This window comes from Corythoichthys intestinalis, chromosome 4 (genome assembly GCF_030265065.1).
Source record: "Corythoichthys intestinalis isolate RoL2023-P3 chromosome 4, ASM3026506v1, whole genome shotgun sequence".
NCBI classification, from domain to species: domain Eukaryota; kingdom Metazoa; phylum Chordata; class Actinopteri; order Syngnathiformes; family Syngnathidae; genus Corythoichthys; species Corythoichthys intestinalis.
Genome location: NC_080398.1, coordinates 27,485,252 through 27,546,797, shown reverse-complemented (window position 1 = coordinate 27,546,797; position 61,546 = coordinate 27,485,252). Strand labels below are relative to the sequence as shown.

The following is a 61,546-nucleotide window of genomic DNA, read 5'->3' as shown; positions in this document are numbered from 1 at the left end:
TGAGTTGAATATGGTGACAGCGCTTGCAAAGACACAGGTGAAGACTTTAATTTCCATCCAATGCGTGTTATGACAATAGCACAAAATAATGTTTTGTACTCACTATGCTAGGTATGCGCAAGTGCATAGAGGTTTTCTTCCAGATTGTTTTCCAACATGGCTTCGTTGGCTCCCGTTTCCTCCTTAAACTGCTTTTTCTTTGTATTGATGTTCTGCATCTCCACGTTTTCTTTCTTCTCTTTCGCTAACAGTTTTTATAGAAGAGTACTCACTGGAGCTGAGAGGCTGAAAAGTTATCCAGTCAAGTTTTTACCTGATTGGCAGAAAAGTTGTGTATCCGTTGTCCCAAAGAAAATGGTGCAACGATATGCGGAGAATAAGTTTTTCCCTTAAAAGTGTCTAATCATGGTAAAAGGAAATAGGCAGAGATGTTTTAAGATGTATGTTGAAGATAAAGAATAGCAATAAGGCGAAGTATTCAACTGAACATTTGAACTTCCTGTAAATCTTGGGTAGAATTCTTGGCAAAGTGCAACACGAAATACAAAATTATAAGTGCTCATTATTATGCTTTCATCAGCTTTAATAGCGGCCAAAAAGTCTGATTGCTACGTTGACAAAAACAAAACTATGTTATGTTTATTCAACACACATGAGAAAGCTGAACATCAAGGTCCCAACACCTGTTTTTCTTTTTTTCGTTTACTATTTTTCTTTTGCCATGTAAGGAAAATGTTAAAATGTAATAGCAAGTGAAATTGCCACGTTCAGCTCCCACCCCAAATAGGAATACCTGAAAAATCCCGTTTCTAGAGAAATTGTGCGATGCTTTCCTCTCCCATGAGTCACTTCCTGTAGATTTTAGGTCACTTCATATTAATCTTGCAACATTTTCGAGTCACTTCTTTGTTAACTCATTGGCTGCCATTGACGGCGCTAGACGTCCAATCCATTTTAAATGGATTGCAAGTCTCGCACCGACAATGGCACTGACAGATTCACGGCCAGTCCTCCTAGTTTAAAGGAATCATCAGTTAAATATTGACAAATGTGGAAAAAACTGCAATTTATAATTAATTTTTTTTTTTTTTTTAAATGCAACAAATTTGTGATTAATCGTGATTTTTCTTTAAACTGACAGATTTGTGATCAATCTTTTAATCATCAATCACCATTGTTTTTGATGTATCTAATTTAATGTATTTGTTAAATTACACAGAACAAAGCTCACTGTATCCACCTCTACCTCCGCTGTCTCCTCCGATCTTGTTATGATCGCGGGCAAAAAATGAACAAAGTTAGGAAGTACAACAGTTTGTTTAATACAGGACCGTGGGGTCCTTAGCGTGACAAGACTGGGCGATGGTACCAATAAATAAGAGGCGTAGGCGTGATCATAAGACAAACCGAGAAGGTCGATGATCAGACGAATACAAACAGAAATATTCACAATGCCAGAAAGCACTAACAGTAAACTGGAAGATACGATCCAGCTCCACCCGTCAGGTGCTGGTCCTGAAAGTACTCCTCCCCCTTCGCACGCCACCTGGCATGCGATGCAGACAATCAAGGTAGGCCCGGTGGAAATCCCGGACAAGGACCAACAAAGGATTTGGCGAGCCGGGACCCAACTACACTCTTCCAGGCCCTAGCCCTCCCAATCCATCAAATATTTTAGGCCGGTGGTGTCCAAACTATTCCACATAGGGCCACAGTGGGTGCTGGATTTCATTCCTACACAACAAGACGACATCTTTTTACCAATCTGTATCAGTCAGGTGCTGCTTGTTTTAGCACAAACTTCATTGGTTAAACTGTCTGTGCTCGATTGGTAGGAACAAAAACCAGGACCCACAGCGGCCCTTGAGGACTGGTTTGGAGACCCCTGCTTTAGGCCGTGGCCTGAAAGACCTCCGTTCGCCAGTCTTTATAAGTTAAGGCAGTGTTTTTCAACCTTTTCTGAGTCACGGCACGTTTTTACATTGGAAAAAATCTCGCGGCACACCACAAACCAAAAATGTTCCAAAATTGTTTTCTGTACAGTATATTTAATAATCAAATAATTTCACTAAGTGTGAAACTTGAGCCTGTTTAGGTGACCATTGCGTGTCCCAATGATCCTAGGAGCTATGTTGTCTGGGGTATAGGGCCCCTGGTAGGGTCGCCCATGGCAAACAGGTCCTAGGTGAGGGGCCAGACAAAGCATGGCTCAAAAAGACTCCTTATGATGAAAAAGATAAATGAACTCAAGGTTCCCCTGCCCGGACGCGGGTTACCGGGGCCCCCCTCTGGAGCCAGGCCCGGACGTGGGGCTCGATGGCAAGTGTCTGGTGGCCGGGCCTGTCCCCATGGGGCCTGGCCAGGCACAGCCCGAAAAGGCAACGTGGGTTCCCCTTCCCATGGGCTCACCACCAGTGGGAGGGGCCAAAGGAGTTGGGTGTGTTGTCAGTTGGGCGGCAGCCAAAGGCGGGGACCTTGGCGGTCCGATCCCCAGCTGCAGAAGCTAACTCTGGGGACATGGAATGTCACCTCTCTGGCAGGGAAGGAGCCCGAGCTGGTGTGTGAGGCAGAGTAGTTCTGACTAGATATAGTCGGACTCTCCTCCACACACAGCTTGGGTTCTGGTACCAATCCTCTCGAGAGGGGTTGGACTCTCTTCAACTCTGGAGTTGCCCACCGTAAGAGGCGCCGAGCAGGTGTGGGCATTCTTATTGCCCCCCCCGGCTTGGCACCTGTACGTTGGGGTTCACCCCGGTAGACAAGAGGGTAGATTCCCTCCTCCTTCGGGTGGGGGGACGGGTTCTGACTGTTGTCTGTGCTTATGCACCGAACAGCAGCTCAGAGTACCCACCCTTTTTGGAGTCCTTGGAGGGTGTGCTGGAGAGCGCCCCCTCTGGGGACTCCCTCGTTCTCCTGGGGGACTTCAACGCTCACATGGGCAATGACAGTGAGACCTGGAGGGGCGTGATTGGGAGGAACGGCCCCCCCGATCAAAACCCGAGTGGTGTTCGGTTATTGGATTTCTGTGCTCGTCATGGTTTGTCCATAACAAACACCATGTTCAAACATAAGGGTGTCCATATGTGCACTTGGCACCAGGACACCCTAGGCCGCAGTTCGATGATCGATTTTGTAATCGTGTCATCGGACTTGCGGCCGCAAGTTTTGGACACTCGGGTGAAGAGAGGGGCGGAGCTGTCAACTGATCACCACCTGGTGGTGTGTTGGCTCCGATGGCGGGGGAAATGCTGGCCAGACCTGGCAGGCCCAAACATATTGTGAGGGTCTGCTGGGAACGTCTGGCAGAATCCCTTGTCAGAAAGAGCTTCAACACCCACCTTTGGTTGGGATGAAGATCAGCACCTCCAAATCCGAGACCATGGTCCTCAGCCAGAAAAAGGTGGCATGCCCTCTTCGGGTCGGGGATGAGACCCTGCCCCAAGTGGAGGAGTTCAAGTATCTTGGGGTCTTGTTCACGAGTGAGGGTCGGAGGGAGTGGAAGATTGACAGGTGGATCGGTGCAGTGTCTGCAGTGATGCGGACTCTGCACCGGTCCGTTGTGGTGAAGAAGGAGCTGAGCCAAAAGGCGAAGCTCCCAATTTACCGGTCGATCTACGTTCCTACCCTCACCTATGGTCACGAGCTGTGGGTCGTGACAGAAAGAACAAGATCCCGGACACAAACGGCCGAAATGAGTTTCCTTCACAGGGTGTCCGGGCTCTCCCTTAGAGATAGGGTGAGAGGGCCGGTCATCCGGGAGGTTCTGGGTGTCGAGCCGCTACTCCTCCGCATTGAGATGAGCCAGTTGAGGTGGCTCGGGCATCTGGTTCGAATGCCTCCTGGACGCCTCCCTGGAGAGGTGTTCCGAGCATGTCCCACCGGCGGGAGGCCCCAGGGACCCAGGACACGCTGGGGAGACTATGTCGCTCGGCTGGCCTGGGAACGCCTTGGAATCCCGCCAGAGGAGCTGGCTGAAGTGACTGGAGAGAGGGAAGTCTGGACTTCCCCGCTAAAGCTGCTCCCCCTGCGACCCGACCCCGGACTAAGCGGAAGATAATAGATGGATGGATGGAAATTAAATGGTTAATTGTAAAGATACACGATAATATCGGTCACCGATAATTATCGGCCGATAATGGCAATTATGACGTCACACAGGTAATCCAGATAATAAAAAAATTCAACCGATAATGCAATCCGATAATTATATACTTGATTTTGCCTCCAAATGTGCTCAACCGAAGAATTTAGCACGCCGCCTCCTCAACCCCTCCCCTCTCTGAAGCCCCTGAGGGAGGAGGGGTTGAGGAGGCGGAGTTACAAGACAAGAAGTAGTTGAATATTATGGCGGCTGTTACTAAAAAAACGACGCTCTCGCCATCTGCGAAACATGTACCGTACAAGTTCCACGAGGCAGAAAGAACGCGTCCTCATTCAAAACCACTAACCCAGCAGCCATTTAAAACTGCATCACAAAGAATTTTGGAACATATACGAGGCTGCTGCTAGCAGGAATGCTAAAGCTATTGTAAACACTAAGCTAAACTACAGGGCTTGTGACGATACAGAGTCGGGCTGTTTGGGAATGCAGCCCAAGGCGGGTGGTAAATTCCGACGGAGCCCGCCGCTTTGGCCAGTCCGGCTATGGCGAGGCGGGCCGAGCCCGGTTCCCCGGCCTCTGGACCTCCGGCGAACACCCCGGTTTCCCGAGCGTTCTCCCACGGCGTGCGAGCAGAGCCAGGACCCGAATACGCCGCGGCGAACCGGCCGGGGCGGCATGCGTATTATCCGGTACGAATGTAGCTGCCGCCGAGACGAGACACAGTTTTTTTTTTTACCTTAATGACACGAGAACCAAAGCCCTGGATAAAAGAAATAATGCAGTTTATACGACCACCATTCTTCATGAAAAAGTGATGTCCGGTAAGCAAGCTTATCATGACGGCACAGTGGTTATAAGATAATTTAATCATGGAGAAAACGAAGTCAGCCAGTCAATAATGCATTCAGAATGTGAAATGACGAGCGGTCAGATGACTTTGTAACGCTGCCTTTATTTTCGGCTTAATAAAACTCAGGCACAAAACAACACGCACACGGATGCGAGCGCAAACTCCGTCCAAATAGTACTGCCGTGTAGCAGTTTAGCTGCTGTAACGCAAATGTCGTGAAAGCCGCAAATGTAAACAAAGCGCTGCAGAATGGGTACATGCTCTTTTGAGGTAATCATTTTCACAGTGTGCAACAAAGCATATAACATTAGCAATCACTTTTCAAATTATTTAACTTATTTCTTTGCTCAATTACAGTCACAGTAGATAATCAAATTCTTCAATCAATATTCTGTAGCCACAAATATTATTCAAAATCTTTCCTTCTTCAAGTTTTTTTTTTTTTTTTTTTTTTTTAGGATTAAGTATAATAATGTATTGCTTAAAACAAGGCTGTTAAAATTATTTTCAGCTAGCTATTTTTCTTCCAAGAAATCTGAGAGAAATACACTTGAAGCGATGGCATATAATTTCACTTATTGCCAATAGATTTACACTTAAAACTGACTAGTTTTAAGGAGGTGTGTTTTGCAGCGGATTAATGTTATATATGTTAGGAATGGCTTACTTTTAAACGCATTTTTGTGCAACTTAGGTATTTACTCTGTAAGTAATTGTTGCCAAAGGTTTACCATTACACAATGTCAGACAATCTGTCATTATTTAGATGTTTGAATTGACGACTTGTTCATACATTGTGTTGAAAAAAAGAGCAATAAATTATATTTTTGCACAGTAATATTTTCTTTTGTGTATACTTTAAATTTTTACATAAATCTTTTAATAGAATTATCGGCTTGACATTATCGGTTATCGGTTGGAATGAGGAGGAAATTATCGGTTATCGGTATCGGTTGAAAAATGCATTATCGTGCATCACTAGTTAATTGTTTACATTAACACAACAATTTGGAAGAGCTCAATTTATGGAGAGGCACCGTTTAAGTGATTAGCTTCATCTAGTGTTAAAGTTGAGAATTGCAAAATAATTTACACTGAATTTAAGCTTCTTCCATTAAAAACTGGGCATTGGGCCGCATAAATCGTACATTAAAAAAAGCATTTTTATTGTCACCTTAACTCAGTGTTTTTCAACCGGTGTGCAGTGTCACACTACTGTGCCGTAAGAGATCGTCAGGTGGGTCGCGAGAAATAATCCAATATCGCATTTTTTTAAAAAAACGTCAAGTTGCAGTAAAAAGGAAGGAGTTGGTAGAGTTCTCGGTCGTGTGCAGATGAGTGACGTATTGCTCATGTCGCTTTCCAGAACTACTTGGATTTCTTGCTATTAGCCACCTTGCTATTCGCAACAATGTGGACCCAATCACGTCTACTGTACATTATTGGATTAGACTTGTCATGTGTCCATTTCACAAAAGTGTCCTTTCCATTTTTTCCATATGTGATGAACGCCAATCCTCCCCGTTTTATTCCAACGCATTGCCGAGGACAGAAAGGTGGCCGATGGCTAGAAATCCAAGCAGTTCTTGAACGCTACACAAGCAGCTCTCCAACAGCGCCATGGTGCCATGCAAGTTTAAATGTCATCTCCAAAGCAAGACCCATCGCTTCAAAACAAGTTGATGGACTATTTCTTTCGCCTTCGCGAAAACACAGGGAAACAGGCATGTTTTTTTTTTGGGGGGGGGGGGGGGGTACTTCAGAGAAATTAATACTACCTGCCTGCAAAGCCATTGTCAGTGAGATGCTCGGCCCTAATGCGGTTAAAGACATTGCTAAAGTCCCGCTGTCTGATCATTCTGAGCTTTTCAAGCGTAACTGCTATAAAAAAAATAAAATAAAAAAAAACTGAGAGAGACTGAGAGATGTTGAAGTAGATTCCTGCCCGGACATCTGCTTTGTGTTCACCTAAACAGGCTCAAGTTTCACACTTAGTAAGTATAAATACTGAGAAATTATTTGATAATTAAATATACTGTACAGAAAACAATTTTGGAACTTTTTTGGTTTGTGGTGTGCCGCGAGATTTTTTTCCAATGTAAAAACATGCCGTGACTCAGAAAAGGTTGAAAAACACTGCCTTAACTTATAAAGACTGGCGAACGGAGGTCTCTCAGGCCACGGCCTAAAGCAGGGGTCTCTAAACCAGTGCTGAACGGTCGCTGTGGGTCCTGGTTTTTGCTCCCACCGATCGAGCACAGACAGTTTAACCAATGAGGTTCCTGCTAAAACAAGCAGCACCTGGCTGCAATCAACTGATTACACTCGTAAAACACCAGACTGGTGCAAAGGTGTCGTCTTGTTTTGTTGGAACAAAATCCTGAACCCACTGCGGCCCTATGTGGAATAGTTTGGAGACCACTGGCCTAAAGTATTTGATGGATTGGGAGGGCTAGGGCCTGGAAGAGTGTAGTTGGGTCCACCGGGCCTACCCGGATTGTCTGCATCGCATGCCAGGTGGCGTGCGAAGGGGGAGGAGTACTGTCAGGACCAGCACCTGACGGGTGGAGCTGGATTGTATCTTCCAGTTTACTATTAGTGCTTTGTGCATTGCATTAGTATGCATAGTATTCACAATGCATAGTTGCATTGTGAATATTTCTGTTTGTACTCGTCTGATCATCGACCTTCTCGGTTTGTCTTATGATCACGCCCACGCCTCTTATTTATTGGTACCATCGCCCAGTCTTGTCACGCTAAGGACCCCACAGTCCTGTATTAAACTGTTGTACTTCTTAACTTTGTTCATTTTTTGCCCTCGATCATAACAAGATTGGAGGAGACAGCGGAGGTAGAGGTGGATACAGTGAGCTTTGTTCTGTGTAATTTAACAAATACATTAAATTAGATACATCAAAAACAATGGTGATTGATGATTGAAAGATTAATCACAAATCTGTCTGTTTAAAAAAAAAAAAAAATCACGATTAATTACAAACTTGTTGCATTAAAAAAAATATATATATCGTTTTTTTTCCACATTTGGAGCATCACACAATTTCTCTAGAAACGGGATTTTTCGGGTATTCCTATTTGGGGTGGGGGCTGAACATGGCAATTTCACTTGCTATTACATTTTAACATTTTCCTTACATGGCAAAAGAAAAATAGTAAACGAAAAAAAGAAAAACAGGTCTTGGGACCTTGATGTTCAGCTTTCTCATGTGTGTTGAATAAACATAACAGTTTTGTTTTTGTCAACGTAGCAATCAGACTTTTTGGCCGCTATTAAAGCTGATGAAAGCATAATAATGAGCACTTATAATTTTGTATTTCGTGTTGCACTTTGCCAAGAATTCTACCCAAAATTTACAGGAAGTTCAAATGTTCAGTTGAATACTTCCCCTTATTGCAATTCTCTATCTTCAACATACATCTTAAAACATCTCTGCCCATTTCCTTTTACCATGATTAGACACTTTTAAGGTAAAAACCTATTCTCCCCCATATCACACAACTTTTCAGCCAATCAGGTAAAAACTTGTCGTATTGTCACACATTTTGACTGGATAACTTTTCAGCCCCTCAGCTCCAGTGAGTACTCTTCTAAAAAACCTGAAAGTTAGCAAAAGAGAAGAAAGAAAACACGGAGATGCAGAACATTAACACAAAGAAAAAGCAGTTTAAGGAGGAAACTGGAGCCAACGAAGCCATGTTGGAAAACAATCGGGAAGAAAACCTCTATGCACTTGCGCATACCCCGCATAGTAAGTACAAAACATTATTTTGTGCTATTGTCATAACACGCATTGGATAGAATAATAATAATAATAATAATACATCAAACTTCTATAGTGCTTTTTTGGACACTCAAAGACGCTTTACATAACATAGCACATAAACAGAAATGAAATGAATAGAAATAGAAATGAAAGTCTTTGCCTGTTTCTTTCGAAGCGATGTCACCATACTTAAGTTTGCACTTAACTATCACTGTGATTGCACTACTAATGCCACAACAGTGTCACATCCATTTCATTGAGCAATATGTTCACAGACATCTGACTCAGGCACTGCATAATCTGGTTACTGTATATGTAATAATTATTACATTATAGCATTTTTGCACTGTTACATCAATATCATAAGCTACAGTATCATTTGCACTTTCGACACCACACATGAACAAATCTTTGCTAATTCCAACTAGCAAAATAACTTATTTTTCACCAATAAATGAATATAAATAACATAACCAGCTTTGCTAACTCACCTCACATGGACACACACTTGGCCAAGAACCAGACACACACTTTTAGAGCTCTTTTGACCCTTGTTTGGGTTGTAAGTCTTAATACCTATATACAGTGAGGCAAATAAGTATTTAGTCAACCACCAATTGTGCAAGTTCTCCTACTTGAAAAGATTAGAGAGGCCTGTAATTGTCAACATGGGTAAACCTCAACCATGAGAAACAATGTGGGGGGAAAAAACAGAAAATCACATTGTTTGATTTTTAAAGAATTTATTTGCAAATCATGGTGGAAAATATGTATTTGGTCAATACCAAAAGTTCATCTCAAAACTTTGTTATGTACCCTTTGTTGGCAATAACGGAGGCCAAACGTTTTCTGTAACTCTTCACTCTTCGCTTGGTGTAAAGAAATCAACTGTGGGAGCAATTATTAGGAAATGGAAGACATACAAGACCACTGATAATCTCCATCGATCTGGGGCTCCATGCAAGATCTCACCCAGTGGCGTCAAAATGATAACAAGAACGGTGAGCAAAAATCCTGAACCACACGGGGGGACCTAGTGAATGACCTACAGAGAGCTGGGACCACAGTAACAAAGGCTACTATCAGTAACACAATGCGCCGCCTGGGACTCAAATCCTGCACTGCCAGACGTGTCACCCTGCTGAAGAAAGTACACGTCCTGGCCCGTCTGCGGTTCGCTAGAGAGCATTTGTATGATCCAGAAGAGGACTGGGAGAATGTGTTATGGTCAGATGAAACCAAAATAGAACTTTTTGTTAGAAACACAGGTTCTCGTGTTTGGAGGAGAAAGAATACTGAATTACATCCGAAGAACACCATACCCACACTGTAAAAAATTTCAGCTTAAAATAACGGTAAAGAGCTGGCAGCAGGGTTGCCATTCATATACTGTTCTTCTACAGTCTTGGTAATGTAAAAATGTTTCACAGTAATAGTCCGTAATCTAGAAAAACAGTTGATTCCTGTATTTATAGAAAACACAGTAAAAGTCCATCAGCAGGATTGCCATTACCAGACTGTTATTTTACAGTCTTGGTAATATATAAATATTTAATAGTCTGTAATCCAGGAAAAACTGTATATTCCTGTATCACCAGAATTCACAGTAAAGAGCAGGCAACTGAGGAGCTGCAGTATGCTGCATTTTTAACGATGTACTGTGTTTTAACAGTATTATTTGGGAAAATGACTTTACTGTCCATGAATGCATATATTTCTGTCTAGCACAGAAAAAAATGCGGGTGTTAGGTTCGAAACAGAACAGGTTTTATTTCATCGTGTTGGCATGCAGTGAAAACTGACAGGAACTAGAGAGATGGTGCAGTCGGGTCATGTAGGTCAGGCTGGAGATCTGGCGTAATCGGGTCAAGCAGGACAGGCTGGGTCAGAAGTGGTGATCGGTCAAGGACAAACGACGAGCAGGAGTGTGCTGAATCGTTGATGAACTGATACCGAGGCCGTGCCTTTCTTTTTTCTTTTATTTGAGCAATGTGGAAACCTTTCTCCATTAGGTGAAAACCTTCAATAAACAATACAAAAAGAAAATGTCAACAGTTGCATTTGACTAAACAATTCAACATTAACGGTGAATCTCTAGCACTTAAACTACAACTATTTTAGAACAGTCAATTAACTCTTTAAATTGCACACAGTCAATAACATTTCAAATTACAATAAATCTCACTTTTTAAAATATTTAAACTTTTATACCATAAAAGGACAAATTCATTAAATTACATTGTTTTAATTAACACAACAACAAGAAGTGAAAGCTAGAATACATTAAAGGGTATGTCATGCCCTGGGAAAATGTTAATATTCCATCATTTATCCATAAACGCATGCCTTTTGAATTCATATCATGCCACTTCGTGTAATTACACACAAGAAAATGAGACAAATTTGGCTCGATTGTCAAGCTAAAACGACCGGCGCCCGAGATCTGGCAGATTGTGTGCGTGACGTCACGACAAGTGAAGAGTGCCACCGGCCACTAGGGGGGCAGCGCCTGTCTGCATCAATATAATTCCTTCTAGTGAGGGGAGAATTAGGGGTGTTTTGAGCTGTTTATGCTGATGCATTGTGTTCGTCCTGCACATATTCCAGGTTCCCTCATAAAGAAACACCCCTCGTTGTCAATAAAAGAGAATTCAGAATTGACAGTGAGGGGTGTTTCTTCAACAAGAAAAAGGCTCAGTGCTCTAATACTGAATAGCGGCGATGATGGCAGACAATTTCGGTTCTAGTTTCAGCGACGAATCCGACGTAGAAGGACGTAACGAATGTTCATCTAATGGTGACGAGGAGAGTTACGAAGCTTTAATCGGTGTTTTAGGTTACCAATTGGAGCCCAAGTGAACGCCAATGCAGCTTAATGAAACGGTCATTGAGGGGAGCAATGGCACTGATGAAACATCGGCAGCAGATCGTGTGGGAAACACCAATGATTTGTTTTGCATTTCTTTTTTGAAGCTGATACACTGTGACTGCAAAATAAAGGAATGCATAGAATAATTATCATTTATTGCGCTATCATAGCTTTTCGCTCTGCCAACAGACACAAATATGAATGGGATCAGAGGATTTGTTCTATATATTTTACGAACGATAATTTATACATGTGTCCAGTCCTGTATCCAATGCGTGACATTTTTTTATTATAAAAGAGTACTCACTCTGGCCATTTCGAGCTTGGCTGCTCCCCTCCTTTGCTTAGCCTTAGCCTCCTTTGCCAGTCATCGTCCTCTTTCTTGATATCTCAGGACATTTAGGTGGCTGCGCGTGTATGGTCGGCACCGCATCTCCTTTGAGCAGCAATCTTTTAGCAAAACCCGATTTCACTTGTCCATAGTTCGAGAAGCTTTCAGGTGGAAAATAGAAAACCGTGCCGGAGGCTGTGTCTAGAAAATTAGCCCTCTTTGCACGGACGAACTTTACCCATTGTCTGCGTAGTCCAGCTTTTTTTTTCGCGTTCAGGAACTCATGGATTCTATATTCCGATAAATAGCTATTTGTACACCACATAGCACAGCAGTTTTGAACCATTCAAGTGATGTTTTGGTCAAACAAACCCGAACGCGACTCTCTCGTCGATAAAAAACAATGGCACCTGGCTCCGCCTCGACTTTCATTCACTTGTCGTGACGTCCCCGCCCCATTCGGCTGTTTCCGGAACACTTTCGGAAATGTTCGTCATTTTCGATCTATTTTCGATAATTGCTCATTAATGTGATTGATTTTTTTGTTAACTTTATCAATATTTGTTATCTTGGCACATAACGATTCTATTGATGTCTCACACCCCCTTTGCCGCTACATACCCTTTAAATGTCAATGTCAATATCAAACCAGTGTCTCAAATCCCAAATTACCCTTAAAATATATACTACAATTGTCCAAACATTTCCACCGGTGAGTCAAGCCATGTGGTAATGGCCGCTGCTGGCACATTTCATCTTTTAATTCTGCTGCTTACCGGCTGCCTCTCTGGTTATCTTTTGCCAACGTCTCCAGCTGCACAGAACTGCAAGTTTCAATAGACCCTACCCACGTGACGTCACAACTCCGCTCTCCTGAATAGTACCGCCCACTTGTCCGTCAAAACATAGTGTTAACCTGTTACGGCTACGTACATTTCTCCTATTTATGGCGTGTTTTTCTGCTCCTTAACATTAATAATCAAAATGGTGAAGGCGTGTGTGGCTGTTGGTTGCACTAACAGAGAAGATGGAAGGAGAGACTTGAAGTTTTACCGTATTCCGAGGGATCCAAAGAGGAGAGCGAAATGGACGGCTGCAATTCGACGTGAAAACTGGGCACCAAAAAATCACCACAGACTATGTAGTAGTCATTTTATATCCGGTAAGATGCATTTAAGATATACTTAGAGGGTTTTGGGCTGACAAATAACCACAATTAAGATCATTGCGAGGCTAATCGCCGACAACATACAACGTAGTACGACATAGTTTCAAATTCAAAATGTTTGTGACTTCCCTTTCTTCCACCATCGTTATTTTTTGAATAATATTTAGCTGGTACCAAGTGAAAGAAACTGGCCTCGTCTACGGGGCTGACAAATAACCACAATTAAGATCATTGCGAGGCTAATCGCCGACAACATACGACGTAGTACGACATAGTTTCAAATTCAAGATGTTTGTGACTTCCCTTTCTTCCACCATCGTTATTTTTTGATTAATATTCAGCTGGTACCAAGTGAAAGAAACTGGCCTCGTCTACGGGGCTGACAAATAACCACAATTAAGATCATTGCTAGGCTAATCGCCGACAACATACACGTATGTATGTAGTGAGAGTGCTATCGCTAAACCATATAAACATTAAAAGCCTTAACTCCATTGACAAATGACATGAAATACATTAGACTTGACAGTGGATGTTAGCAATAACAAAAGATTTTGAATTGAAAATTTCGTAACTCACCTTTCCAAGCACAAGATAGATTCCTGCCAAACGAGGACCTGTTTCACCCAACCAGCAACGAAGTATTTATAAGCCTCCAAGCTCTTGAAGTTTTTCAAATTTTCGTGGGAATAGGCTGATTTTGTGTGGACAAGATAATTGTAAATATCAGCGTAGCAGATGTCAGGCAGACAGGGTGAAGACAGTGGGTCGAAAAACATCGATTTGGGCATCAAATATGGATCTGGCGACTGTATAGAACGAAGCTTTTCCACATAACGCCTTTTATGCAACACATCCAGCGAGTTTACGGCATCAGAAAGCACCGGGTCTTCCATGAAATGCATTTTAAATTCCTCAATCAATTGAAAACAATGCTAATACAGAGACAAAATGACGGACAAGTGGGCGGAACCACACAGCGAGCACGTGGTTTTGTGACGTCGGTTGGTAGGGTACATAGCCAAAACAGGGTGCCATCTTCCTTTCCTGGTTTTAGCTCTGGGTTGCTTATGGGTTGATTGGCCAATCTCTTCCAGCTGTGCATCGTTTCCATAGTGCTTGCATGCCGGTGATTTTCCAGTTCACGCCCTCAATGCTTTTTTTCTCAATGTTTATCAGGGTTTGACTTTACAATGGTTGAAAAATAATTGTCCATGTTGTTCTTCAATATGAAGAAGTAAGAGTTTGTTAAAAAAAAAAAAAAAAATTGAAGCAAAAAAGCACCTGTCTAATTTACTCCAAATGTAAACATTGGTCACATGTGTGACGTGGGGACAAAGTTTGTTGCAGCCAGTGACGTTTCCACAGTAATTCACCGCCATACCACTAGATTGGTGTGGCTTTGTCTTTGTATGGTTTTGGGGGACTCTTGTCGAATTCCTTTAATTTTCCACCGGTCATTGACAACAATGGCAATGGAGATGGAACGTGTGCATTTGCAGCTGCAGCTAATTAATATTAAACAACAAATGTTGTCAATACAAATGTTGAAGCGTAGGCGACACAGAAGTCGTTTGCGAATGTTTGAAATGGTGTTGTTGCTGCGCTGAACCGGAAACAATGTTTTGAGCGGACCAATCACAGTCCTTCGACGTTCACGTCACGCGCGTTGATGTGATGTATAGTCAGGACTTTTTAGAGGTGCACATCAGGCTATGGCGTAGGGTTGTAATCGGGTCTGCGTTAATGGCATAGGTCTGCCGTCACCGCTACGCAGAAGCATAAATCAGCCTTCAGGGTGATGAAATGCTACAATTTTAGGAGAAGGGCCAGTTTAGATCAGAGTGGGGATACAACAAGAAACATAACATATGAGTAGAATAGAATGGAGGCGACGTCAAATAATATAATAATATAGCGGAAAGGCCAACCAAACATCCAGTCTGGTGTTTGCGTCGATGTGATTGTGTTGTAGTCTGAGGCGCAACACCCATACATCATCCGGTACAGCTAACGCTAATGCATATAGCTAACATTTGCAACATCAAAATTTAAAACTACTAACAATCAAATCACATAATAAATTTATTAAATAAATATTAATATAAATAGAGAAATAATTAAAAATAAATTTTATCGTATTGTAACTCCACTGTTTGATACATATGAGACACTTTTATTTATTTCCCAAAAAAATTCTCTCAGCTGCATCTTTTGCAAACCAATAGAAAACTGCCCTCTACTGGCACTCCAGAGGAATTAACATCAATACTATATATTGCAATCTAGCATCGAGGTAACCCTCAACCTCAGTTTAATATAAAACATTTTAGGCAATATGAGTAAGACTTAATTAATTTACCATTTATAAATTGGTACACATAAATCCCAATATAAGTTGAACAACAACCAATGAAGAGCAGCAAATTTCATCTAAAGTCATCCTCTGAAGAGTCTCCAACATCCAAATTATGGGTAATTAGGTCCTCCAGGATTTGATGGCAAATTATTTGCGGAGTCTAGTTATTTTAATTTAAATTGGCAAAAAACATAGTCTATATTGCCACAATGCTCCAAATTTCCAGTCAAAACTCAGTTTCCAAAAAATACGTTAGTGTCATGTAATTGAAACATTAACATACCGTTTACAGCATACAATGTTGGTAACCCACAATGCATTGCTTGCTACCCACAATGCATTGCTAACTACAGTAATAAACTGTTTAAACTGTTCAAAATTGGCCGTAAATTTACAGCAATTTTTTACAGTGCACTGTGAAGCATGGGGCAGGAAACATCCTGCTTTGGGGCTATTTTTCTGCAAAAGGACCAGGACGACTGATCTGTAAAGGAAAAAGGAAAGAATAAATGGGGCCATGTATCGAGAGATTTTGAGCGAAAATCTCCTTCCATCAGCCAGGGCATTGAAGATGAGACGTGGCTGGGTCTTTCATCATGACAATGATGCCAAACACACAGCCAGGGCAACAAAGGAGTGGCTTTGTAAGAAGCATTTCAAGGTCCTGGAGTGGCCTAGCCAGTCTCCAGATCTCAACCCATAGAAAATCTGTGGAGGGAGTTGAAAGTCCGTGTTGCCCAACGACAGCCCCAAAACATCACTGCGCTAGAGGAGATCTGCATGGAGGAATGGGCCAAAATACCAGCTACAGTGTGTGAAAAGCTTGTGAGGAGTTACAGAAAATGTTTAGCCTCCGTTATTGCCAACAAAGGGTAGATAACAAAGTATTGAGATGAACTTTTGGTATTGACCAAATACTTATTTTCCACCATGATTTGCAAATAAATTCTTTAAAAATCAAACAATGTGATGTTCAGTTTTTTTTCTTTTTTTCTCCACATTCTGTCGCTCATGGTTGAGGTTTACCCATGTTGAAAATTACAGGCCTCTCTAATATATTCAAGTGGGAGAACTCGCACAATTAGTGTTTGACTAAATACTTATTTGCCCCACTGTAAATCAGCCATCTGCCTCTACAGGGTGAGCCAAAAAAAAGTTTACACTCAGTTGACTGCTTGTTTAAAAGCCATCGAAACATATCTAAATAGGTTGTCATGCTTAAGTGATTCATTAAGGTCACTCAATGCAGCTGGTAATCTCTCGTCTCTACAATTCCTGTGCTTCTGCTGAAAATGAAGAAAACTTTAGCTGTACCTGAATTGCTGCATGCCGGTCTGACACCTACTGAGATTGCAGCAAATCTGAGAATATCCAGATGTGCAGTCTACAAAGTTAAAAAGAAGCTGAAAGATACTGGAACAGCCTCACGAAAACCTGGGTCTGGAAGTGCCCGATCTGTGCGGACCAAAAAGTTGATTGACATGGTGATTTGTGGCCACTCCAGAGTCCAGATCTCAATCCCCTGGATTATAGCATATGGGCAACTGTGGAGGACAGTGCCTGTAAGAAGCCACAAACTTCTGTGGCAGCCTTGGAGAGGTCCATTGTTAGATCTTGGGAAAAGATGACAGCATCCTACATAAAGAAGACCTGTCAAGCGTTCCGTAGGCGCCTGGAGGCTGTTGTGACACTTAAGGGAGGACACATTGAAAAATAGAGTGTACTGTACATGTTCTTTACAATAATGTATAATTTGTGATTAAATTCTAATTCTAAGATGAATAAACATGGCATTTAAGTTGTATTATGGCAGTGTAAACTTTTTTTTGGGTCACCCTGTAGTCTAAGTTCTGGAAATTGTCATTTACGCACTGTTATATTACCATTATATCACCACTTGCTGCTAGTCACTTATTCACTTTATTTCCAATCGGTGTACACTGTAACCTGTACCTGTAACTGTAACCTAAGTTTTGTTTAATGTGGTGCATGTTATGGCCAAGCTTTAAATCTCTGTTGTGATCTGCAATGACAATAAAGACTTTCTATTCTATTCTATTCTATTCTATTCTATTCTATCGACCCTCCAAAATGCATACTGTTTCCATCTTAAATTGTGGTTTGGAGAAAGAAAAAGCAGCTGGATCAAGTCACTACGCTCGCCTGCAAAAGCCATCTGAAGATATGTATTCAACTGTTGTAAAAACAGGTAGACCCAATTGCATAATGTGTATTTGAAGTACCTTTGTTTGTTAAAAACAAATAATTAAAAGAAGAAATTGTGAAGTTGACAATAAAGGTTTTCTATTCTATTCTATTCTATTCTATTCTATTCTATTCTATTCTATTCTATTCTATTGACCCTCCAAAATGCATACTGTTTCCATCTTAAATTGTGGTTTAGAGAAAGAAAAAGCAGCTGGATCAAGTCACTACGCTCGCCTGCAAAAGCCATCTGAAGATATGTATTCAACTGTTGTAAAAACAGGTAGACCCAATTGCATATTGTGTATTTGAAGTACCTTTGTTTGTTAAAAACAAATAATTAAAAGAAGAAATTGTGAAGTTGACAATAAAGGCTTTCTATTCTATTCTATTCTATTCTATTCTATTCTAGGTAGCACTTTACAATAAGGGTACCTTGATTAACATTAGTTAATATTTAGGCCTATACAGGGTTAAGGTTTGTTAACTTCAGCATTTATAATTTCTTAGCTAAGGGACACATGTGTTACACTTTACAATAAGGGTCCCAAAAACATTCAGTAATGGTTAATTAAGGTTATGGGGGGGGACTTAAGCATTTATAATTTCTTAGCTAAGGTACACATGTGCTACACTTTACAATAAGGGTCCAAAAAACATTCAGTAATGGTTAATTAAGGTTAAGTAATACTCATGAGGTACGTTCACGTGAAATAATACCATACTTAAGGTTAGGTTAGCAACACTGAAGCACTCACAGAGCAATGTTTCTCATTTTAAAATAGCAATCATTTACTAGTACCGGTATACATTAATAACTATTTATTAATGCACTAATGTATATGTGAATTAATCTTAAGTATTTTTGGACCCTTATTGTAAAGTGTAGCACATGTGTCCCTAAACTAAGAAATTATAAATGCTTAAGTTCCCTTCCTTAACCTTTATTAACCATTACTGAATGCTTTTTGGACCCTTATTGCAAAGTGTAGCACAGGTGTCCCTTAACTATGAAATTATAAATGCTTAGGTTAACAAACCCTAAGCCTAAACCTAAACCCTAACCCTATATAGGCCTATATATATATATATTTTTTTTTTGTAATTTACCAAACTATTAGTTACAATATATTACTAAATGTTAAACAAGGGATTATATGAATTATGGTAATGTTACTTAAACATTATTTATTCTCTTAAAATGCATTAACTAATGCATTAATTCATGTTAATCAATATATTAATAACGGTTAGATAAGGGATTAAATGAATTATTGTCATGTTACGTAAACATTAGTTATTGTCCAAAAATGCATTAACTAATGTTAATTAAGGGACCCTTATTGTAAAGTGTTATTCTATTCTATTCTATTCTATTCTATTCTATTCTATTCTATTCTATTCTATTCTATTCAACTTCTTTTGACTCCCAAAAAATCCGCATACTGTTTCCATCTTGAATTGTGGTTTAGAGAAAGACGCAGCAGCTGGATCAAGTCACTACGCTGGTCTGCAAAGGCCATCTGAAGATATCTATTCAAACATTGCAAATACAGGTAGACCCAATTGCATAACGTGTGTTTCAAGTATTTGATATTTGTTAATAAAAATATATGAATAAAAGAGAACATTTAGGAAATTTTAAGTGCTAACGTGCCTCAGCATGAATAGGTTAATAAGAAAATGACAGAAGTTTCTTTGAAAAAAAGAATTCTAATGAGACTATGAAGGCCTCAAAAGCAGAAGTTTTGGGATTTTGTTTTGCGTTACAATTGCTGTCAGCAATTTGCCTACAACCAAGTTTCTTATTTACAAAATTACAGTGTTTTTTCCACAACTATATTATGTAGATTCGCTGAGTCTGCTCAGACAACAACATCCACAGCGTTTCAGAAGTTGACCTTACAGAGCAAATGACTATTTTTGGTCTTTGAAAAACTTCAAATATGAGCAAATATTCTATATTTTGAAATGTAGTTATCATAATTGTATTTTTTGTCTTCAGAAATTATAAATACATTGATAAATTCTTGAAATGTGACTGAAAACTAAGTTAATTAAATCACAATGAGGAAAAACAGAATTACACACTATTTTTTCCCCATTCAACTTTATTTGAATCGGAAAGACTGGCGGGAAGCTGTGAATGCTCAAGTTTCAATGTCATTGACGGGGTTTAGACGTCCAATCCAAATAGATTGGACGCAAGCGCTGTCAATGGCAGCTAATAAATTACATATATGCCCAATAAAGGTTAGCAAAAAAAAAAAGTCATGATTCCTGCATCAAATGTCTAATCCATCTATATGTCTCTTGTCAGCCAAAACAGCCCAAAGTACTGTGAGACCGTACAAAGTTGCATGCTTGATCCTGAGTGTACTCTGCTTGGTGCTGCTCCTGGTCGTCATTGTGCTCATTGTGAAAAGTGAGTTTTGCCTGGAAAGAGTTACTTTTTTCATGGAAATTAGGCATCAGTAGCATGTACAGCTGGGAATTCCTTTATTGTAAAATGTTGCCAAAACTCAAATAGGATTGGGGTAAAGTAAATTTAGTTAGGTTAGCAGTTAGGATTCACCGATCTTTATATTATAAATGTATTTTCATTTGTTTGATTTTGAATATATTAGAGTGGGAGGGGGCAAACTCTAGAAACCATGATTTATCAGCACGTATTTGGAAATTTTGAGGGGGGAGTGGGGGAAATAAATTAAAAACAAATTTTACCCAGTGATGTGGGTTTGTTGAGAGAAAAGACACAAACTAAGGCTAGGTTCAGACTGTAGGTCTTCATGCACAATTCCAAATTTTTTGTCATATCTGTTTTTTTGGTGTGCCCGTCCAGACTGCTGTTTTCCATTGAGCTCGTTTAAGTATTATATTATAGGAGTCTTGTCCCTTGAAGGAATTCAGCCCCCCGGTAAGCCTGTCGCAATATGCAATAATTCCATTTATCGCGCGATATATAAAAATGAAGGCGGTAATTTTTCTGCTGCGATTTATCGCCTCGCGTGCAGGTGCGTGCGTGCGGCAGACGTGCTGTTAAAAGTTCGTTACCAACTGCGCAAAATGCATCTTCGTTCCAGGTCCGGCGAAAACTAGCGGCGGAGCCAATCGTTCCCATTATATCCTATTGTTCAACGTATACCGGCCGCGTCAGTGCTCAGGAGTGACTGTGGACCATCTACGGCGCGCCGGTGTTGTTGACGTGTGGGCGCTCCCGTCAGGAGTGACATTTCACGCGGGGCGGCTATTTTTCGGCACAACGCTGGATATTTACAACGAAGTCCGCCAAAACATTGTTACCGACTTGGCTGCAACGAATAACCTCACTTTGACAACGAACAGCTGAATGAAATTAAGAGCGCTGTGCTTCAAACTCGTCCTGTTTATGAAAGCCTTCATATGCTGGTGTTGTGTAGTAATGAGCAGACGTGACTTAAGCGGCGCTTGCTAACTTTTTTAATGCGCGGTTGCGTGCACACACTAGATATCATGAAAAGGCAAACTAGATGTGCTACGTCCCATGCCATTGGCTACGTGAGCCCAGAGTGATTATGGGACATGTAGTCCATATACTACATCGATGAATTCTAAACTGTCATTTGTCACATGAGGTTAAGAAGGCCAAATCAATCCATACCAGTGACTATAGATAATGTTGCAAATATTGCTAATTCAGTACGTGACACAGATGGATTCGGACCATAAATAGGATGTCTTGCTCATGTAGTAAACCTAGCTGCTAAGAGAGCTGTAGCAATCAACGGTGTGCCCTGCCTCACTTTACAAACAGTAAAGATTGTTCTCAGCACTTTTATACAATTTTTTTTCATATCAGTAAGAAGTAAGCACGTAAATATTATGCACTAAAATGCATGTTTATATGATGGCAATTTAATTTTTGCTCGTTAGCAAAAAGCAAAAAATACAATTGTTTTTTTTTTGTTTTTTTTTACAGAGCATTAAATGTATTGAATCGGATCGAAAATCGTGTCCCCCCCTATCAAAATTCGTACCTATCCATGACTTAACTGTATACTTTTCGTTGGATTAAACTCCTAAGTACTCAACCATGGACTCAAATGCACTCTACTCTTGGGAGGGATGATGTGACATGGGTTAGGATTAGGACATCATGGGACATTAAAGTGACTTCAGAACGAGTATGTAGCAGCAATTAAGCAAATTTATTGTATTTTCCTTTATTGAATAATTTATATTTTTAGACAACATGCAGAGAAATATGGTGTTCCTAAAACTTCCAACCATTATCAAGGACTTTACACAAAAATCAAGCATTTCCCAAACCTTGAAAACTCAACAGTAAAATCCAAACATTTTCAATGATTTCAAGCACCCGTACCCAAGCCCGTCAACAATGGTGGGGGGCAACCGGATATGTTGTCCCAGGCCTCCGGACCATAGGGGCCCCTGAATGACCCTTAATTTATTTTACTTTACATTCACATATTTCTTTTTTATTTAAATCATTGTCTGATTAAATATTATGTTCTACTCGATATATACTTAAAAACTTTAACATATTAATATTTCAAATATATACATATTTTTTCATATTATTTTTTCTTTTTTTTTGCACAACAACCCCCCCACAACCTTCTCTTTATTAGCAGAGAATGGTTTGGCCCGCTTTGGCGCACTCAAGGGTACACTAAGTACGTGCCATGAAGTGGGAAATTAAAATATGTCATTGTTATAAACTCTAAACATGGCGAGTCGTCATAAATCGGGTGCCCAGAAAAGAAAAGAAAAAAGAAAAAGGGATGAAGATCATAGAGGTGAACGAGAAAAAATGAAGTGGGACAAGAAGCCAGAGAATTAGGGCTAGAGTTGGCTGTGGACGGTGATGTCGATAATTGAACAACAGCCGCTAACACTGAACGTTTACATTCACAATCACCGTGACCAAAGCGTGATTCGAGTCTGTCACTGGCCGCTTGTAGCCTATTGAGCTGCGGTGTGATAAGACATGCTGCTCGCGTTGAGCCGAGGAGAGAGAAGATGATGGGAAATCAGCGATATATGTTAGTCTGTGGGGAACAGGTGCACAAGGCGTTGACAGTGACTGTAGCTGGAGGAGAGCAAGCCTTCAGTAAAATGAAAATAATAATAATGAAAATAATTAAAAAAAAAAAAAAAAAAAAACTACCCATGCATCACTATATCACAGGGCAGGCTGAGAAACCTAGCCATGCTATCCATTGAGCGTGAGCTTGCTCAAAAACTGGATTTCACTGATGTTATAAATGACTTTGCTGTCCAAAAAGTCTTGGCGCATCACTTTTTGAGGGCTTGATAACCCCTGGGACGTGGAGGGGGCAGGCACAGGATGTTTAGTTATACCGTTTTGTTGCTTAGCAGGCAGGCATAGCACTCTCAGTTGTATTGTATTGTAGCCTACATGGGAAAATAGATGGAAATTGTTTGTTTATATTGTGTCACATTACGGTCTGTTAAATTTAACTGTCCATCTCAAATTAGATAATTTGAAAATTTACACTGTCATTGCTTGCAAAGCGTTAAAAGTACTGCGTATGTTGTCGTGACAAGCCGGTGGCAGGGGTGGGGTGGGGGGACCCTATAATGGTCTTTGGTCCCCGGCCCCTGCAAGTCTGTTGACAGCCCTGCCCGTACCAACCCTGCATGTTTTACGAGATCGTTGTCTCCATGTTATGCTGCTTATAACGCCTCCTCAACCTTTATCTGAAATATTAGTGAAATGTGGTTTCACAGTTTATCCGAAAAACCAAGCCAGCTGGATTCAGGAGACATGCGACAAAGACCAGTGCAGTGCTTTGACACCTCAAGATGAACACCGATGTAAGTGCCACACAAGTAAAGCTTAATATATCGGTGCTGTACATTTACATTGGCCTTCTTTTCACAAATGACATGCTGCTTCATGTAGTTCGCTGCTGCTACCCGTGCCCTCGCGGGTGGGTGAGGCTAGACCAGTCCTGTTTCTTCTTTTCCACATTCAACCTGAGCAAGCCTGAGAGCGAGAGCTACTGTACAAGGAAAGGTGGACATCTGGCCATAATCAAAAGTGCCAAAGTGCAGGTGGTCTTCACGCTTTTGACACCACTGGTGAACATTTTTTTGCTGATGCTAATTAACAAAAAAAAATTAACAATATAGATAAATCTTCTAAATAGGATAAATAACAGACGCACACTTTTAGAGCTCTTTTGACACGTGTCTGGTTTTAATTTAAAAGTTTTAAACAAATGACGTCAGAATGAAAAAATGAAATGACTGAAAAAATTGGCGTCTGTAAAAAAGTCACGGATATCATCTCATAACTATCGCTTAATTGTATTTTTTTCATTACTGTCGCATTTTCCCCAATATTTTTATGATACATAATCGATCCAAAGAAAAATGGAAAAAAACGTTTAAAAGGGTAGGGATATGAAAATGAAGATCTCGACCGCTACTTGATTTCTGCGATTTCTGCATCGCGAGCCTTGGTATATTACCATGTTTCACCCTTAAAATTCCCCAAAAATCCGGCTGTAGCCATTCACAGCTGTGTCTTGACACTCGGTGATACATGTTACATGGAGTTTTTGGATCCAAAAGAGGTAGATACGCGATAATATATCGTTAATATCGTTATGTCTTTAATTCTGCTCTCGCCTCCAGAAAGGGTTTTGCTGTTTAAAAAAAAAATTATAATTTTTTTTTTAAATGCCCTCCTGTTCAAAATTTTTCTTCCCCCAGAAAATTGAGATGTTAAGCTTTCCAATGATGTAGGACAATTTTGATAAATGGCCAAATTGGGGGTCTGAGAGCGGAACTTCAAGTCACCTGAGTGTTTTCCGCCATATATATAATACAGTACTAGTCAGAGCCTCTGACTAACTGACTTCTAACTCAGAGGTGGGTAGTAACTCATTTACTCCGTTATATTTACTTAAATTTTTGAGAAAAATGTACTTTTTAGAGTAGTTTTACCACGCAATACTTTTTACTTTTACTTGAGTAGATTTGTGAAGAAGAAACAATACCCTTATTCTGCTACTTTGGGCTAAAGTAGATTTGTTACATTTTTCGTCTTCATTCCACATTTCGACTTTATTTTTGCTAGAGATACTGACAGTGGCTGTCCGTCTTACCAATGAGACGTCGCAACAATAAACACATGACTCCATTACAGTGATCCCTCATTTTTCGCGGTTAATGGCGACCGCCCCCACCCTGCAACAATCGAAAATCTGCAAAGTGGAAGCAGAGCTTATTTACATTCATTTTTTGGGGGGTTTTATGTTTTTGTTGTTGGTATAGTCACTGCATTTAATTAGATTTAGCATTGGAAAGAGATTAATATAAGACTTGTTTTTTCATTTTTCTTCCCCCAAAGTATCTTTTTTTTTTTTTAACAAGAATAACGTAGCAAAATGATTGTTTTTATTAAATGCTTCATTGAGTGAGTCCACTGAAATCCGCTCATGCTGCTCACTTACACACACACGCACACGCCCACACACCCCCACACACACACAAACGCACACACACAATCAGTTGCCACAGCACATTACCACTAGTGTTTAAAAAGCTCATACATTCGGCGCCTTTCAAGGTAGTTCTCGCAAGCTTCTCTGGCAAGATCAAAGTTTCAGAGCTGTCACTCATCGTTAACTTTAACGAGCAGCTGCTTGGTGAGCAAGAAAAGCAGCAGGAAGGAGAGGTGGGAGGCTGTATGTGATCGGTTTGGGACATCTCTGTGAAATACTAAATTTATTTATTTTATTTTTTTTTATTGGGGAAAAAATCGGCAAGGGACTGAGGGCGCGAAATAGCGAGGAATCACTGTATACCATCCAGAGGTAACAATTTTTTTTCTCCGCTAGAGGGCACTCATGCTGTGTTGTTCTGGGCTGAATTCGATAAATTTTTCTATCATCTTTTGGCGTAGTAGGTTATATTACTGTATAATAATAACAGATTTTTCGCTTCGAAAAACGAAAACAAGACTGAGACGTCACTCGGTTTGGGTTAGCATGTCGGCTAGCTGTCAAAGGTCCTGGTTTGTTTACGCTCTCCGAAGCCGGGGCAGGGAAGCGACAAAAGCCGGCTAACTCCGGTGGCATAAAATATCGTTCAGGAGGTGCCAAGAAGTCGACAGTTTTGACCATTATGGAGTAATTTTGCCATGTCCTACTGAATAAATGCATTTTTAATATTTCATATTCCATTTAGCACAAGACTGTTATATGTCATGACCATACCATTTATTCAGCAATTGTGAAAAATACTTGGATAAGAACAATACCCTGTAAAAATGTTGTAGTAGATAGATTGAAACAATGACATTTTGCTGCTCTCTTCGTCGCATTTTCCTCATCTAAATAATTCCCCCTCAATGGGCCGAATTCTAAATCAGATGAACTCATGACCCTGCTGACGTCATCCTCCTTTTGGGGACGCTAGAGCACTATAAAGGCAGGCGGGGCTAAATGGCAGATTAAAAGACTAATTTCTCGTCATCTGCGCGTTGCCAAATTGTTGTATATAGTCGAATCATCTCGAAATATGATTGTAATTCACATAATAATGTTCATGAAAGACTTTTTTTTTATCCTGTCATACGCACTTTAAGTTAAATGAGTGCCCTTTAAGGGTTTTTTTAAAAAAATCATAAAGCATGCCTAAAATTATGATTACCGTAACATCTGACGCGTGCACAATGTCCATCCAGTATGACAAGCAGGAAGGACCAAAACTTAATTGCCCGTACATAAAAAATATAAAACCCTTTTTTTTGTACAATGGAGCACTTCTACTTCGTAAACATATTGAGAAATGTCATAGATTTAAAAAGGTTTGATGTTCAGATAATAAATGATGTTGCATTATGCATTTGTGTAGACTGTGTCTCGCAAAACTCAGCGATGATGCCAATACTGGCTTTCCATTCTAGACCTTCCTGAGTGAAAGCGGGAACGGCTTGAGATACTGGTTCGGTCCACACCGAAGCGGGAATCAATGGCAATGGATCGACGGCACACCACTAAGGGAAGACGGGTATGACACGTGAGTACTGTATTTTTCGGACTTCAAATAACACTGGAGTATCAGTCACGTCAGCCCCAAAAAATGTACAGTGAAAAGGAAAAGTCTATAATTCACACTACAGTATAAATCGAAATTTTGAGTACATTCATTCCATACATTAAATAATAGGGTGAATAGGCATCTGTTAAAGTAACATACTTATATAAGTTATTGAGATAACTATAGCCTATAACAAGACAAAATAACTTGTTTACTGAACTCCGCTAATATTCCTGACTTAGGATCTGACCAACATTTTTCAAATATCAAGAAAAATCCCTATTCATTTTTTCTTTCACCAACAAATGAACAGGAAGTGATAAATACTGTATTTAAATGTAAAAGTACGATGTCTACTGACTGTCATGATATCAATATGTATTTGGTTAAAAGATTTATTTTGAATATTGCAAAACCATTAACATATACAGTATATTCAATTATCATTCCGAAGTGGTTGTTTTCCTGGAAAGATGAAAATTGCTAAAGTAATTCCACTATTCAAAGATGATAAGAAGCATTGTTTTTCCAATTACAGACCAATTTTTTCTATTGCTCCAGTTTTCAAAAATTCTGGAGAAACTGTTCAATTTTAGACTTGAAAATTTTGTTGAAAAACATCTGATAATAAATCAGGGACATTATGGATTCAGAACTAAAAGAATTACACCAATGGCAATAATTGACGCACTTGAAGAAATCACAAATGCATAGACAAAAAAAAAACACACAATTTGTGTTTTTATTGATCTTAAACAGACATTTGACACAATGAATCATTTAATTTGACTAAATAAATTAGGAAAATATGGAATTCGAGGTTTGGCTGGGTACTGGGTGAAGATTAACGGAAAGGCTACAATATGTTAAGTTGGCCAACACATATCTAGCACACTACAAATGGGTTGTGGTGTCCCTCAAGGGTCTGTGTTGGGACCTAAACTGTTCATTTTGTATATAAATGATATCTTTGACGGATCTAATGTATTAAAACTTATATCATTTGCTGACGACACCAACATATTCTATAGTAGTGATAATTATAGCGAGCTTGTTACTACCGTAAATAAGGAACTAAAAGCCATAAAGAAGTAGATGGATATAAATAAATTATCCTTAAATATTAAGAATAAAAAAGCAATACTGTTTGGTAATCTAATAGCAAATTCTGAGTTGCAAATGACTATTGAAGGTGTAACAACTGAAAAAGCAAATGAAGCAAAATATCTGGGTGTTTTTAGTTGTTATGTTACAATATGGATCCAAACACAGACTTTGAAATTAGAAGTATTTATTACAAAAAAAACGAGAACAAAGGGAGCACGCCAAAGTAACGCGAGTAAGAAAATACAACTGAGAGAGCACGCTAAGTAACGCGGGTAAGAAAATACAACAGAGAGCACGCTAGAAAACGCGGGTCAGAAAATACAACTGAGAGAGCACGCTAGAAAACGCGAGTAAGAAAATACAACTGAGAGAGCACGCCAAAATGGCGTGAATATAACAGTACAAAATTATAATTACAAAATCCCAATAAAACACAAAGGTAAATGAGATCAAACCAGAACACGATCGAAGAATGTCGGGAAGCACCAAGGGTGACGATGAGCACACAGCGGTAAGCAAAGCAGGTAACAAGCAAATGCAATAGTCCGACACTCGCAGACGGTGACAGGAGTCCTTAAATAATGAGCGCTCCAAATGTGCCACAGGTGTGCAGCACAGCCCCGCCCATCCAGCTGCATAATGTGCTGGAAAGGAAAGAAAAGAACTGAGAAGGCACATAAACATGACAGAACCCCCCCCTCAACGGACGCCCCCTGGCGGACCACCTGGTTTCAACGGATGGAGGGAGTGGAAATCCCGCAGAAGTGACGGGTCGAGAATCCAGGAGCGGGGTACCCAGGAACGTTCCTCAGGGCCGTAACCTTCCCAGTCGACCAGGTACTGCACCCCCCTACCCCTCTTCCTGGAATCGAGAATGACACGCACCGTGTACACTGGTCCACCGTCGACTATGCGAGGAGCAGGAGGAGGCACTGGCGGAGGGTTCAGAGGACAGGTGGAGACAGGCTTGAGCAGCGAGACGTGGAAAACGGGGTGAATCTTCATCGAGCTGGGAAGCTTCAGCCTGACTGCGACAGGGTTCACCACAGAGTCCACCGCGAAAGGGCCCACGAATCTAGGGCCTAGCTTCTTAGAAGTCCCAGCAAGGCGTAAATCCCGCGCCGACAGCCAGACCATCTGGCCCGGACGATAAGCTGGAGCGGGTCTCCTATGGCGATCAGCAATCAGACGGTTGCGGGCTGCCGTGCGGACAAGTGCCGCCCTAGTGTCTCTCCAGACCCTATGGGCTCTCCGCAGGTGCACCTGGACAGATGGCACAACGACCTCGGCCTCCTGAGACGGGAATAGCGGCGGCTGGAACCCATATGCGGTCATGAAAGGTGACCTCCCGGTGGCTGAGCAAACGAGGGTGTTGTGAGCGTACTCCACCCAAGGGAGGTGTGAAGACCAGGAAGCTGGGTGCAGGTGACAGACGCAACGGAGGGCGGCCTCCAGCTCCTGGTTGACCCGTTCAGTCTGCCCGTTGGACTGTGGGTGGTAACCAGAAGACAAACTTGACGTGGCCCCCAAGGCTTTGCAGAACGCTGCCCAAACCCGGGAGACAAACTGGGGGCCCCTGTCGGAGACGAGGTCACACGGGATGCCATGAGTCCGAAACACGTGCGTTACCAGCAAGTCAGCGGTTTCCAGAGCCGAAGGCAACTTTGGGAGAGCGACGAAGTGTACCATCTTGGAGAATCTGTCCACCACTGTCAAGATGACGGAATGACCCCTGGAGCGTGGAAGGCCAGTGATGAAGTCAAGTGCAACATGGGACCAAGGGCGAGATGGAACAGGCAAGGGACGCAAGAGTCCTGCTGGAGCACGGTGGACTGCCTTGCCCCGAGCGCAGACGGAGCAAGCAGAAACATAGTCCATGACGTCCTTTCTCATACCTGGCCACCAAAATTTTTGGGAAAGTAGGAAGAATGTGCGGGACACACCCGGGTGGCAGGCGAACTTTGAAGTGTGACTCCACTTCAGCACTGCTGCACGCTGAGCAACCGGAACAAATAGCCTGCCAGCAGGACAGCCTCCAGGCACCTTAACGCCTTGCAGGGCCTCTTCCACAAGCCGTTCGACCTCCCAGCGTAGCGCGCCGACTATCAGGTTTCCAGGAACAACAGGCTCCTCCGAAGGCTCCTCCCCCGCTGGCTCATGAAGCCTTGAAAGTGCATCGGGCTTCCCGTTTCTTGAACCTGGACGGTAAGTGATCACGTAGTTGAATCGCGTCAGGAGTAATGCCCAACGGGCCTGGCGTGAGTTGAGACGCTTGGCGGCCCGAAGGTATTGCAGGTTCTTGTGGTCGGTAAGTATTTGGAACGGTACCTCTGTGCCCTCCAACCAGTGCCTCCATTCCTGCAAAGCCTGGACTATAGCGAGCAGCTCCCTGTTGCCCACATCGTAATTCGCCTCGGCAGGGGTGAGGCGGCGGGAGTAGAAGGCACAGGGGTGCAGTTTCTGGTCGACTGAAGACCTCTGGGACAGGATTGCCCCCACTCCGGAACTCGACGCGTCAACCTCGACCACAAAAGGAAGATCTGGGTCAGCATGGACAAGGACGGGCGAGCTCGTGAATGACCGTTTAAGACTTACGAATGCGGCCTCTGCCACTGGAGACCAAACAAAGGGGCGTTTGTTAGAGGTCAGCCTGGTCAGGGGCTCAGCCCTCATACTATAATTTTGGATAAAACGCCTATAAAAATTGGCAAACCCAAGGAATCTTTGTAATTGCTTACGTGAAGTGGGAGTCGGCCATTCTGCTACTGCCTTAATTTTAGCTGGGTCAGGTCGTAGCTGCCCTTTTTCCACAATAAAACCAAGAAACTGGATTGACCCTTGGTGGAACTCACACTTTTCAGCTTTGACAAACAGTTTATTTTCTAGTAGTCTTTGCAGAACCATGCGGACATGTTGGTGATGTTCCTGCAGGCTTCTAGAAAATATCAGAATGTCATCTAAATAAACAAAACAGAACACATTTAGCATGTCACGCAATATATCATTTATGAGGCTCTGAAAAACAGCAGGTGCGTTAGTTAGGCCGAAAGGCATGACCAGGTACTCGAAATGCCCGAGCGGGGTTTTGAAAGCGGTTTTCCACTCGTCTCCCTCACGAATCCTGACTAAGTGGTAAGCGCTGCGCAAGTCTAATTTGGTGAATACTGTGGCTGATTTCAACGGAGCAAAAGCCGAATCCAACAACGGCAGCGGATATTTATTTTTGATAGTGATCTCGTTGAGACCCCGATAGTCGATACACGGCCTAAGACCCCCATCTTTTTTGCCGACGAAGAAAAACCCCGCCCCCAAAGGAGAAGATGACGGGCGAATAAGGCCAGCAGCTAAGGAAGAGGAGATGTATTCCCTCATTGCCTCTTGTTCCGGTTTAGAGACCTGGTATAATCTAGAGCTAGGCAACGCGGCATTAGGCAATAATTCAATTGCACAGTCGTACGGACGGTGCGGTGGCAGGGTCTTGGCACGCTCTTCGCTAAAAACGTGCTGGAGGTCATGATATTCGGCCGGAACATTCTCCAAATTGACCGGCTCGATGGCCGCCTGCGTTTGACCAGGAAGTAAACATGCAGAACGTAAGCAGTGCGCATAACAAAATGAGCTCCACGTCACTACTTGTGTCTTGGCCCAATCAATATTAGGGTTATGCACTTTTAACCAGGGGAGCCCAAGTACAACTGGAGCCGACTTGCACGGCATCACTAAAAAACTACGGATCTCAAAATGATTACCGGAAAGCTTTGTTTTGAGCGGAGGCGTAATAAATCTCACGTCCGCCAGGGGTCGCCCATCGAGATCTAAAACCTTTTTAGGCCGAGCTAGTTTTATCAACGGACATTTAAGAGCGTCAACAACACTTCGGTCTATAAAGCAGTCATCCGCCCCCGAATCAACTAAAGCAGTAAACCTAAAATTAATCCCACTATATGACACCTCTCCCGGCAGTTGCAGTCTCAAATCACCTCGAGGGTGTATTGGTTCATTTAATTTGTCGCGAGGCAACTCGTTCGATGGACTGCGGTCATGCCTGAATCTCGTTCCCCCTCGGGCGAGGGGAGCCCCAGCGGCCGAAGATCCGAGGCGACCTGAAGGGATCGCGTCACAGGCGGCGACATGGTGCCCCGGCAAGCCGCAGTACAGACACAAACCCGTTGTCATCCGTCTCCGTCGCTCCGCTGCAGAAAGACGACCGCCACCGAGTCGCATAGGCTCCACTCCTGTCGAGCCTGGACCCCGCGTCGGCGTGGAGACAAATGACGGCTCGACGAAGCCATCTGCACGGTCCGCTGTCGGGCCGCCCCGCGGCGAAGGCCAACGACGTCCCCGAGTCTCCATGGCTCGTTCCCTCTCGCGCTCCTTCAGACGATTGTCCAAAAGCACGGACAGAGAAATCAGGTCCTCCAGACCCGATGAATCATCCCGGGCCGCCAACTCATCTTTGACAGCAGGCGACAGCCCCCGCCGAAAAATACCACACAGAGCCGTTTCGCCATAACCGCACTCCGCGGCCAAAATGCGGAACTGAATGGAGTAGTCCGCCACAGACAGATCGCCTTGAAAAAAATCCAGCAGGCGGCTGCCTGCCTCCTTGCCTTTAACCGGATGGTCAAAAACCCTCATAAACTCAGTCTTAAAAGTCTCGTATGACTGACGGATCGTGGGTGTAGAGTTGCTTACCGCCATGGCCCACGTAGCAGCTTTACCGGCGAGGAGACTCATGGCATATGCTACACGGGAGCTATCACTCGCAAATGTGTATGGCTGTTGGTCAAAAACAAGGGAGCACTGGTGCAAAAATTGTCGGCAAGCACCGGGTTCTCCCTCATATCGATGGGGGTGTGGCAACACCGGCTCCCGAAAGGACGCCGGCGGACCCATCGAAGAGGGAGGGAGCTGATCGGGCGCCACCGCAGCGTCAACTATGCCACAAGACTGTGAAGGTGACGTCATCTTTTCTACTCGTGTAATTAGCGAGCCGATCGCGTTTGCTAGTTCACGCAGTGACTGTTCGTGCTGGCTGATCACGTGACCGTGACAGGCGATTACACGACGAGTACTTTCAGAATCTGTGGGATCCATGGTCGGACTATTCTGTTATGTTACAATATGGATCCAAACACAGACTTTGAAATTAGAAGTATTTATTACAAAAAAAACGAGAACAAAGGGAGCACGCCAAAGTAACGCGAGTAAGAAAATACAACTGAGAGAGCACGCTAAGTAACGCGGGTAAGAAAATACAACAGAGAGCACGCTAGAAAACGCGGGTCAGAAAATACAACTGAGAGAGCACGCTAGAAAACGCGAGTAAGAAAATACAACTGAGAGAGCACGCCAAAATGGCGTGAATATAACAGTACAAAATTATAATTACAAAATCCCAATAAAACACAAAGGTAAATGAGATCAAACCAGAACACGATCGAAGAATGTCGGGAAGCACCAAGGGTGACGATGAGCACACAGCGGTAAGCAAAGCAGGTAACAAGCAAATGCAATAGTCCGACACTCGCAGACGGTGACAGGAGTCCTTAAATAATGAGCGCTCCAAATGTGCCACAGGTGTGCAGCACAGCCCCGCCCATCCAGCTGCATAATGTGCTGGAAAGGAAAGAAAAGAACTGAGAAGGCACATAAACATGACATTAGTAGTTAACAAATTGTCATGGAAACCCTATATTAGATACACAAAAAACAAAACCTCCAAATATCTGTCATTTGAACTTCGTACCCTATACTGCACTTTAGTACTCCCATACTTTTCATGAGGTATGGGGAAACACCTACCAAAGTGCAATAAATCTATTAGTTATATTACAGAAACGAGCAATCCGGACCATACATAAAGTGGGATTTTTTTAGATAACACCAATAATTTACTTACTCAATCCAAAGTGTTAAAATTCAATGATGTTGTAAAATATTACACATCTATAGACCCTACCCACCGACGTCACAAAACCACGTGCTCGCTGTATGGTTCCGCCCCCTTGTCCGTCATCTTGTGTCTGTATTATCAATGGTCTCAATTGATCGAGCAATTTATAATGCATTTCATGGAAGACCCGGAGCTTTCGGATGCCGTAAACTCACTTGATGCGTTGCATAAAAGGCGTTATGTGGAAAAGCTTCAGTTTATCCATTCGCCAGATCCATATTTGATGCCTAAATCGATGTTTTTCGACCCGCTGTCTCCGCCGTATTTGCCTGACATCTGCTAGCTACCCTGGTATGTACAACTATCTTGTCCACACAAAATCAGCCTATTCTCACGAAAGTTTGAAAAACTTTAAGAGCTTGGAGGCTTATAAATACTTCGTTGCTGGTTGGGTGAAACAGGTCCTCGTCCAAGAAAATTCGGCAGGAATCTATCTTGTGCTTGGAAAGGTGAGTTACGAAATTTTCATTTCAAAATCTTTTGTTCTTGCTAACATCCACTGTCAAGTCTAATGTATTTCATGTCGTTTGTCAATGGAGTTAGGGCTTTTAATGTTTATATGGTTTAGCGACTCTCACTACATACATACGTGTATGTTGTCGGCGATTAGCCTAGCAATGATCTTAATTGTGGTTGTCAGCCCAAAACCCTCTAAATATATATTAAATGCATCTTACCAGATATAAAATGACTACTACATAATCTGTGGTAATCGTTTGGAGCCCAGTTTTCTCGTCGAATTGCAGCAGCCCATCTCGCTCTCTCCTCTCCGGGTCTCTCGGAATCCGGTAAAACTTCAAGTCTCTCCGTCTCTCTTCTCTGTTATTGCAACCGACCGCCACACACGCCTTCACCATTTTGATTATTAATGTTAACGAGCAGAAAAACACGTCGTAAATAGGAGGAATGTACGTAGCCGTAACAGGTAAACATGATGTGTTGACGGACAATTGGGCGGCACCAGTCAGGAGGAAGGAGTTGTGACGTCACGTGGGTAGGGTCTATATTTTATTTAAAGCATTTAATAAATTATTACCCTTGAATTTACAATGTATTTTTACAGTCCGAGAGCAATCTCATAATTTGAGAGGATTTGCCAACTTTTCAATACCGAAATTTTGTAGTACGGTACTCGTAAAGGTTTCTGTGTGTCTGTATGTGGAGTAAAGCTCTGGAACAGTCCGGATTCAAAATATAAACAGTGCCAAAGTATTCAGAGATTCAAATTGTTTTATAAACATCAGGTCTGGTCACAATACACAAAAAGTGGTCTCTAAATGTTTTTGGGTATATATATAAATATTACATGAGTTATGCACAATAATTATTACATTACATTACAAGCTCATATATTGGTGTTATGATCACTGCAACTATTATTGTTATTATCTGTGTAATCATTATGATTAGTAGAGTTGTCGTATAAGTGTTTTGCTGTTGATGTCATCACTGTTATCATGGCTGTTGTTGCCATCGTTGTCATTATTGTTGTGGCCATAACTGTCATTTTCATCGCTGGTGTTGTCACTATTGCTCTAATCCAATTTAGTCCAGATTTTATCGTTATGAACACTTCTTTGTAAAATAGAATGCTGATAGTGATAGTTAAATGGTTATGCATATCTATAAAGATGAACTAGTATTCAAACATGTTTATATGTCTACACATTCAATATAACTTGGAGTATAGGGCTGGCAAGTGGGAGCTGGAGGCTCACACCTTGGCTCAGGTTCCCAAATCTTGTCTTTTAATGAACAGCATTAGGACATGTTTCAACGAGGGCACCAGGTCCAAAAATAACATTGGATAATGAATAATACGTATTTCAACAATTATCACCATGAGCAGCAGTAAAGCCGTTATTACATAAATTATGACTTTTGAATTTACAAACAATATATGGGGACGGCGGTGATGGCGAAGGTGATAGTGCGATGATGATAACAATGTTGGGAAGTGACTGTATTCACATTGAATTTTTGAGGAGTGAATTGTGGGTGGGACCCAAAAAAAAGCTTGGCTGTTTCCCACTCCTTTTCGAGCTACGTATGTATGTGTTTGTTATAATCAACACTACTGGTATTACTGTTGTTTTCCCTAACTCTGTTTTTGTTATTACTGTTCGAAATCAAATCAAATCAAATCAATCAATCAATCTCGCAATCTCACTCCAATTCACCTCCAAATCCATTTGTCTTCTGTACCATTTCTGAACAACTCGCCTAAAGCGCTCTCCTCTCGGCTGTTGTTGTTGCAAAAAACCCAAAAAAACAAAAATAAAACATGTATTAGTTGCAGACCTAAACAAACTATGAAAAAAAGTGATTTACAAAGCAGAAATGCCATGTTTTTTATATGCCAATACCAATAAACCTTTGAAAAGTTTTTTTTTTTTTTTTTTTAAATCTAAATTTCAGTTATTGGATCCACTGGCATGAGAGAGAGAGTCACCAGGAAAATGTGTTGTTTTCCCGCCAAGAAAGATTATAATTGAAGCGTGGAAACCTACTGCACCTGTTATATTTAGATCTGAACTGCACTTCATCAGCATAAACTAGTACTGCAACGATTATTCAATTAAAAGTTTCAAATTACATTGTCACTTTGATTATTTGTTTAATTAGCGTGTAGTTGTAATCGTGTATTTTGAAAGTGCTGTACCTCGACACACGATCGCTTCGAGACACGATCTTTTCAACATCTGATGTAAAATTTGACTTGCAATTTGTTTCTACATTCGACGATATGCTCGAACTACTACGATTCATGACAGCGTCGCAGTTTTGTTTTCCCGCAAGACGGATGCAAGGCTGATTTTTCTTGTAAGAGGAATCAACATGGGTTCCAAGAAGATTAGTGCAGGTGGTGAAAAAAGAAAAAAGGTGACGCTTACCATTGAAATGAAGATGGAAATTGTAGGGGGAAAAAAAAAATGAACGTGGTGTCCGCATCCCTGAACTGGCTCGACAATATTGCCGTATAATGTCTCCGATCTCGACACTCCTCCTCTGACCACTGATCGCCAGTGTTTATAAGTTAAGGTGACAATTGTTATTGTGGTAACATAACCAAAGAAATTGCCAGCTTCGTCAGGTTTCTAATCATTTATTCCATCAACTTGTGGAACACAACATGCCTACTGTCCACCGCAGTTGACGCCAGCAACAAAACATTAAAAGGGAAAGTAAAAATCGGCGACTCGGCGGCCACCCCACCGGCCTCTGCACTGGGGCGGGGAGTAACAGCCCCATTGCTTCCGCGACGCGGCGACCGGCCGGGGGTGTCATATCGGGGTCCCACCAGTGTGCCGCAACACGGCGAGTGGCCCGACACTCGCGAGAACACCTGTTCTGGAACACCGGTCCAGGAAGCGAGTGGACTGCCGGTGAGTTGCCGGCGGCGCCCGGCCTTTACATAAGGGGTAGCCCCGTCGCGTCCTCATATCGTTGCGGGAACCCCGGTGAGATCCTGATGTCACACCCCCGCCCTGGCGCGGATGCTGGTCGCTTAAGATGCGGGGTCCAACCGGAGTGTGGCTACGCACCGGTTGGACCCCGATTGCCAGCCGTCACATCAGGGCAGCAAGTGAAGTTTCCCGTGTTGAATCACATTAAGCTGCAGGCTCTCCTCGAATCTTATAAGCGCTGCCTTGCATTGAAGTTATCCGCCTTAGGTGCGTTATTTTCTGCTTGGGCTCGAGCCGACGGCTGGTTGGAGCCTGTCGAGTGGTGGCCATTGTACTTGCTTCATCATGCTTTTATGGCTTACGCCACTGGCGTAGTCACTTGTCACTCAAACATGTTGGAAGTAGCGGCAAAGATCGATCTTTGTGTCAAAATGATTCAATTAAATAAAGTGCCTTCAAGACTTTTTCCACTTAAAAGAAAAACTGCGTTCAAAACTTTTTGCACTTCAAAACAACATGAGTTCAAAACTTTTTGCCCTTCAATAAAAGTATACATATATTTCAAATAAAAACATTTTCAAAACATATATATATATATATATATATATATATATATACTGTATATTTTCTAGGGAGGGGCAATTTATTTTGCTGAATTAAATTGTTTTGGTTTGAGTAAGGCACATATGTAGATTAGGGCTGCATGATAACTATTTTGTCTGTACCTTCGAAACACTTCCAGTTCGTATATAATGCTGAATTAAGTTGTTTTTTGTTTGAGCAAGGCACATGTGTAGATTAGGATTGCATGATAATCACTTTGTCTGTACTTCCTAAAAACTTCCAATATGTACACAATGGCGTATTAAGTAGATTTGATTTCAACAATGCACACGTACAGATCAGGGTTGCATGATAATCACTTAGTCTAGAAGAGTCACACATGTCTCACACTACACATTTCTATACTGACGCTCATATCTTTTCTTCTTTTTCTGGGTTATTTGTCTCACCTTTTCCACACCGCTGTTTTCAAACACACACTAAGTACACGCTTTAAAATTGTAATGTTTTGTGTTGATGCTACCCATGTATTTAATCCTTCTAACAGCGTCTTAATGTTGTGTGAATTATGCCAAGAGGTTTACAAAAAATTGCATTCAGTTTTATTAGAATTTGATTTATTACATACTCGTATGGCTTCTAATGAATGTGAATGGTTGTTGACATTCAGGACCGAATATTATAACACACATCCTGAGATCATTACTTTCCTTAAGATACTTATAAATATCCGCATGTGACGTATATAAATTTTGTTTCATTTAATGTGAATGGCTTCCGATCGCAGGCAAAGAGAACTAAAATTATGGAATACATCACCAAATTAAAGGCAGACCTCTTCTTTATGCAAGAGTCACATCTAGCCAAATCCGAAGAGAAATATTTTAAACACTCAAATTTTAACTTGATGTATTCAGCCAGCTATAACAGCAGACAAAGAGAGTATCAATATTAATAAATAAAAGAATCTTGTTCACATTAAATAGTGCAATTGCAGACCCGGAAGGTAGATTCATAATAGTACAAGCCACCATAAGTAATAAACTGTTCACATTAGTGAACATATATGCCCCAAACAACGAGGACACACAGTTCTTCCACAATATCTTTGGTAAACTGAGTGACATGTCAGTGAACTCAACAATTATTATAGGAGGGGACTTTAACACAACTCTTGATCCAAGTATAGATAGCTCCAATTTTAAACTCACTAAACAGTCACAAACTGCAAGAACCATTAGGAAATATATGGACGATTTCGGCTTAAGTGACGTCTGGAGAGCAAAACATTTAACAAAAAGGGAATATACCTTTCAATACCTAGCCCATGGTTCGTGTTCAAGAATAGATTTTTTTCTAGCGAATAATTCCGCTATTAATAATATTTCGCCAAGAATACATCCAATAATCATCAGTGATCATGCACCAATTTCTTTAGCCCTTAAAATTGACTCCCGCACGATACCCCACGCAACCTGGTGCTGTAATGATTCCTTATTAGATGACCCAGCATTTGATACATTCGTTAAGAAAGAATGGAAAGACTTTATGGAACTTAACGATTCCCCAAACATCTCACCATCATTGCTTTGGGAAACAGGAAAATGCGTAATTCGAGGCAAGATTATCTCATATTCATCATATTAAAAAAAACAAGAACAGAAGTTGGAAAACGAATTAGAAATAAAAATCAAACAACCGACGGAGGAATTCACCAATAATCCCACAGACAATACCACAAAAGAACTTTTCAGCGCCAAAGAATGGCTCAATAGTATTCTGTCTAAAAAAACTCAGTTTCTGTTACAACAACTACGATATACCAACTTTGAGCATAGTAACAAATCCGGGAAATATTTAGCAAACCAACTCGAACGTAACAGAGAAAAAACATTAATTACAACAATACAAGATTCAGCCGGCATAATAACACAATCACCAGAAAAAATTAACGAAACTTTCTATAGCTACTACAAAAACTTATACTCGGTGAGAATCGATCATAATGAAGACATTGACCTATTCGTTAATAATCTTGACATCCCCCAAATAACTTTGGAAAGCCAACAATTGCTAGATACCCCACTTACCCTCGCTGAATTATGGAATGCCATAAAGGACATGCCAACAGGTCGCGCACCGGGGCCCGACGGGTTCTCGACATCATATTTTAAACACTTTTGGAATATGCTGGCACCACTTTTCTATAGAATGGTTCAAGAAATCAGTGCAAAGGGTCAAATTAGAGACAATATGAACACTGCAGTAATCAAACTACTGCCAAAAGAAGGGAAAGACCTAACCCAACCAGCAAACTATAGACCAATATCCTTAATGAATACAGATATTAAAATTATTGCAAAGGCTTTAGCTACTAGATTAGAACAAACTCTTCCCACTATAATTCATAAAGACCAGACCGGCTTTATTAAAGGACGTAACTCTACAAACAATATAAGACGCGTGTTAAATCTTATTAATATTGCACAGAATTATAAACAGAAAGCAATTATCCTCTCTTTGGATGCAGAAAAAGCATTTGACAGAGTCAACTGGATTTTTATTTTCAAAGTTTTGGAAAAATTTGGCTTCGGTGAGCCATTTATCCGCTGGATAAAAATATTCTACAACGCCCCAAAAGCCACTGTAAACACAAACGGGGTCATTTCACAAAGTTTCTGTCTTCAAAGGGGAACTCGACAAGGCTGTCCACTCTCACCCCTATTATTCGCTCTATTTATTGAACCATTAGCAATTGCAGTAAGACAAAACGCTAATATCAAACGGATCTGCTCGCACACATCAGAACACAAAATTAACTTATACGCAGACGATATACTATTATATCTAGAAAAACCAGAATCCTCCCTACATGAGACTTTTGAACTAATAAAGACATTTTCACAGATATCAGATTATGCTATAAACTGGTCAAAATCAATTATAATGCCCTTATCAACAAACTCATGGAATCCTGCAAATCAAAATCACAATATTCCAATAGGGAATATAAAGTATCTTGGAATCAACATTTCACCAAAACTTACAGAATTAACTAAACTAGACCATACACCCCTCTTAGCAAAAATATGTGACGATTTGACACACTGGAATAATCTACCCATCTCACTTTTGGGCCGGATAGCAACAGTCAAAATGAAAGTATTACCACAAATAAACTATTTGTTCTCAATGATCCCTTTTAAACCCACTCAAAAATGGTTTCAAGACCTAGACTCAGCCGTCACAAAATTCTACTTTAAAAACAAGAAAAACAGAATTAGCCTTGCCAAATTGCAAAGAAATAAACCAGAGGGGGGTCTAGAGGCCCCTAATTTCCAAAACTATTATATAGCAAATCAAATACAATATCTGATTAGGTGGTTATATCTTGACACTGAACAACAGTCATGGCTAGAATTAGAGCAAACAGACTGCAACCAAATACAATTGGCAAACCTCCCCTTTATTAGTTCTAGTATTAAGCACCATAGCTGCTTCAAAAACCCAATGATAGCATGTACCTTGAAAGCCTGGTGGAGAGGTATGGAAATTACGCAATCACAACAAGCCCCGTGTAAATTCTCACCAATCTGGCACAACCCAGACTTTGGCGTTAATAAAATTCCTATTCATTTCAGCACATGGGATGACACGGGAATAAACCAGTTACAGCATTTGTTTAAAGATAATACATTCATGTCATATGAAAAAAATAATACAAGATTTCCAGATCAAAGGGGTCAATTTCCTTCAATATAATAAAATCAGGGCAGCCATCAGAAGCAAATTTCCATCACTAACGGGTATGTTAGACCCACCACATTTCGTAAATAAAATAATAAATATACATCCTCAACACAAAAAAATACTTTCAAAAGTATATAAAGCCCTCTCATGTAACAACTCTACTTGCCTACCAATCGAAAAATGGAATAAAGAACTTTCGGTAACATTAGATAATAACTATTGGTCCAACATCTGTAAAAATACATTTATAATGACAAAGAATAAGAACCTTCAGCTTATACAGTTCAAAATACTGCACAGATGGCATATTACTCAATCTAAAATGCACAAAATGGGGTTCTCCCAATCCGATAAATGTACAAGCTGCAACGAAGATACTTCAGATACATACTTTCATGCTCTTTGGCAATGTAAACCAATACAAGATTTCTGGGCACAGGAAACGAAGAAACTCTCTTTCCTATTGAACTGCAGGATTCCATTATCTCCAACTCTTTGTCTGCTTGGCGATCTGAATACAGTGAATATCTCTATCCATCAAACCCGTCCACTACTAGCAAGTCTAATGATAGCCAAAAAAACAATATTGTTGAATTGGAAAAACAAACAAAATATTAGCATTAACCAATGGCTAAATCTAATCATTGAATATATAACATTAGAGAAAATATCTGCCAAACAGACAAATAAAATGGACAAATACGAACAACAGTGGGAAACGGTTGCAAGAATGATGAACATAGAATAAGGATTCTCTCTCACCTGCGAAGGAATGCCATAAAAATAATAAAAATGTATACATAAATTGATGAATGCGGGGTTTCCAGGGAGTTGTATACATCCTTCTGCAGCTGGAAACTGGACATGTTTAAATCCGAACTTTTTTATACACTCCCAACAGCATGTAAGAAATAATTTTTCTTCCTTCACAGTTTAGTGGGTCAATGGGTTTATTTTACAAGGATACTCATAGACAATTTGATTTCCAGCTGCTGGGGAACCTATGCAGCTTTTTTTGGAACACCCTATATATTACTTATCAGACTTGGAACAATTAAGGAACTATGCGTAAATAATACACTTCACCGGTCCTTGGCATACATCTAATGGTGTTTGATAAACCTCTTCTTCTATCAGCTTTACAGGTGGAGTTTGTTGGCGTCCTGCCCTGGGCCGTCCCGTCGCCGGTCTTGGCCCCCGGGATTTTCGGCCGGGGCTTGTCCGGTTGCGTCTGGCTGTGCGGGGGTCCCGTTGGGCGCGCGCTGGTGTCGTGGGCGGGTGGGGGGGGCCGCGCGGGTGCCGGTCCGGGGGGGGGGGGGGGGGGGTGGGGGGGGGTTGGCGATGCGTCCCCTCCTGCCATCCCTGAAGGCCGGTTGATGGGTGCGCGGGTGGCCCAGGGGACCACTCTGGTGTCATACCGCGCGCCCCTCCTGGCCCGGGGGTGGGTTGTGGGGGGTGCGCTTCCGTCCCCTTGGTCTGTTCCCGGCCCTGTCTGCCGCCGCTGCCCCCTGGCCGGCGGGGTCGTTGATGGGGCCTCTTGGGGCCCGCGGGGCCCTGGGTGAGGCTTGCTGTCCCTTGCCGGTGGGGTGGACGTCCCCTGGTCGCCGGCGCTTGGTGTGGCGCCTGCTCAGAGTGCGGGGTGGGTGCTCGGTGGGTGGGGGGGGGGGCGGTCGCGGAGGCGCCGTGGGTGGTCAGGGGTGGGGATTGATCGGGGCCCTGACGCTTCTTCCGCCCTGCGGCCGGTGGTTCTGGTGGACGGGGCCACGCCCGCGGGAGCCTGCCTCTTAAGTCACGCACTTCTCACTTCGGCACTGTAAATATTTTTCACCCTGGCACTTACATGCTCATACATTTCTCCGGGGAGAGTTGGGACAGGGCTTTACAGTCCGGGCCCGCCCGGCTCCCCCCTGTTTTTAATGCACCACACACCAAGGTTGTGGGATGGTTGGGACCTGTTGGGGGGGGGGGGGGGGGTACCTCACGGCTGCCTCCTCACCACAGGCCCCGCCATCCCTGCACCTTTTTTAAATGCACCACACACATCATACTCCACAGGAGAGCTCCGGCAAAGGGCGGTGGGACGGGCGGCTGGACAGAAACTCCATGCTGCGGTCCCACTGCCCCAAGCCAAGCTCTCCTATTTTAATGCATACATTGCACTACCCTCCCCTCACACCCCCATCACGGTGCTGGGTGATGCTGCCAGTCGGGAACCTGGCAGCCACAGTAATAGGGTGGTAGGTGGGTCCCACACTTTTTCTATATGGCGTGGCTCCTGGGGTGTGGCCTCCCCTCTGCCTCGGCTGCCGGCCGCGGGAGTGGGTTGGGGGGTCGAGTCTCCGATCTTGCATCGCCCCATGGGCGTTCTCCTGCCTCCGCCTTCCCCTCTCTTCTCTGGCTGGGCATCCGCCCTGCGCTCCGTTGCGGGTCGCTGGCTGGGCGCCGGTGTATCAGCGGGGTGTCGCCTGCACCGGCGGGGGGCCCTGCCTTGCCTGGGGCTTGGTGGGCCGCTGGGGGTCCCGTGGCGTGCCGTGCCGGTTGGGGGGCTGCGGCTTTGGCTCGTGGCCTGGGTGGGAGGGCGGGGGTGGGTGTAGGCGTGGGGTTGGTGATGCGTCCCCTCCTGCCATCCCTGAAGGCCGGTTGATGGGTGCGCGGGTGGCCCAGGGGACCACCCTGGGTCCCGGGGGGGGGGGGGGGGGGGACGATGGCTCCTTTGCTGGGCTGCGGGAGGAGGGATGGGCTGCGCATGGCCCCCCGCTCCCCCGCCCGCCCGCCCTCCCTCCCCGGGCTGGCTGGGTGGGGGCCGTGGCCCTCGGTTGGCGCCCGCGCGGCTTCTCCGCCCGTCTGCGTGGCTGTCACGCGCCCGGTGGGGCTTGCGTGCTGCTGGATGTGGTAGGGCATGCTCGGGTTGGGGGTCCCTGGCAATGCGGCGGCATAGGGTTGGTCGCCAACGGGCTTACACTCATAAGAGATTCACACGATTACTGGGTTCTAGATCACAGAACTGATTTGTGTACACTCTACCCCTTTCAATCAATTAGCTTATAGGCTTATAGACACCCCATAATAAATAGGTATTTTGAATGATCACAATGGGAGTATGTCAGACTCTCAATGTGAAACATTAAAACTGTTCAGAATCCGGGCACTTAGACTTCCATTCTCTGTGTCAAACAGCTGAACAGGACAGGTTTTTTTATTTAAAAAAAAAAAAAAAAAAAAAAAAAAAAGAAAGAAAAATTGTGTTCAGATGCAAATTTCTGAGTCTCAAATATTTTTTCGCATTCAAAATTTGTATTTTTGATTAAAGTCATTTTTCTTCTTTTCTTTTTTCTTTTCTTCTACATTACTTCAATCAAAAAAGTTGTTTGAATTTAAAAAAAAACTTGACTTCAATCATAAACAAAAATTTAAATTCAAAGAAAACTATTTTACAAATGCATTTTTTTTAGATTCAAATTAATTTTTGCATTCAAACACATTTTTTTGATTGAAGTGAGTTTTTTTGATTAAAAATATATATTTTGATTGAAGAGACTTTTATTCCATCAAAAATAAATAAATAAATAAAAAATAAAAAATAAAGACATAAATCTACCTCCATAAAAATCCTGCTCGTCATACAACCATTTTGACTTACAAACAAGGTCCTGGAACGAATTTTCATATGTTGAGGTACAACTTTATATTTGGAAGGACACACTTAGTTGCAGGCCCAGCCAAACTATGAAAAACAAATTATAATCCAGTAAATATGTTGTTGTTGTTGGTTTTTTTTTTCAAAATTAAAACAATACAAACAAATAATGAACTTTCGAAACGGAATTTTTTTATCTTTTTTATTCAAATTACAGATATTGGCGCCACGGGTACAACACATTAAGGGGCGACTCATCAGGATATTGTGCTGTTTTGGACAGCAGGCTTCCCACCATGGACAATTGGAAGGACTATAATTGCTGGGGAAAGACCTACTTCATCTGTCAGATCCAGATGTGAATTGCACTTCATTAGCAAACCGGGCGATAGATGGTTGCAAATTGTATAACGTCGCATAGTAAATTGTCTGTAGCTGTTTGTAGCAACTGTTCTTCAGTTATTTCTTTCTTTTTTTTTTTCTTTTTTTTTCCTTTCAGGCATGACAAATCCAAACAAACATACAGCATTCATATGTGTTAACATTTAATTCAACCCGAAAAGAAAAGGGCAGACGGGAGAAGCCGAAGCTTATTGAATCCCGCCCCCAGTATACCATAGGACGCAGAAATGATCGAATAACAATTTTTGACATTTCAGGTTGTGTAGTGATTACAATGTTTTTTTTTGTTTTTTTTGTTTTCATTTTTGTCCGAGAGTGGTCAGACACAGCGGCCGCCATTTTCCCCAGCTATCCTCCATATATCCAGACTTGAATATGTTTCCCGGGCAGGCGCGTTGTCCAGGTTCAGATCGCATTTTAGAGAAGATCTTGTCCAGGGCACTCAGTGACCAATTGACGAGTTCCATGTCTTTTCAGAATGTCACAATACTACTATTAAAAGTCAACTGTCTGTACACTTACAGAGCCAAATGAGTATCTGTCCTTGTGATGTCTGGTTGAGTTCTGTTTGCATTAGCTTTGAGTTCTTTTCTTTTTTTTTTTTACCCTCCTTTGTTTTGGGTACACTTGGTTTTGTTTGCAGGTTTGAGTTGTCACCCAGACATTATTTTCCTTTTGTACAATTCTTATCATCACCAAGAGTTAGATTGATTGATTTATTCCAATAAAGCAGGGGTGCTCATGAAGTCGATCGCTGGGTAGATCTTGCCATAAAAAATACTTTTTAAAAATTGGAGGCAAAAAAAATTGTACAAAGGTAATTATGTTGTGTGTGCAACATATACATCAACATAAGTTAATTTTGACTTGCACGCAACATGCAGTGCTGGACAAAAATATTGGAACCCGTGCAATTCTGTCAAATAATGCTCAATTTCTCCCAGAAAATGATTGCAATTACAAATGGTTCGGGAGTAATATCTTCATTTATTTTGCTTGCAATGAAAAAACACAAAAGAGAATGAAAAAAAATTTAAATCATTATCATTTTACGCAAAACCCCAAAAATGGGCCGGACAAAAGTATTGGCACCCTCAGCCTAATACTTGGTAGCACAACCTTTAGACAAAATAACTGCGAACAACCGCTTCCGGTATCCATCAATGAGTTTCTCACAATGCTCTGCTGGAATTTTAGACCATTCTTCTTTGGTCAACTGCTCCAGGTCTCTTGAGATTTGAAGGGTGCCTTCTCCAAACTGCCATTTTCAGATCCATCCACAGGAGTTCTATGGGATTCAGATCTGGACTTTCAAACCATTTTCTAGTGCTTTTTGAAGTGTGTTTTGGGTCATTGTCCTGCTGGAAGACCCCTGACCTCTGAGGCAGACCCAGCTTTCTCACACTGGGCCCAACATTATGCTGCAAAATTTGTTGGTAGTCTTCAGACTTCATAATGCCATGCCCACGGTCAAGCAGTCCAGTGCCAGAGGCAGCAAAGAAACCCCAAAACATCAGGGAAAATCCGCCTTGTTTGACTGTGGGGACCGTGTTCTTTTCTTTGAAGGCCTCGTTTTTTCCCCCCCGTAAAACTCTATGTTGATGCCTTTTCCCAAAAAGCTCTACTTTTTTCTCCTCTGACCAGAGAACATTCTTCCAAAACGTTTTTGGCTTTCTCAGGTAAGTTTTGGAAAACTCCAGCCTGGCTGTTTTATGTCTCTGGGTCAGAAGTATCCTACCATAGAGTCCCTTTTCATTCAGACACCTATGGATAGTACGGGTAGACACTGTTGTACCCTCGGACTGCTGGACCGCTTCAACTTGTTTGGATGTTAGTCGAGGTTCTTTATCTACCATCCTTACAATCTTTCATTGAAATCTCTCGTCATTTTTCTTTTCCGTCCGCATCTAGGGAGGTTAGCCACAGTGCCATGGGCTTTACACTTATTGATGACACTGCGCACGATAGACACAGGAACATTCAGGTCTTTGGAGATGGAATTGTAGCCTTGAGATTGCCCATGCTTCCTCACAATTTTGCTTGTCAAGTCCTCATACAGTTCTTTGGTCTTCTCTCTTTTCTCAATGCTCAATGTGGTGCACACAAGGATACAGGACAGAGGTTGAGTCAACTTTAATCCATTTCAATGGGCTGCTAGTGTGAATTAAGTTATTGCCACCACCTGTTATGTGCCACAGGTAATTAACAGGTGCTGTTAATTACACAAATTAGAGAAGCATCACATGATTTTTCAAAGGGTGCCAATACTTTTGTCCGGCCCCTTTTTTTTGTAAAATGATAATGATTTAATTTTTTTCCTATTCTCTTTTGTGTTTTTTCATCGCAAGGAAAATAAATGAAGATATTACTACCAAAGCATTTGTAATTGCAATCATTTTCTGTCATGTTCTGCTGCTGGTTAGATTATGTTTTGTTACAGAGCTCATTGTGGGGGGCGTTCCTGACGCCGCACCTGCACTCAATGCAGGCTCATCAACACAGCATTTAAGCACGGCTGATCCCGAGGAAAGCTGTCGAGATATTGCTTGCTGATGGCCATTAGATTCTCGCACTCTAGCCTTGTTACTTCTAAGCCTCGCTTATTTCCTGCCTAGGATTTTGTTTGTGTGCTGCCCTCTGTTGAATCTCTACCTTGTGCAAGTATTGAGTATTTGTATTTTGCCGGCTCTCTGCCTATTGTCTTAGTTACCCTCGAGTTTGTACTATTGAGCCCCGTCGACCTATTGTCACGGACCCTTTTTGTTTTTTCTGCCTTTCCGCAATCGCGTGTTGTTTTTCGTTAGTGCTTAATAAACCCTCGTATTATTGAGCCTTGGTCGGCCATTCTTGTTTAATCGCCAAAACTCTCTGAAATAACTCTGAAAGTTTTTTTTTTTTTTTTTTGATCTGCAAAAGCAATGAAAAAAACTTTGTAGATTGGTTCCCACCTGCTACTGATCCGCTTGGTCCCCTTGGCCGCTCTCGTCACGCCCTTACGGAACATCATGGCAATCAAAAATCTATCAAATTCCCTTCAGACTTCGGTCAGACTTAGGACTTACTTGTGACTCGGATCATAGGGACTCACTGAGATACTGTAAGTACTTAAAGAGGCACTAAAGTAATTTTCCAATATTTTAAACTCATGCTCTCATGAAACTCGTTAATATCATTTTAATAATAACCACTGTGTCTAAAACGGTAGATCAAGTTTTATTTGCATAATTTTGTCCGTGTGACTATTTGTTCTAGCTGCATATATTTTTGCTATATGTGCCTATTTTGCTATAAAAATATGACACTTCGCTACTGTGTAACACTGCAAGAAAAATTGCACCATTTCATTCAAACGACTAAAATGTTAAAATGTCTCGATTAGACAAAGTGAATGTCTCGCTCGTCCTCAGGCTCGGGCTCATGCGTCTCTACCTCCACATTTGCGCCCAAAGCGCTTTCACAAATCATCTTCCAGCCTCCCATGGATCTCCTCTTTCTTGGTCGAACCTTCGTGTTCACATCAGGCTTTTCCGATCCCTCTTTTTCCTCTTTTTCGTCTTGGCGAGCATTTTAACATATCGGCGCATCTTCTGCATCATTGGGTCGTTCCTGTCTTCCACCGTGTGAAGTAAATCCGCAATTAGGCATTTGTTGGAGATGCTTTATCTATACTTTGTGATTTGGAGTGGTTTGTGGTTTTATAGTGGGGCGTGGGTGGAGTTTGTTTTGCTCAAGAAAGAAAAATTTAAAGATTTTTCAAGTTACTGCACCTACAGTGCCTTGCAAAAGTATTCGGCCCCCTTGAACCTTGCAACCTTTCGCCACATTTCAGGCTTCAATCATAAAGATATGACATTTAAATTTTTTGTCAAGAATCAACAAGTGGGACACAATCGTGAAGTGGAACAAAATTTATTGGATAATTTAAACTTTTTGAACAAATAAAAAACTGAAAAGTGGGGCGTGCAATATCATTCGGCTCCCTTGCGTTAATGCTTTGTAGCGCCACCTTTTGCTCCAATTACAGCTGCAAGTCGCTTGGGGTATGTTTCTATCAGTTTTGCACATCGAGAGACTGACATTCTTGCCCATTCTTCCTTGCAAAACAGCTCGAGCTCAGTGAGGTTGGATGGAGAGTGTTTGTGAACAGCAGTCTTCAGCTCTTTCCACAGATTCTCGATTGGATTCAGGTCTGGACTTTGACTTGGCACTTCTAACACCTGGATACGTTTATTTTTCAACCATTCCATTGTAGATTTGGCTTTATGTTTTGGATCATTGTCCTGTTGGAAGATAAATCTCCGTCCCAGTCTCAGGTCTTGTGCAGATACCAACAGGTTTTCTTCCAGAATGTTCCTGTATTTGGCTGCATCCATCTTCCCGTCAATTTTAACCATCTTCCCTGTCCCTGCTGAAGAAGAGCAGGCCCAAACCATGATGCTGCCACCACCATGTTTGACAGTGGGGATGGTGTGTTCAGGGTGATGAGCTGTGTTGCTTTTACGCCAAACATATCGTTTTGCATTGTGGCCAAAAAGTTCAATTTTGGTTTCATCTGACCAGAGCAACTTCTTCCACATGTTTGGTGTGTCTCCCAGGTGGCTTGTGGCAAACTTTAAACGAGACTTTTTATGGATATCTTTGAGAAATGGCTTTCTTCTTGCCACTCTTCCATAAAGGCCAGATTTGTGAAGTGTACGACTGACTGTTGTCCTATGGACAGACTCTCCCACCTCAGCTGTAGATCTCTGCAGTTCATCCAGAGTGATCATGGGCCTCTTGGCTGCATCTCTGATCAGTTTTCTCCTTGTTTGAGAAGAAAGTTTGGAAGGACGGCCGGGTCTTGGTAGATTTGCAGTGGTCTGATGCTCCTTCCATTTCAATATGATGGCTTGCACAGTGCTCCTTGAGATGTTTAAAGCTTGGGAAATCTTTCTGTATCCAAATCCGGCTTTAAACTTCTCCACAACAGTATCTCGGACCTGCCTGGTGTGTTCCTTGGTTTTCATAATGCTCTCTCCACTTTAAACAGAACCCTGAGACTATCACAGAGCAGGTGCATTTATACGGAGACTTGATTACGCACAGGTGGATTCTATTTATCATCATCGGTCATTTAGGACAACATTGGATCATTCAGAGATCCTCACTGAACTTCTGGAGTGAGTTTGCTGCACTGAAAGTAAAGGGGCCGAATAATATTGCTCGCCCCACTTTTCAGTTTTTTATTTGTTAAAAAAGTTTAAATTATCCAATAAATGTTGTTCCACTTCACGATTGTGTCCCACTTGTTGTTGATTCTTGACAAAAAAATTCAATTTCATATCTTTATGTTTGAAGCCTGAAATGTGGCGAAAGGTTGCAAGATTCAAGGGGGCCGAATACTTTTGCAAGGCACTGTATATTGTATGCACGTTTATTGCTACCATACTATGTAAAAAAGCTTATGCTTCTACAAGATAATTTTCATGTTTTTATATGGTAAGTACAATGTTATTTATCTACAGTATTTAATTTTTTTTATTGTTTATCATATCATTATCATGTAAAAACATGACAATATGTAAACACATGATGGATGATATCTATCATGTAAAACATGGTAATCACCAGTTAAAACGTGACAGCGAGCATGTACAAACGTGAAAACATAAAATGTGATGTGTGTGTGAGATAAAAGTTGTTACTTATGTGTCATTACATATTATAGTATAATAACGTATGAATGCAATACGACTAAATTAGCTACCGTAATTTTTGGACGATTAGGCGCACCTGACTAGAAGCTGCCACCAGAGTAACGTGTTGATCTGATTACTTTCTTTCAGTAACGAGCAATCTAACGCGTTAATTTTTCCAAACCAGTAATCTGATTAAAGTTTGTTCCCTTAGTGTCTGTGCCTTGTTATTTTGTTATTGCCTCATAATGTATGTCGAATGAAGAATATTGTAGTGATGTACAAAGAGTATTTTGAATAGAAAATGTTAGAAAGTTTCCCAATAACCGTTCATTTCCATGGTGACCGTTCATAGTTACTTCCTATAGTGGTCTCGAGTCACAGGCGCTAAGTTTTTTGGACTGAGAAAGACGTGTGGAGCGAGCGTGCACATTTGAGCCGAGTGCACCCACCTGTTGAGATGTGCGAGGCAATGTTAATCTGTGTGCGTCCATGAATGTACGTCAGTATTTTTCCTTCATTTTGGCGGGTTCCAGAGATAGGGAAGAGCTACTACATGCACGGCCGTTTCGTAACTTTGCCGTTGTAACGGCAGGTAGTCATCACTGAGCATTGTTTACATCATATTTGTGTTGCACATTTATGCTGCGAGGTGACGTGTTCGTTTAGCATCTTTGGGATGTGTTGTAAGTCCGACTGAGTTTAAAGCGCTGAGTTGCCACCATGTTTTATTGCCAAATTGACTGTGTGTGTGTACGGCGTACCTCCGGGTTGTGCGCGCACATCTGCGCCCGTCCCCACCTTTGTGTTTATTGCACTGTGCGATTCATTTGTGTGTTATTGATTATTGTGAAATCAATTTGTGTCACGTATTAATGTTTCAGCCATTAATGTATTAATGTTTCTGCCATTAATGTCTCATCTTCTTGCATGTGTAATATTTCAGCTAGTAATGTTTCATCATATTGTTTCACACTCATACATCACAAGAACCTTTATTATGTCGCTCCATACTCATGCATCACAAAGTCCTTTATTATGTCATAAAGAATAACTGAGAAAACTATAAAAGCCTCGAGCAGACAACATCCAGTGTCAGATCGTTTGCGAACAAACATAGGCCTGCATGTCAACTTGCCATTATCACTTGACCTGATAGTTTTCCCTTGCCTGTCAACCTTAATAAAATCCTGTGTCTGCGATACGCAACTGGGTCCTCCGTCTCGTACATGACAGTACGATCTGACCAAAATGGAACCAGCGTATCAACCCTCTGTTCTGGACCGTCTTCACCAAATGGAAAAGGAGGTCTCCCGGATGTCTGGTGACCTCGCATCGTTAATCCAGATCGGCCACGAACACCATCAGCAACTCCAGCAACAGCAAGAACAACTGACTCAGGTGATCCAAACTCTCACCAAACTGGCAACTCCATCGCCATCACAATCCCATGATCTGGTTCCAGAAGCCTCGGCTCCGGTGAACCCAGCCTTGGCTATTGACGCTCCCGAGCCCAAGATTGGAAACCCAGAACGTTTTAACGGCGACCCTACCCGGGTACGAGCGTTTCTGACAAGCTGCAAAGTCCAATTTTCCCTGCAACCCCGGACCTTTTCAACCGAAGGGGCTAAGGTTGGATACGTCATCACCCACTTGACTGGTCGGGCTCGGCTTTGGGGAACAGCGGAATTTGAGAGACAAACACCAGCTTGTAACAACTTCAATGCCTTTGCCGATGAAATGATCAAAGTGTTCGACCCGGGCTTGGCTAACACTGAGACATCCCGCGCCCTTATGAACATCCGTCAAGGCAGTCAGTCAGTGTCGGAGTACTCGATTGAATTCCGAACTCTGGTGAGGCAAAGCGAGTGGAACATGGAAGCTGTGATCGACGCATTCTATCACAGCCTGGCGGACTACATCAAGGATGAGCTCGTCTCCTATGATTTACCCAGAACCCTTGATGAAGCCATTGCCCTTGTAAACCGCATTGACCGTCGGATTCAGACCCGACGGCGAGAGAGGGGAGGTCGGAATGCACCCGCTGCCTCTCAGCCTGTTCCGGTAGCTGCATCTCAGCCTGTTCCAGTTGCTACTCCCACTCATTTAAACCAGCCTGTGCCCATGGAGATCGGCCGCGCTGCCCTAACTCCTGAAGAGCGCCAGCGACGTTTCACCTCTAACCTGTGTCTGTACTGCGGAGGTGAGGGTCATCGAATCGCAACCTGCCCAGCAAAAGCCAGAGCTCACCAGAACCTGTGTCTGTACTGCGGAGGTGTGGGTCATCGAATCGCAGCCTGCCCAGCAAAAGCCAGAGCTCACCAGTCATCGAATCGCAACCTACCCAGCAAAAGCCAGAGCTCACCAGACATCGGGGAGATTCGGCTGAGTTCAATGTGTCTTCTGTCTCTCCCCATTCGTAAACCCCTTCTCCAAATTCGCCTCCTGCTGTCTGACACCACCCGTCACTTGACCGCTCTCATCGACTCTGGAGCGGAGACCAACATCATGGATGTGGATCTAGCCCAGCAGCTCGGCATTCGGCGTCTCCAACTTTCCCCATCCGTTCCTGCACGAGCTCTGGATGGACATCTACTCGGCACAGTGACCCACATCTCAGCCCCGGTGACCATGCTTCTGTCCGGAAACCACCAAGAGTCCATTCAGTTCCATCTGCTCCCCTTACCAGGTCAGCCTCTCATCCTTGGGTATCCGTGGCTGCGCCAGCACAACCCTAACATAGATTGGGAGACTGGAGTGGTACGAGAATGGGGCAGTAGATGCCATCAGACCTGCCTGAGGGAGGCGATCATACCCACCAACCCTGAATCTGTCAGTCCTGTTAACGCGGAAAACCCTGAACCTGAATCTGTCAGTCCTGTTAACGCGGAAAACCCTGAACCTGTCAGTCCTGTTAACCCGGAATCCTGCCTAGTTTCCACGCTTACCTGGGACATTGAGGAGCAGGTTAAAGAAGCCATCCGGGATCAGCCTGGTCCCAGCGCCTGTCCCACTGATCGCCTCTTTGTTCCTGATAATCTGAGGTCCCAGGTGATCCAGTGGGGCCACAACTCGCACCTGTCTTGCCACCCTGGGGTCACACGCACCATCCACCTGCTCTCCCAGCGATTCTGGTGGCCATCGTTGAGAAAAGATGTCCAAGACTTCGTGAAGGCCTGCCCCACCTGTAGCCAGAACAAGACTACCAGCCGTCCCCCAGCCGGCTTGCTCCAACCCCTGCCAGTCCCCAAACGCCCTTGGTCCCATATATCAATTGACTTTGTAACTGGACTCCCTCCTTCTGAAGGAAACACTGTCATTCTCACGGTTGTGGACAGGTTCAGCAAGATGGCCCACTTCATCCCGCTGCCAAGATTGCCCACTGCTCAGAAGACGGCACAGGTGGTTATGGAGCAGGTGTTCCGAATTCACGGACTACCGAGGGATGTCGTATCTGACCGGGGTCCGCAGTTTGCATCCTCTTTCTGGAAGGAGTTCTGCCGCCCCCTGGGAGCCACAGCGAGCCTCACGTCAGGCTATCACCCCCAGTCAAACGGCCAGTCGGAAAGGCTCAACCAAGAGCTTGAGACATCTCTCCGCTGCATGGCTTCACGAAACCCCCATTCCTGGACGCAACATCTGCTGTGGGTGGAATACGCTCACAACTCCCTTCCCAGCTCTGCCACCGGCCTGTCTCCCTTTCACACGGTCTGCGGCTATCAACCGCCCCTGTTCGACAGCCAGGAAGGTGACTCTTCCTGCCCTTCCGCCCAAGCCTGCGTACGGAGATGTCGTCGAATCTGGTCTCAAGCTCGTACCGCTCTGTTAAAGTCTGTTTCTGGTTATGCCATCAGAGCCAACCGACGGCGGACCGAGCCTGTGCGATCGGTAATTGATTTCTCCACTGGCGAAGAGGAGATTGAACCAATGCCCTCAGAGGATGAGGCCATGGACTCTGATTAGTAGCCCTCGGTGGGCTCAATCCTTGGGACTTCTGGAGCCGTCCCTTGAGAGGGGGGTTCTGTCACGTATTAATGTTTCAGCCATTAATGTATTAATGTTTCTGCCATTAATGTCTCATCTTCTTGCATGTGTAATATTTCAGCTAGTAATGTTTCATCATATTGTTTCACACTCATACATCACAAGAACCTTTATTATGTCGCTCCATACTCATGCATCACAAAGTCCTTTATTATGTCATAAAGAATAACTGAGAAAACTATAAAAGCCTCGAGCAGACAACATCCAGTGTCAGATCGTTTGCGAACAAACATAGGCCTGCATGTCAACTTGCCATTATCACTTGACCTGATAGTTTTCCCTTGCCTGTCAACCTTAATAAAATCCTGTGTCTGCGATACGCAACTGGGTCCTCCGTCTCGTACATGACAAATTTGCATTGTTTTACATTGGCACTGATATGCTGTTAACCCTAACCTCTAAACCCCAACCCCAAGTTCAGAATTTTTGACATTAGGCTTATCTTCGAGTTAGCAGGGTTTGATTAGTTGGTGGAGTTGATTTCAACAAATTCCATGCAGTTTGTCAATTATTTGTTAGTTTCAGGGCTCCAAATTGGCGGTTGAAATCAACTCCATTGACTTATTAAACCCCCACTAACTCGAAGATTTGGCCTTATGTGAAAAATTATGATCTTCCCCTTTAAATTCAATTATTGGAAAGTCAACTGATACCGATAAGCAGTAAATTACTTTTTAAAGTAACTTAGCTAGTGATAATAAAGTAATCAGTGAAGTAACTAGACTTATTTTAGAGTAATCAGTATTTAAATTACTTTTTCAAGTAATCTGTGACAACACTGGCCGTCTTCCACCAAATTTGACACGAAAATGGCATTTGTTCGTAGATAAGCCGCACCGGACTAAAAACCTCACTCTATTATGGGATATTTACACCAAAAGACATTAACCGGTAACACTTTATTTGACAGCGGCGTCATAGGACTGTAATAAGACCGTCATAATTATGACATGACGCTGTCATGAGTATTAATGAATGTTTATGACAGATGTCATTTAGTGACATCCTGCAAGTTATCTCACTTTGAATGGATGTAAAAGATCTGAGCTAGACATACTGTAAATGGAGTTAGAGTTAATGACAAAATTTGCCAGAGGTTTATGTACTACCTGACTAATTTAGCTAAGTTAGCCGTACTGTATTATAACGACTATAATCGTTGATTACAACTTTTCATAATATTACGTAAAATTACGTAAAATTGTGATTCTTTTTCGTAATATTGCATAAAGTTACAGAATATTAAGATTTCAATCTCATAATATTACAACTTTTGTCTCGTAAATTACGACTTAAATCTCGCAATATTACAGTATACGACTATATTTTCCTAAAATTGTGAATTCATTCTCATAGTAATACAACATTACAACTTTATTCTCGTAATATTACGACTTTCATGTGATGTTATGACTTGTAGTCCTGTTTTTTCCTTTTTGGCTTTATTATTCCATTGTAAATCCGAGTTTGATTAATGTTACTTACTTGTTTGAAACCCCTGGTACTGCTAGTGTTAATGTTAAAAATCTACATTGAACAGATTTTTTTTTCTAATTGTTCCCTCGTGTAATGTAATGACAAGTCTTACCGAAGATACCAGCACTCGGTCAGGCCGTAGCTCAGCCCGCACACTCCGAGTCGAGGCCAAAGGCAGCGTGGCAGCCTCCTCTCTAGCATCAGTGTCGTTGCCACCACCTACAATACAGTCACGATCACCATGACAGCGCCAATATGATTTCTTTTGATTCTCACCTGAGTCCTCCAGAGCTCGTCTCGCTCCTGAGCCACCCGCCAGTGGGTATCGCTCATAATGGCCATCAGCAAGTTGAGCAAAAGTATGTAAGACACCACGGGGAAGGCGCAGTGCAGCACGTGGACAATAGGGGGCGTGGTGAAGGTGTGGTCCACCGGCAGGTCAATGAGGCCTACGCTGAGCTCGAACTGGGAGAAAAGCGTGATAGGAAAGGAGCGGTATGCTGGGAGGGACTCTGGATCCTGAGTCATGCACACCATCCATAAGGCTGGGAATTTAAAAGTCAAACCTTTAAATCATCGGCTGCCATCGACAGTCTAATATATTTAGACTGGAAGAGGCGAATGAATGTTTGTCTGTGTTGCCCACGAAAATAAATAATTTGGAAAATTTCGAAATATGTAAGGGTTGAGACTTATAAGATACATGAAGTTTGGAGTGGATATACTTACAAGTTGAAAAACCAAGAAGTACAATGACGTTCAGCCACATAAACTTTTGTCAGGTCCCCAAGTATTATCTAGGAAGAAATGAAGCCAAGAATGTGGTCAAGTGAACAAAATACTACTAAATGTGCGAAAAAAGAAAAAAAAAAGGATGCCAAAGTTATGTTCACCTTCTTTGAAAAAACAACACAGGATAAACAACAATAGGGCATTACACCAAACTCCCATGTCGCACATTAAAGCTGTTCAGGCTATTAAGACTCTCAGATTTTGAACTGGAAATGTTAATGCTGTAAATAAATAAAAATAAAAAAGCGCTGCAGCTTAAATCTGTTAAAAGCATTACTAGTCCATCGCATATTTTTTTTCCTTCAATTAAAAAATGAATAAATAAATACAGATGAACCATCCCGAGCCGATCACGTAGTCTCACTCTCTCTCTTTCCTGCTGCTCTTTGCTTATTAAACTTAACGATGATTGACAGACGTTAAATGTTTGAGCTTGGATGCTTGGAAGCCGAAGCTTTAAAGCGACACATGCGTCAATCATTGTTTAAATTGTTAAACAGTTGCTGTGGCAACTCATTGTGTAAGTGAGCAGCTTGAGCGGATTTGAGTGGACTCACTCAATGAAGCATTTAATAAAGACAAGCACTCTACTTTATTCTTGTTATAAAAATATTTTGTTGGGACAGTAACATATTTAAAACCTATCATACTTATTACACTTGAAGTACTTAAAAACCATTTATTAAAAAATATATACATACATATACACAAAAATTGTTTTTTTTAAATTATACTTTGGGGGGGGGGGAAGTGAAAAATACGTCTTAATGTACAGCATCTCTTTTCAATGCTAAATCTGAATACATGCATTAAAAAAAAAAAAAAAAAACTTACTTGGCAGTTTTTCAGTTATCGCGGCGTGTTGTTCAGTTATTCGGCGTGTAAACACCTCCTCTGTCAAACGTCAACTCCAGATGTGTGTACTAACGCTTTACATGTAGTCCGTTACATTTACTAAAGTAACTTTTTGAGAAAAATGTACTTCTAAGAGTAGTTTTACTAAGCCATACTTTTTACTTTGGCTACACAAGACTTGTTACGTTTTTCCTCTTTATTCTACGTATTAGATTTTTTTTTTTTTCCCAGCGATGCCAAGTGTAGCTCTACCAATTTGACCAATAAGACGTCGCAACAACAATCACATGACTCCATCACACCAATCTGACACAAGCTTGCCGTTCTATGATCACGCCAGCCAGTTCAATCACGTGGCGTCTTTAAAACACTGTAAAAAATGAAGTGTCTGACATAGAGTGCTGCCCTCAACATGAATCGAAAGCGCAGATTTAAACCCTTCTCCCAGTTTTTATTTGGAACCGATTGACCGCGGAAAACTGGAGATATGATCCTTTTAATTTCATAATAGTAACTATGAAGGAAGTATTCACTATTCAAACAAGGAACTATTTTCTCCGCTAGAGGGCACTCATGCCCTTTGGACGAATAATGCTTCATTTCTCTTTTTTTTTCTCTCTCCGGAAGTTCTTTGTTTTTTTCTGTATTTCTGTAGTGGGTTATACAGTACCATTATACCAACATTTCACATAGATTACTTTATGCCGACCAAACAAAAATGCCATTGTTTGAAAATAAAAAAGCAGTTACTCACAATGTTAGTCAATACTTGAGTATTCTTTTCACTGGATATTTTTTTACTTGTACTTGAGTACATTTTTTTGATGACTACTTTTATTTGAGTAATATTATTTTGAAGTAACGATACTCTTACTTGAGTAATTTTTTAAGCTACTCTACTCACCTCTGGTTAACTTTTCTGTTCCAATAGCACCTTATCCAACCTGACCTGGTAGCAAGCAAGGTCAATCTTTTTCGACATATGTATTTAATCCCCAAAGATAAATATGCTATTGTTTCAATGGTTTTTTTGTTTGTTGTTGTTGTTGTTTTTTAAATAAATAAATAAATAAAAGAATCTGCCAAAACACTTTTTTTACCACCAACACCAGAAGGTGCTACAGCACCCTCAGCACCCAACTTCCCGCGCCAGTGTTGTAGTATGTGATGCAAAAGCATTGTTCAGATGCCATATGCACATTAGGCCATACCTCCAGCAACAAGATGACCAAAGCTCCGAGGACACTGAGGATCTCTCCTACCAGACGCAACTTGTCCTCATGTGTCACAAAACTTTCCTGAATAAAGCAGAATTTGATGACACACGCTATAGCAAATGACACTGATGCTTATGTGATGTATATTTTGCTGATAACGCGCACGTAGTGTTTTCTGGACTCTGATAGTTTTGTCCATATCTGATGATGTGTAGTTCTCCGGAATGTCCTTTAAGGGGCGATATGTGCATCATAGTGTGAACATTCCAATGTAGAGCAGATAAAAAACCATGGGGAGTCTGGACGAACTGACATAGAGGGGAAAAAACAAGTATGAAGAAACAAAAGATGAAATAACAGTTTTGTTGTTTTTTTTTCTTTCTTTAACTTGAGGAGTTAAAGTATACCTGAAGTAATGTTTTCCATACAGGTTCCACTTGAGGCTGACCAGCTGCCTCACAGGGGTCACTTCTAGTATTCTTCTGGCCTGGACACCAAAATCAACCAAAACCGATATCAACAATAAGTGAGCTGAAAAAGCCCTAAAATCTACAGGAACTGACCTAGAAATGCCCTGTAGTCAATTGGAAATTATCCAAAATGTGCTGCAAGTAACTCAAAAATCAAGTGACCTCTAGATACTCTAAACATTTTTAAAAGTGACTCAAAGATAACTCATTGCCTGCTATTGATGACGATTGGCATTAAGTTAATTTACACTGGGAGGACTCGATGTGAATGCTCATCTTTTGGTGCCATTGACAAAGCTAGACATCCGATCCAAGGGCGTAGGTTTGGTCTCAACATAGGTAAGGACGCTATAACAGCATAACATGCATGTACAGTTTTTGCTGCGGACGGGATATTATTAATAAGACCAAACAGATTAGGTGAACGGGGGTCAGGTTCTCACGAATATGCTGATGTGTTTACTACGTAAAAAGGAAAAAAGTTAAATTGTTATTTTCATGGGGTAAAGTCATTCTTCAAAATGAGTGGCATGCTCCCCACATTCACAACATCTTTTACTTTACTTACAGTAGCTGCTGCTGGCCGAAAAAAAAACTACTAATATCCCTCCTCTTCGAAGGGGGCGGAGGAGGCGGTGGTATGCTGACATGTATTTCTGTCAGGGTTGTGTGAGTGTGCATGTGTGTGGGGCGGTGGGGTCTAGGCATCAGCCAATCAAACGTGCGTTTCAGGGGTAAAAATTGGACCCGCACATTCAGCATGTGAAAAAGTGTAAATGTAAGTCTGAACATAATGAAAATACTTCACTTTATAATGGTAGGGTGTTGAGCGTTGTGTAGACGTTTCGCTGCGTAGTAACGAATGGCCGAACAACGGAAGCGCTTGTAAAAAGCAGCCATTTGAAAAGTCACTATGAAACGAAGCACGCAGCTTTTTCGCAAAGTTTCCCTATGAACTCTGCCATCTGTTCTCAAAAAATAGCGGAATTAAGGGCTCAATATGATTGCTATATTATTTAGTACTAATTAATTATTATTATATATCATTTATTCCTTACTATAAACTTATTTTTATATTTTATTTACATTTTTGAATGTTGTAATTGTCAGCATGGCCACGTAAAGATACGTTTGTATTTTTTGGAAAAAAAGGAAGCATTAAAAATATTTCCGGACCCGAGATTGTTGTAACTTTTTAATTCCGGACCCAGAGGATTTTTTTTATTCATGACCCCTGGTCTAAAGGATGTTAAACGCTCAGACTTTTTTTTTTTTTTTTAAACATGCAGTTTTTGGTTTCTAGGTACAGTGTATCACAAAAGTGAGTACACCCCTCGCATTTCAGCAGGTATTTAAGTATATCTTTTCATGGGACAACACTGACAAAATAACATTTTGACGCAATGAAAAGTAGTCTGTGCGCAGCTTAAATAATAGAGTTAATTTATTT

At 42.1% G+C, this 61,546-nt stretch overlaps 1 protein-coding gene across 2 annotated transcripts; it reads left to right on the top strand.

The window, feature by feature from the left end:
* Positions 1 to 8,499: 8,499 nt before the first annotated feature.
* On the top strand, positions 8,500 to 46,378 carry LOC130915152 (CD209 antigen-like protein E). 2 transcript variants are annotated; one of them, XM_057834959.1, is made up of 8 exons: positions 8,500 to 8,719; positions 17,866 to 17,949; positions 19,139 to 19,222; positions 19,987 to 20,091; positions 23,421 to 23,507; positions 23,596 to 23,747; positions 26,611 to 26,723; positions 45,383 to 46,378. In XM_057834959.1, the coding sequence occupies exons 1-8, from the start codon at positions 8,605 to 8,607 to the stop codon at positions 45,525 to 45,527; spliced, it is 885 nt and encodes a 294-aa protein (XP_057690942.1). In that variant the 5' UTR covers positions 8,500 to 8,604; the 3' UTR covers positions 45,528 to 46,378. The 2 variants fall into 2 exon arrangements, with proteins under 2 accessions (XP_057690942.1, XP_057690941.1); XM_057834958.1 differs by lacking the exon at positions 8,500 to 8,719 and adding an exon at positions 16,659 to 17,670.
* The last annotated feature ends 15,168 nt before the right edge of the window (positions 46,379 to 61,546 follow it).

Coding starts and splice junctions, on each gene's coding strand:
- LOC130915152 (XM_057834958.1), top strand. CDS start 17,490: ATGACAATAAAGACTTTCTATTCTATTCTATTCTATTCTATTCTATTC. Junction 19,223..19,986: donor TTCAAACATTGCAAATACAG/GTAGACCCAATT, acceptor GTCTCTTGTCAG/CCAAAACAGCCCAAAGTACT. Junction 23,748..26,610: donor TCAAAAGTGCCAAAGTGCAG/GTGGTCTTCACG, acceptor TTTCCATTCTAG/ACCTTCCTGAGTGAAAGCGG.